The 72,089-nt window shown below is 29.5% G+C and overlaps 2 protein-coding genes across 4 annotated transcripts; one reads left to right on the top strand and one right to left on the bottom strand.

Moving 5' to 3' along the window:
• The first annotated feature begins 19,114 nt into the window (after positions 1-19,114).
• Positions 19,115-67,212, top strand: LOC129988669 (protein henna-like). 3 transcript variants are annotated; one of them, XM_056096939.1, is made up of 13 exons: positions 19,115-19,272; positions 45,963-46,088; positions 47,659-47,836; positions 49,439-49,533; positions 55,051-55,118; positions 56,285-56,335; positions 57,075-57,220; positions 58,817-58,952; positions 59,031-59,157; positions 62,237-62,332; positions 64,385-64,518; positions 64,691-64,806; positions 66,709-67,212. In XM_056096939.1, exons 1-13 carry the CDS (start codon positions 19,216-19,218, stop codon positions 66,747-66,749), a joined length of 1,371 nt encoding a protein of 456 aa, XP_055952914.1. In that variant the 5' UTR covers positions 19,115-19,215; the 3' UTR covers positions 66,750-67,212. The 3 variants fall into 3 exon arrangements, with proteins under 3 accessions (XP_055952914.1, XP_055952915.1, XP_055952913.1); XM_056096940.1 differs by lacking the exon at positions 19,115-19,272 and adding an exon at positions 41,941-42,080; XM_056096938.1 differs by lacking the exon at positions 19,115-19,272 and adding an exon at positions 43,659-43,809.
• A 40-nt stretch (positions 67,213-67,252) lies between these two features.
• LOC129987614 (uncharacterized) lies at positions 67,253-70,513 on the bottom strand. Its single transcript, XM_056095576.1, has 2 exons — positions 70,267-70,513; positions 67,253-67,542 (listed from the first exon to the last, which is right to left on the bottom strand). The coding sequence occupies exons 1-2, from the start codon at positions 70,511-70,513 to the stop codon at positions 67,253-67,255; spliced, it is 537 nt and encodes a 178-aa protein (XP_055951551.1).
• Positions 70,514-72,089: the final 1,576 nt, after the last annotated feature.

The raw sequence follows: 72,089 nt of genomic DNA, 5'->3' as shown, positions 1-72,089 counted from the left end.
TTTCAGTTGTAATGTTTTCCACTTTGTCCGAGTACATATACAGAAGTAAATGACGCAGAATATCAGGTTCGATATCGTTAAGTTCTATAGTTTTTCTTCCCTTTTTGCTTTTGTCTTTAGTGAACATTTGTTCAAACATTTGTGTCTTGGCGCTAAGGATTATTTTATGAGCAGGGAACAGTTCGGTGCCTGCTTGGAGATTAATGTCAATGAATTCTCCATTTTCGTAATATTTTTTCACAACTTTCTTCAGAGGACAGCAGCAGGGGCAACAAGTGCGCTTTACGGTCTGGTCATCATCCATTGCTGTCGTGTCAATTATATACTTGCTTGTCGGCTTCGAAGATTCCTCATAGCTCTCTATTCGATTAGAAACAACTCCAAAATCAATTTCGCATTCACATCTTAAGAACAGGACATCATTTGGCAAAAACAAATTTGTATTGCTCATTAATTTACTCACCTTAATGAATGCGGCTGCCTCTGAAATAGACTTTGAGCATACGATATTTCCTTCTGCTGACATGACTGATACTTTGCAACTGATTTGATAAGGAAATGTCTTTGGTTTCTCAATGCAAATCTTCTTTTCGTCATCATTGCATTGTAAATACAAATCTAGAACATGCAACAGGTTTCCTCTGGGAGTGACTTGCAAATGGAAACTTCGCCTCTGTCCTGTTTTAAGAGAACTAAATTCGGGAATGGTCCACGTAAAATATCGTCGTTCCTGCTTCATCCTGGTGTGAGCGAAACAAAAACTTGTCTTACCAGATTTGCAACCTGGTTTCCACATCCGAAAACGAATGGTGAAGATGTCTTTAAATTTTGATTTATCCTTTTCTTCTAACAGCACATTTTCGCCAATGCCAGATAAATCGCTTACATTATAGACAAATTTTGGTTCAAAGCATCTTTTTTGCCTTTTTTTATTCATTACGGATCCATTGGGCGTGATGATTGCAGTTTCGTATACTATTTCGAAGCTTTCAAGGTCATCCTGATTCCTACAAGGGCGGCATAAAAGTTTACCTCTTCGTTCCCACAGAACTAAACACCACTCGCCCTGGTCAATTGTGTCTGCAAAGAATGATGGACTCGTTAAGTTCAAATAAGTCCGTTTTGTAACGTTCTCAAGCGTCCAGATGAATGTGAAATGAGGGCTATCATGTTCCTCACAATTGGCCATTGCTGACTTTTCACGCCAGTTTTCGAAATGGTTTTATTCTCAAACGATAAACATAGAATCTGCAAGTTAGAGTTTCAGAAGAGAAGACTGAGGTAGATTAGAAGATTAAATTCGATTTTATTGTAGTCTTCCCAAGATAAAACTTATCTTACACGATCTCTTCAAATAAACTCTAGATGTCACCTTCATTTAAAAAGGGGATTCCCCTTTTGATAAGATTCGAATTTTATTAATTATTTGAATTGTGTTCAGTCAGTTTCATAAGCTATTGAATTGTTTTGTTGTTGTCTGACGTAGATATTAGTATTCATATCTGAAACGGAAGGAAAAAACAGTAACCCAAGATAAAGCAGATATCGATTTATTTAATGCATAAAATAGGAATGTGTGTAACTGTATGTGTGTTTGTGCTTTACAAGCCAAGCCTTTTGAACCTACAGCTACCAAATTTGGCACTTATATATATTGAAAAGTAGAAATGTGAACCTTAGAGCGATTTTTTTTGAAATTTTAGTTAGAATTTTTTATTAATGAAAAATTAAGCTTACCGTTTTTTTTCCACAATAATTTTCGAAAATATTATTGCACAAAAATGAATTTTACACCATGATACCAATTTAATAGCAATACTTTTTCAAAGTCATGCAAATTTTTTCTGAATTTTGACAATTTCTTAAAAAATATTTTTTTTTTACCTAATTTCCAAAAACGGAACACATTGTTGTCTTGAAATTCAAACCGTTTTTACTATTTAATCGCGTGATCCCCCCTAATTAATTAATTTAATTTGAAACTAGGAGAAATGTCGGCGTTTTTCGATGATGACTTTCGATAATATTACCGCTCAAAAATGATTCTTACATCGGTTTAAAATTAAAAAAAAATGTCAATGTTATCAAGTTTTTATTCTTTATGATTTTTGTACTTTTAATCTTTTTTTAAGGCATATTTTCAAATAACAAATGTCATTGTTGAAGTGAAACTCGAATGGTCTTCATAATTTCTACTATTATTTCATTTCATCTTAGCGTTTTTATCCGTTGTTGAGGATGAAGATTTGAAGCCTCGTGATATAATTCCTTAGTTGAGTATGTTTCAGTATAAGGCATTTTGTAAATAGTATTTTTGAAATTTTGTTGTACTTATAATTAATTTTTAGCATCAGAATCAAGCAGAAAATCTTTTAAACAATGATTCTTTTCTATTCTACAATTTTATGATAGATATAGATAGAAAATCAAGGAAATGCATAGAACAGTGCACAGAATCGTGTAAAATTTCTAAAATGGTTATGTATGACAGAACTTGAAATTTTAAAATATTTTACTGAGAATATCATTAACAACAATTTACATAAAATGTGTAATTGAAATTTTCAGCAATCATTATTCCAGGGAATCAACTGGTCGCCAAAGATGATAAGTTTTCAATAGTTTATAGAATGTTAGCTTATTTGAGTTTCGATTAATTAATTATTTTTTATTTCTCTAAAAGAATCAACAGAAACAGAAAAGAAATATTGAGACTAAATTTTAATTGAGTGTTGCAGTTCAAAATATAGTTAGCTTACAAAAGGAAATATTCGTCCGCGTTTTATAGTATCTAAATAAATCTATTGCACTTATTGTAATGAAATTTGGCATACAGGTAATTATTGATATGGCTCAAAAAACCTCAAAGTTCGAATTTTAAACATTATTGCAAGGATATTTTAATTAATATTTTGTGTTTTTGATGGGTTTTTTATGAGTACTGCCCGGCATCGTCGTTTTTAATGACTGCAGAAAAAAAATCAAAGTCTCATTGATGAAAACAAAAATATAGCATTCTAAAAGAATTTGTTTTGCAGCTCCGAAGTAATTTATTAAGTTTCTTGAAATTTTTAAAAAATAGTCACTTTTCCAGTAAAATTAAAATCCCTTGACGTACGAAATTACTTAATCTTCTAATTAGTAGATGGCATTTCCTATTTGGCAATCTCTACAATAATATTAAAAACACTTGAGATATTAAAGCTTTTCTAGGTGATTATTGCGTTTTACATTATTGCAAATTTAAATACTAAAAATTCAGTAATTCGAAGAAAATGTCAGAGTTAAGAATTGAAACTAAAATTTTGCTTTTGCCATTCTAATTGTATTAACTTTTTTCAAATTTTTTAAAGTTATTGTTCAAATATTTCTCTCTAATTAAAAATACAGCAATAAAAATATCTTTTTCCGGTGATTTTTAACTGTTTTAATAATGAACTCGTTACCTCCTCTGATTTTGCGCCATTAAAATCCAATCAATCATTACCACCTCTGATAGGTGACTCAAAGTTAAAAGTTACAATGGCATCTAGTATACAACTAAATATTTTCAAAATTATTTTCTAAAATTAACTACTTTCAGAAATAATCCTACTTCATAACTAAACCTACTCAGCATAGAAAAATAAGCCAAAAAAACTAGTGGACTTTCATTTCAATAATAAAATATATTGTTGTTAATTAAGTTTAAAATATTTTTTTTAAAAAATTATTAAAAATTGGGGAAAAATCATGTGGTAAACATCGTTATTATTGAAAGGTACTCAGCAAGAAAATAAAACCTACTCAGCATAGAAAAATAAGCCGAAAAAACTAATGGACTTTCATTTCAATAATAAAATATATTGTTGTTAGTTAAGTTTAAAATATTAAAAAAAAATTATAAAAAATTGGGGAAAAATCATGAGGTGAAAATTGTTATTATTGAAAGGTTAAATTTTTTTGAATTTTCAGATGATGTAAATATTATTTATATGCTGTAATTTTGGAAGTTATGGTGGCAAAGCGTCAATTTTTGCTTAATTATTAATTAAGATTCGAATTAAAAATTTTTTTAAAAGAAAGAAAACAAAAGAAATTCCCTGTGGGAACACATTTTCCCACACATTCTCCCACATTTCTATCCTCCCACCTTATATAAGCTAAGATGGTAACCCTAATAAGTTCAACAATTCAATTTATTTTTAGTAGCGATTGCAGACTACATGTTGCATTATTACTATTATGTTACTATTTGTACCGTTTTGAATTACTTTTTCATGTCTTTTTTGCTTTATTATTGTTGATACTAATTGAAGAAGGATTTAATTTAATTCACGGAAATTAATATAATGGATTAAGAATTGTTTAATTCAAATACTTTCAATATTTTGTCAAAAAATTATTACCATGAAATTGGTTCTACATGTCGATTGATATTGATCCTTTGTAAAAGTCAAAGAATTACTTTAATACAAGAATTTTTTACAAAGCATTTAACGGTAGATAAGTTTATTTACTAAAATAGTAATTTATAGTTAGGTAATATTTAATCATACAGATAAAATGTTTCGTTTAGTTCAAGCAGACCTAACAGTTAAGTCAAACATTCATTAAACTTCGACTAATTATTACACCTCAACTCTATTCATGGCGAAAAATGTCGCAAGGATCTAAATTATAGAAAATTATGGGTTATTTTCGTAAAAAATTATGTTTTATCAAAAGTTGAAATTTTTATTAGTTCTAAATTAAAAAAAAAAGCTGACCTGAAAAACCCCCCGGATAACCTTAAAAAACAAAAGAAAAAAAAATCAGAAAAAGAACAAAAAATAAGAAGAGATCATGATTTTTTTCTTCCAAGAAACTACTAATTGATTGAGTTGAAATTACAAAATGAAGAATCAAAAATAACTTTAAATAATTTAAATTATAATAACATCAAATGCAGCAAACTTTATAAATTCATTGTCCTCTCTATCGCTTTCTTTTTCGTCAGTCTTCATATTTAGTTATCAGTTTCGATTTTTATCGTCTGCAGTTCATCACGCGATATCATCGTCATGAAGAATAAATGTTTTCAGTGTTCTAAATCAGTGTTTTTTTATTTTGTTTTCATAGCATTATTTTATGCTATTGTGGTTTTGATTTTTTTGACATTCATCATTTCAAGGATGAAGTTGAGCAATTTCTGCTAGATATAGTATGACTATAATAACAGAGTCAAAATTTTCGATAATATTTGTTTTCTTATTTATATCTATTTACTATCCCATCTAGTTAGCTCCTACTTTCTGTCATGGGAATTTGTTATATCGATTTTATTAATTCATCTATAGAGCTATTGATTCGATTCAATTAATTAATCGCTTAAGCATTTGATATGCTTAAGGATCTTCTGTAATTTTTATATATAATTAGCTGATATACTCTGGGTTGATTGAGATTAAAATTATTTTATATTTTTAATTTAAAAACTACTTTTGTATAAAATATTATAAATACAAAAGCGATTTTTAAGAACCACTTGGTTATAATATTTGTTATATAAAGTTATAATATTTTTTATATAAATACTTCAAATTTTGTTCACAAATACTAAATTATAAGAGAGGTTTAGAATAAATATTTTGTGACAATCAATTAAATAGTTATTTTTTCATTAATAAAAACATAATAAAATCAGCCAAACAATAGATATTCTTAATACGAATTGTCAATAATCTGCATTAAATTTTTTCTTTTAGTGTTCTTCCAGAATTCTGCTTATGTGTTCTAGCAACAGTTTTTCCTATTTACGCTTGTTTTTTAACAATAAAAATATTATTAGAAAAAACAATTGAGAAAAATAAAATTGAAGTATCGAAAAATAACGGTAAAGTAGGTCAAAGTTTGGCCATTGCTGAGTTGGTATTTATAAAAATCCTAATTTCGAAAGCGGCTGCATCCATTCAATTATTTATTAAGTTTTGAAGAATAAATAAAAATTAAAGGGAATACATTGAACGTGAAGTAAATTGGTGTAATTGAAAAAGTAAAATAAAGAATTTTAGGGTGTATAAAATTCTTTCTTGTGAGGTAATTTGCACTGAAGTTACTTCAGAAAAACGGCGATAGTTCAATTAATTTCTAATTAATTGAATAGTAAATTAATCTCTGCACTTTTAAAAATTGACAGTTTTCTTTCCCCTGTTTTAAAGAATAAATATACAAAATTTTAGTGAATTTAGCTCTGAATCTTTGGAAGGAAATGTGGAAAATGCACATATAAGTAGCAACAAAGACAATTATGTATATTAAGAATTATTAATTTTAGATTATGAGCAGGGATGTGTTCTCTCTATTCTCCTACATTCTCTCCATATCAACAAAAGTTGTTACTTGAGCATTAACCATTTAAGTCAATTACTTTAAGTTTATTGTTATATAAAATTTCTTTTTTCTTATTAAATCTAGTTTTTCCTGTCAGCGGTACTGTGAAATAACGATTGTTTCTATTACATATCTCATAATTACAATGCATTTTAATAATTGCATTAATTATTTAATATTGTAATAGTAAAATCATAAAATTCATTTTTAAGTATATTGTGTTAAAGGAAGAATTCTAAATTTTCTAAAATTCAATGGAATTATTATATATAATAATATAATAGTTAATATTTATGAAAATTTTATTCCAATTATACACTAAATAAATTGAAATAGAATGTATATATAAATGGGTCTTCAAAATATCGACACGATAATTTGAAATTTATTAGATCTTTAATAATTGAAATTTTGCAGAGAAAAAAAACATGGCACCATTTCTAGCAAAGAGAAATATTTTTAAACTGAATCAGTGAAATCAATGGTATATATATATATATATATATATATATATATATATATATATATATATATATATATATATATATATATATATATATATAATGAAATATTTTTAAAAGAATAAGAATGTTTATTTCTTGAATTAAAATATTTCTTAGTTTAGTGAAATATATTTAATTTCAGAGGATGTTTCAAAAGTAAAATTTAAATTACTAAATAAATCTATTTTCAAAATTCAAATATCTTTATATTCAAAACCTCGTGAAAGATAATTTAATATTCTGAAACTGGTTTTCACCATATTCAAATGAACATCACTGTTCAATTAATGTTTCGCTTTTCTTTAAAAGATATAATGATAGATTTGACATCCGTAATGTTGTAAACAAAATTTATCTTTAAGAAAACTCCCTTAGTCCTATTATTCCTCATATATATAAATTTACCTTGATAAAATTTTTTGTATTTATTTTCATTTGTAAAATTTATTTTGTTTTTACATTGTTGATTTTTCTAAATACTCTCTTGCTTGTCTTGTTTTCTCATTGCTTTTTAAGCACTTTGATTGTACATATATTACAGAAATAAAGCCTGTACAGCAATATTATACTTCATAATATGCGTACATTAGTACACATTTTCTAAGAAATCTTGTACAGATTACAAAAATATGTATATAAAAAAGCACCAACTATAATGTAGAGAAACAAAATGTCTATAATCATTTACTCTAGAACTTCTGCAATTTATATATCTCGAGATCCTTTGATTTTCTATAATGTGTCTGAGCGATACTCAGTTTCAAGGTATGTATTTGCAAGCGCTTGTGAAGGTATAGATTGTATAACAGCAGAGAAACACTGCTTTCAACTTTGCAAATTATTGCAAAGTATCTGATATACACAATCTTTTTATAATTCCATATAAAAAAAATTCAAAGACCTTAATTTTGAAACTCTTATGATATGACTACTATGAGAAATTTTCTCATTAATTCATCATCAAACTATAAATAGCGCCATCTGTCGGATTCTGAGAGATAACTGTGTCATGAAAAACTTTATAATCGACAAAAGTAATACGTTGCATTGAAAAAGCACCATTATTCCAATTGTTCTTTTATATAATTTTGTCATGTGTCTAAGAATTTTCCAGTAACCTGTTTATTAGACCCTATAAGTATAACAATTCGGCAAAATTCACCTCTAGATTTGCAACTTTAATAACACATCCCCCGCATCATAAATAAGGCATTGCTGATTGCTCTTCCTCCATAATTGCCGAGTAAAGAAAGACTCTCATTTTATCTTTCTATTATTAATAACGCTACATGGAATATTTGTCTTATTAGCACAAAATGCCCAATAATATTGCTACGATATTTTTTCATTGTAAGGCATTTAGAATATGGAACTATGCCATGGAGATGTCGTACAATATCTTATGTTAATAGCGGGAATCGTATGTTGCCAGGAAGGAAGAATTCTCGAATAAAAAATGGAGGAAAAGAAAAGGAATCTTGTTTTTCAAATTCTTTTAATTTGCTATTAATATATTTAAAATAATTAACAAAAAAAAACAGTTGCTCAATTCTAACCACAGGTCCGAGGTTGAAAATTTTTATTTCATGTGAAAGGTTATGAACCCAAGATATGACAGCAGTGTTCTTTCACCCGCCACCACCCCAAATTTTAATCTCAAATCCACTACTTTATTATACATTCTCTGTTTTCCTCTTTATATTTATATATAAACGCAACAAAGTATAATTTATGTATTACATGACAGGGTATGACAGTATTTTCATCCTTTTAATTAAAAGAAAGTTTATTAACTGTCATAAAACCTTAATTAAAATATTCCTTTTACTTCAATGTTTATGAGAAAAGTCTGTGGTTTCTATAACATAAATATATTTAGAGTAAGGTTTAAGTTACAACATATTACTAATCAGCTATTGAAAGATACATCATGTAAACATCATAGGCTAGGAAGTAAAAATATATTTAATATTGCCACTCATAGAAATCCAAACACAAAATCTTAGTATCGTCTGTAATTTTACTTTTTATTGTTGTACTAAAAAATTCATTAATTTTTTTTTTTTTTTTTTTTTTTTTTTTGCAAAAGCCCAAACGATTTTTAAAAACCATAGAGAGTTCAGAAATTATTCATTTTTCAAAGAATGATACAAAATTTAATTAAATATTTTGAGTAATAATTTAAATGTGTGATGGAAGTAGGAATAGAATGGAAATATCTTGTGAGGTGAATTTAAATTTCCATTATACAGTATCAGGAAGTATTCACGTTTCGAAGCAATTTTTAAGTAGTAGGAAACCTGGAAACAATTTTCAAAGCTAAGAAACATTTCCGCTATCAGTAAAGAAAATAAATCTTATTCAGATATTTCGTTTCCTATCTTTTGACCATCTTCCAACTCTGCTAACTAAAGAAATCTTTGAGATCATTATGTTGTTTAGTTGAGCAAAGTTGCATGTGCGTAACAGAAATATAGTTTTTAATTAATAAAAATTAATTATTTAATTAACTGTCACGAAACTTCAGTAAAATCTTACACATGTTTCATATCATTTGTGACAAGAATTTGAAGAAATTTATTCATCATTTAGAATTCTATAAGATATAAAATGTTAACGTTTTTGTTTTATTCATACTGATAATTATTAAAAATTTCGAATGATTATTTATTTTATTATTTTTTATTATAGATGTATTTCCAAATTCGTCTGATACAGTTCTTTAGCCTTTTAAATATTTCTTCGATATGATTTTTAAAAAATATGAAAGTAAATTTAATATGCGTAAATATTGCATAGAAAATTACCCCTGTTGTTAGAAATATTTTTTAGAAAAATTCTGCTACCCAAAGTTATCAAGAAAAATGGTACATGTTATTAAAGTATTGCTTTTAATTTTCCTATAGCTGAAATGTCACAGAAAGAACGCAGTTTTTTTTCCCATGAAATCTATTTTATGTATCATATTACATACATAACCATATGCTATTTTATATCTTTTATGCATATATTTGAAAATGCACAATAACATACAAATAACTCGATTAATCAATATTTGAAGCGAATCTATTTATTCCTATTTATGAAATTTTTATTTTAGCATTTATCAACTAACACAATTTTATTTATTTTTATATTTTAAATTCTAACTAGAATTAACTCTTTATTTCAGAATTTTCAGAAAAGAAAATTTTTTATCAATCATAATATGTATATATAAAAGTCACTTTTTTTTCAACCAAGAACTTGAACCTTTATTATAATTTTGCTTTTTAATAGGATAATAAGTTTCATGCTTAAATCAGCAAATATTTTTCAGTCCAGATACGTACAATAAAAAAGACATTTTTCTAATATTATGAAAACCTTTTAAGTATTTTATCTATTGTAAAAGAACATTTAAAATTGGAATCCTAAAATATCGTGCATCATTACGAGAAACTAGCAAGAATAAAATGAAGGAGCTGAGCAACTTAAAATAAATTTTAATTAAATCTTTTTAAATATATATTAATGTAACAGTTTAGAACAAAAGGAAAAAAAATAGAACAATAGAAGAGCATTTCAAAACACTCAACCTCCTAAAAAATAAAACCCAATTTCAACTTCAATTAGAATTATTTGAAATTTTATTACATATTTTTAAAAAAATATACAAAATAATAAGCAATTCAGATATTTCTTTTAAATTAGTATCAATTGTTTCAATATTATTTTAAGTAATTTGTTTAATGGCAAATAAGGATAGTCGTAATTCATTCTAAATGTTTGCTAAATGTGGTTATTTTCCAAGATTTATTTTCAGTTAAATATTTATAAAAAATTTATCCGATATTTAGTTTATTTTATTGTCAAAAACTTAAAAAATATTTTTTACGACATTTAAAGCAAGATACACATCAGAATTTTACACATAAACAATTTCTATCCTTATATAAAAAGAAAAAAAAAGTATGTTTCTCATATTTTAATATATATTTAATATAAGATTCAGTTCTTTTTATTTGAATTTGGTTAACAAAATTTTTATGAATGAGTAAAGTTTTTCTTTTCTTTTGATTTTTAAAGAAAATATAATATTTACCCAATAGATGACTCTTAAATACTTACACAACTGGGTTATCAAAAGTTTCACATTTTATAAAAATATACTTATTATTCAACCACTTTGAAATCATTTTTCTTCAAAATGTATGCTTTTAAGAATAGCTTTATTTCACTATATTTTAAAAATATCACGTTTTAAATGATATTTCTAGTTCAATAATTTTTACAATGCATATTAAATTATCCAACAAACATGTGATACTGTCATGTGATCACTGGTTACTGAACGTAAGCTAATTATAATAATCCAAAGAAAAATTTGTATACATCCGCTCTTGATTCTTAATTCTTAAAAAAATAATGTTCAGCGAACTATTAGTCATCTCTATAACTTAACTCTTCATCAAACTTTTTAAAAACACTTGAATAGTGATGAACTAATGAATCGACACATTTCACGACATCCATTGCTAACATAGGATTCTTTTTCTTGAAGTTTTTCCAATCAGTAGATTTAAAAATCTCATCAGCGTGTTCAAAGATGAAGATTCTAGTAGCAGATTTAAGATTTCCATTTCTTTGTTTTTCTGCAAAATTCAAGACCGAGAAAATATTAGATATAGTAAGGTTGGATTCCAAAAACGTTGAACATGTCTCTCTAAGATCTTGCAATTCATACTTAATGGCTACTTTATGCAGTTTCATGGCACTTTCTGTTGTAAGGTCTTTCACTTCCTCAGAGTACATGTATAAAAGTAAGCGGCGCAGAGTATCAGAATCCAAATCGGTAAGTTCTAAAGCTCTTTTTCCCTTTTTGCTTTTGTCTTTGGTGAGCATTTCTTCAAACACTTTTGATTTGGCACTGAGGACGATTTTATGAGCAGGGAACGATTCGTTACCAACTCGGAGAATGATATCAGTCAGTTCTTTATCTTCATAATATTTTTTCACAGCTTTCTTCAATGGACAGCATTTTGGACAGCAAAAAATTTGTTCGGATCTATCCTCATTCATTGCTGAAGTGCCAATTTCCTGCTTGTCCGCTGACATTGCAAATTGCTCATAGTTCTCGATTCGATGAGAAACAACTCCAAAATCAATTTCACATTGGCATCTTAAGTGCAGGGTATCATTAGGTAAATATAAACTCTTATTACCCATTAGCTTCCATAATTTAATTAATGCCGCATCTCCTGAAATGGATTTTGAACATATAATATTCCCTGCAGCATCCATGACAGATACCTTACTAGAGACTTCATAAGGAAACTCCTTAGACGTCTCAATGCATATCTTATCTTCGTTGTCATCGGACAGCAAAAACAGATCAAGTACACGCAACAAGTTTCCTCTAGGAGTGACTTGAAGGTGAAAACTTCGTCTCTGTCCTATTAAAAAAGAACTAAATTCAGGTATGACCCACGTGAAATATCGTCGTTCCTGCTTCAGTCTTGTGTGAGCGAAACAAAAACTGGGTCTAATACACTCATATCCTGGTTTCCATATCCTGCAACGAATGGTGAGGATTCCTTCAAGATCTGACATGTCCTTTTCTTCCAAGAGCACATTTTCGCCAGCACCTGAAGAGATTCTTACCAGATGCTCGCACTTCGAATCTATACATTTCTTTTGTCTTTTTTCATTTAATATGGATCCACTAGCTGTGATTATTGCCGTTTCGTATTCTATTTCAACGATGCCAGATTCGTGGTTCTTGCAAGGTCGACAGAAAATTTTACCTTTTCTTTCCCATACGACTAAACACCACTCTTTTTTGTCAATCGTGTCTGCAATGAATGGTGGACTGGTCAACTTCGAAAGAACCCGCTTTGTAACATTTTCAAGCGTCCAAATCACTGTAAAATGAGGTTTTTCATATTCCTCATAATTCGCCATTACTAATTTTTGACAATGTTTATATTTCTAGACAATAATGATACAACACACAATCTTTAATCTCAAACAGAAGAATTAAATAGATTCGTAGAAGGATTCGATTTTTATTTAGTCTTTGAAAGATAAAATTTCCATTGTATATATATATACAGAGAAAAATATTTGATATCATTTTTCAAAAAAATGGGGATTTCCCTGTTAGATATATCTCTAATTTCTTTGTCAATCGGTTACATCAGATATAGGAATGTATTTCCTTCATTTATCAAAGGAAGATATTAAAATTTATCTTTGAAATAAAAGGGAAAAATACCGTCAAGATAATATTACTATTGTTTTAGTTAGAGCAATAAATATAATTCTTGGGTGAATATTTTAAATAAATCTTTAAAATTATATTTTATTTTATTTCTGATTAATATATGTATATTTGTTCGTTAAGTTTCTAATTTGACTTAAAGAATTTATAAGGGATTAACATATTTGGGATAAATTAAAAATCGTATAAATATTCTACAAACTTTGCAGTTTAAAACCAATTACCAACCTATTTAAAAACCAACCGCCTTTGGTGACCAGCTGCGTTCTATTGCGTCTTGTGCTTTGTTTAAAGTTTATGATTCATTCAAGAAAATATTTTTAAGCATTAAATTGTGACAGATAATGTAACTGTGTTATTTTAAAAGCCTAACACCTGTTCTGTTCATCATGTATATGAATCATCCTAATAGAACCAAGTCTCATGATATCATTATCAAACTAGAGGTGCATGAAAATAATGCGCTGTGGCTAGGAGCCGTGACTGATTTCGCGCCATTAGCGGCTTGATTTTTTTGTTGTTGTTGTAATTCAATATGGAAAGTTTGAGCTATCCCTTTTTTTATGCTCAAATTATATATAAGAACTCGTTTTTGTTCTTAATCCTAGCCTATTTATCAATATTTGTGGGATTTCTATTTGTATTGTGTTATTCGAATTTCATGTTTTGAGCATTTTACTGTATTTATATTTTTTGTATATTAATTCTTGTTTTCCGGAATTCCATTTTGATATAATTTTCGAGTGCCTAGGGATCAATTTTTGGACAACGAGCAAGCCATTTAGAGGGAAAAAAATCTTTGATTTGAAGCCTTGCTTGAACTGACCCTCGGGTATTCAGTCCGGATTCATATTTATCCTTAATATTTCAAGATTTTGTTAATGTACAATTGTCTTTCATGATTAATATTGTTACGAATTGGTTACTGGCCTCCTATCCTCATTTTATAGATATAGTATGTCTGCTGAATGGATTAACAGTCAATGATTTCCAGCCTTTCGGCAAGCTTGGCGATTATTTGGTAGCTTGGCCAAGAACTTTGCGACTTTGGCGAGAAAAATGAAAGACCCTGAATATTCGAATCTTGGCGATAACTCCATTAGGAAATAATTTCCTCCTGTTGCTCTAGAAACTTCTTTTGCCATATCATGGAAACTATAAAAGTCTGAGAGATATAGCTGAAGACAAATAGTCAGTAGTAGCGAGTTGAATCAGAGACAATCCTTTAGTTCTCTTTTATTGTTTTGTGCCCTTACAATGGTTTAATAGCGATCTGCTGTTAATGTGCTGTTCATGCGCACTTCGACGAGGGGGGGGGCTGATTTTTAGTCGTGTATTTATGTTTTCTGGTAGAATAAAGCATCATTATTTGTTGCTGAGCCAATTCAACATTTCATCATACAACACACAGACAGATTTTGGAAAAATTCCATAACAACATATTGCTCGTCTAAATAGTTTTTTTTTGGTGTTTCAGATGCGCGCTCTAAATGCAATGTCTTTGTAATATATTTTAATGGTCAGATTCTCTTTAACTCGACAAGCCCATGACATTAGAGTGCTGCTAAAAAGAGACAATTACAAGACGATCTATCCTTTAATTATCGTGGTATTGTAATTTTACTTTCTTATTCTTTATGTAAACTACCCATATATTTAGCATTAGTCGCTTTTGATGACCAGTTAGTTCGCCAGGATTAATGGTTAGTAAAAATTTCAAAGCCGGCGTCCTGGCATAGGGGTAGCGCTTCTTCCCCGTGATCTGGGCCTCCCGGCTTCGAGTCCCGGTTTGGGCATGGTTGTTCTTCCGTTGTTCTATTTGTGAGATGTGTGAATGTGCCCTCTTGTAAAAAGGGGTTGTGCAAGCGAATGAATGATGCGTGAGTAGCAAAGTCATACTCTTGGCCCTTAGCGCTACTATAAAAACAAGAGACGCCCCACCTTCGGCTTAAAATCGCTGTCTTCGTAACAGCGGGCTTGTCAGTGGCAAGTGCCATAAGAAACAACAACAAAAATTTCAATAAAATTTTTGCATAACTACGACTAAATAATTCATTGATCAAAATATTTTTAAACTTCAAATTTTGATTATTATGTAACTTATTTTAACCCTTATCGTGGCAAGATTGCTTTTTTGAAGAAAAAAAAATGTATGTAGATAGCTTCTTTACGCTATAAAAAACATCAAGAAATAAATTTAAAAAAATCGTGTAATAAAAATCGTTTAATAAAACTAAGTTAAAAATTATTTTATAGTGGTAGTATATTTTTATAAAGTTGTATTTATGGTATACTATACAAAATGAACATAAGGGTTAATACCTTGAAGCCGCTGTTTTACAAAAATTTTCTATACTTTAATCATCGAATTTTATCACAGAAGAAAGCGAAAGTACTTAAGAAAGGGGGCACTTTTAACAGTTTTGTACTATTTTTTAATTCTGAAGTTAAACTATAATTGTAATTACAACAAGAAATTTTTTTAATTTTACTAAAAACATGTCTTAAATTTACTTTATCTCTCACACATATATACATACATACGCTTGTACACACATTCAATTCTCCGCAAAACAATTATTATAAAGGTATATTTCTCAGGATGTTTTATCTATCTGTACTTATTCGTGTACACGTAAAAATAGTAATCTTCAAAAGATTCCATCTCTGAATTATGATAAATAAAGTCCTTAACTACTTCAAGAGTGCCATTTTTACTTTCTCACACAAGAAGTATAGAAGAAGTATTGTAATGTGAAAAAATTCGAAATCGAGATTTTGACGAAGCTCCACGTTTCAGATTTCCTCGAGTTCTTAAAACACATTTTTAGCATCATGTTTGTCTGTCTGTCTTTGAACACGATAACTCCAAAACGCCTTCAGAAAGATGGAGGAAATTTAATACATGGATTTTTGGAAATAATTTTAAAATTTCTGTCAAATTTTTAATGAAATCCAATCAAAAGAATTCCGTCCGTCTTGTTGTTCAGATGCAAAGAATTTGATAACTTCAAAGGGCAAAGAGTTGGTTAAATGATGTTGGAACTGTGGTCAGTGGGGGCGCTTAATGAAAAACGTCCAACTCTCGGTGCCTTTAGATATTTTTTATTAACAATAACAACAGAGTTTAACGCTCAGGGTAAATTCCATTACCGCTGGGGTCCGTGCCTGCCACGCAAGTCCCCATTCTCGGGGGTGGATGTTTACAAACAGGAAGTAAACAACAGGCGGGAGCGCCATCTATGTACAATCCGCAACAAATGACATTTGGTACACAACTTTAGCATCTAGAATGCAGATTTTAAAAAAATCAAATTTGGAATCAAATCTATCACAGGATCATCTGTCTGTGGTGAATAGCATATAAGCCAGTTAACAGCTCTTCTACTCGAGCAATTGCTTTGGTATAATGGTTATGTTACTGGACTGCTAACCACAAGGACCCAGGCTCTATCCTCGCGCATCTCATATCGCTTCATGTCCCTCTGTACTTTCACATGCATGTAAATTAATAACTGATAAGCTAAATAATTTTTATCGATGAAATTCGGTGTGTAATCCCATGGCTACAACTGTCAAATTTTATTTATAATTTGTTGAAAAAAAGCGTTAAAACTAATTCGTTTTCCTGCTGCTTCTGTATAAGCCGCATCCAAGTGATTAATCGCCAAATAGCGCATACTGATATGCTCTTTCGTAACTTTTGTCGGCTAATGACATGCGGTTTATAATACACAATTACATTTATATGAGAGTATGTAAGAAAATTTCGAAGATACCATACATAACCCTGTTTGAAATTATGTCTCTGGTTCCGAGTCAAATTTTGCCTATAATCGGTCATCAAAAAAGTATTCAAAATACATATTCGGCTTTCTGCTACTTGTGTATTAACCGTATACCGATAATTAATCAGGCCGCGGTGGCCTGGTGGTAAGGTCACGGCTTCGGAGCTGGAGGGTTTGAGGTTCGAGACCCGGTTCTACCGAAGAACTGTCGTGTAAGGGGATCTGTTGCACGTTAAATCCGTCCTGACCAAACGTCCTTCCCCTGGTGTGGTGTGGAGAGGGGGGTGCCAGCTCAGGTGTCGTCTTCGTCATCTGATCGCGGTTCAAAATTATGAGGTCCGTCCCAAAATAGCCCAAGTGTTGCTTCAAACGGGACGTTAATATAACTAAACCTAAACCTCAGTGATTAATTCAAATATCGGATGCTAATAAGCTCTTTCTCAAATTTTACCGTTCACGTTTCTTTGAAGTACCTCATTAGTCTAGAAATTCTTTGAATTTTCTTTCAAAAAAGAATATTGAACAGGAATGTCTAAACATTCGTTCTTCTAAATCGAAATTTTGGCATGCCAGTCTGCCAATTCTTGACCTGTGATTCCAGTAGTTTTTTTTTTTTTTTTTTCAGACAGCTTGATCAACTCGTCGAACAAAATCTTCTGTTGCGACATTTTTATAACTTTGTCCTCCTTAATGGAGAACCTGATTTAGAACCGAATGATTTTTATCTCTATCCTGAATTGAAAAATGGGTTAGGGTGTCGAAACAATAACGTCAATTTAAAGAAAAGCGTGAAAAAATCGTTAAGTCTCATCTCACTTCAAGGCGGCAACGTGTTTCGGAACGGGTATAGGAAACTGATTCGCCGATATGACAAACGCCTAAATCTTTAAGCCAATTAGACTGGAAAGTAATCATGAATATACATAACTTTCGGTAATAAATTCATTTTATTCTCTGCATTTGCCCCTTTCTCCCCCACATTTCTTTGAAATTTGAAGAAAACCAGTGATTGCAGTTTCCCCAAAACTTTCTCGCATACTCTCCAATAAACACTTATTATGTTAGAGAACGCATTAGAGAATTAGAGAATATATTAGAAGTGAATCTGGCGTCTATAGTTACGAAATGTTAACTTTCGGTGTGATTTAGCATTTTTATTGAATCTATCATGTCATTTTTGAAGAGTGATTCGGCAATTAATCCCTGGTATGCGATTAATAGTATCTGAAAATCGGAATTTGTGTTTTAGATACGTTTTATCAACCGACTGAAATAAAAATTTGACACAAAACTGTTCTTGTAGTCACAGAATTCCATGTCAAATTTGATATATTTAAGCCACTGCGTCTTTGAGTTATCACGTTTGCATGTTTCTGAAAGTACAGACCTACAAACGGTCAACCCTTCGTTCGATTCGGCTCAAAATTTGATAGATATATACATTAAAGATGTTAAATCTTTGTACCGAATTTTATCTATTAAGGGTTATTTGTTGTTCAGTTATTGTGCTAACTCATATTCGAACAGCCAGGCAGAAGTACTTCTTTTGAACAGATTCTACTCAAAATTTGACAGAAATCTGCAAATGTGGTGTTAAGATTGCGTACCGAATTTCAACCGTCTATCTCAAAGCGTTTTTGTGTTATCTCTGTCACAGATAGACAGACGGACATTCTATAGAAATAGATTTTTCGAACACAGGGTAATCAGAAACGTGAAGATTCGTCAAAATCTCGAGTATACTTTCTCTACACTATATATACGAAAAAGTAAAAACGGCACTCATAACGTTCAATTTATCAACAATCTTCAGGAATAAATGTACGGTTAATTATAATTTGATGATATTACTGAAATAGGTTAACCCACACACTCAGCTACGCATGTTTGGATATTTAAAGCTCAAATAATGCGTATTTGAATGCTTTGATGTTGATAGATATGGAAACTTCTGCGAGGAAAATTGAGTACACCAATAAGAAGAGTACATCTTTAGATGACAAAATATGTCTGTTACCAAGTACCAGGAAGAGTTCTCCTTGTCTTGTTATCAAAATGCTTTCCAAACAAATCTGGCTGGAAGCTTGATACAGATCTTTCTTTAACAGTGTGGGAAAATCTGATAGAAAGCAAGGTTGCGAACTTTTGAACTTCGCTAATCGTATTTTGATCGGTTCTTATCGCCTTGTTGAAAAATTCGAATCGGACGATACTGTCGAGAATTTTTAAGGTTCCTTCGGCAGTGTGGTCATTGCGAGAAAAGGAACGCAACAAGTGTCTATAAGCACACATTCCTGCTCATTTGGTCATCATGGAAGGCAAAGTTGTAGATTTGACGATGTTTTATAATGGGGACAAAAATAAGAAGGTAATTTTTATATTTGTTTAGAAATGTTTATTTATTTTATTTTCGACGAATTTAATCAGTGAAGTATTTACTTGAATTATTATTTGAATAATACAATTTTAGTACAATCTACGTTTTTATTATCTTCGTCTAATCAGCCTTAGGAAATCCTGGGCACTAAATGGTGCATGTGACGGTCAATGGAATAGTCTAAAATCGTGCGTTTTTGTAAGATAGTAATATTTAAATTTTCATAATTCACTTAGTTTTATTCTCCATAGAGCGAGCCTTTCTTCTTTAATTAAAATTAAACTCATTTTGTCACCAGTTGGATCACTGAGAATATTGGCAGTATTTTGTTTAAATTCTATAGATGTAATTTCATATCCATAAGTCCGACGAATTATCACACATTAATATCGTGTTATTTTCACTGTCCTTTACATATGCTCTGTTTATTATGTACAATAACTTTTCCCTTAAAAAATCATGCCGTTGTTAAAAATATAAATATTCGGTTCATTTATCTTCTAAACTTCACGATATTATAACTTCATTTTTTAATACTTCTCATAAATAACACAGATATTAAATAAAATCTTTCTGCCTTAACTTTAAACAATAGAAGAAAATGACGCGCTCAGATAATTGATGAAATAATGAAAGCGGTTTGAATTTCAGAATAATTCTGTTTATTGTTGGAAATCAAGCAAAATATTTTTTATAAGCCTACTCTATATGTTGAAGATATTTGCATGTTGCATATCACATCAGGTAGATTACAGATAGTATCTAGCTTATGATATCATTATTAACCCATTCACCGCCAGAGAAATTTGCAGACTCTTAATTTGACAGCAGTTTCCTATGACATACTTCGTAAATGCGAGTTAATGCGTTAAACAATATTTTATCAATAATTTTTTATCTTCCTCTCTGTGTAATGTATGGATTCAAATAGCTTAACATATTTTTGATGCGCGAAATAATCTTTCAGCTGTTTTCCAATCATTCGACAAATGTAATCATTATCGTTTGCTTACAAGTGCCGCACTGTTTACTTTTACCTTCTATAGTCACGTGTAAAACTATATACGTGGTAACCTGACCTCGAATCTAATCTGCATGAAAGCGAATAAAATTGATCTAAGTGCGAAGTTGCCTTTCAGCTACTTGACTTCAAACTTTCAATATTTTAATAAGTGTACTGACAGACTGATTCCGTTTTTTTTTATTTCGTCATCTTGGTTGATTAGTTATCAGATTCTTCTCACGGTGTTTATTTGATATTCTTACGTCAGAGTTTCACCCCTTTTTTCTCTATAGAGATAAAAAAGATGAAGATAAAGCTTTCGAAATAGGTTGTAGAAATATTTTATAAGAATGGAAAAGAAATAAGTGATTTTTTAAGGAGAGGGATGGTCTGAAATTAAACATGATTAATTTCAAATATAAAGGGAGCCTTTTTATCATTTTTAAATAAAAATATGCCCACACAGTTAATTGACCAATTTATTAAAAAATACCAATATATGTTGCTATGAATTTATGATTTTGCTTACCAGCGCAGTAAGTTTCTTGATATGGAATATGGTATTACTAATAACTCTAATGGACGCTGAATCAATGACTCCCGGCGTTGGCGACAACCTTGGTGATCATTTGGCGGAAAAAATGAAGGATCTTAAATATTCAAGAATCTTATCGATAGCTCCATTAGAACTCGAATTATAGTAATTCTTTTAGAATTTTTTTTGCTTTGTTACAGAAACCATAAAATGCTGGAAAAGAGAGCGAGAGTCACTGGAATAATCGAGTCAGTAATGGTTATTCAGTTAGGACTTGTTCAGCGGAAAGCAGTAGACGAGTTGAGAGAGAGAGTAATTGACTAAAATCTCTCTCCTCCCAATTCTCTCTGAGCACTTTATGTTGATACGGTTGTTTATTACTGATTTGTTGACAATAATCTGTTTATTGTTAGTGCAGTCCTTTTGTATATTTCGGCTATGTTTTGCTACTGTGGTTTCGTGAAGAACAAGATATTTTTATAAGTTATTGAGCTGTTGGATTTTTCATCGCGTACAGTATATTGGAAATTTTCCATTACAATATTTAGATACCTTATCAAGTTCAAGCGCAGAATATGCATTTTTTAAGGGTAATATTTTTATGCAGGATGTTTCTAAACGGATCAGACAACTATTAAACTTATATCTGTCTGATTATATTTGTTGAGATAGCAAGTACAAATATCGATCGTTAAAAGCAAAGGTGGATTTCTCACAAAATAAGCTAAATAGTTGCCTATAGCCGATGGGCTAAAGAGGGCTGGCCGAGAGATCGATTGAAAAGATTAGTCAAGTTTCTAAGTAAATAAATTTGTAAAAGAATGAATTAGGATAATATTAATATTTTGAATTGTATTAGGATAATATTAATATTTTGAATTGTATTAGGATAATTTTAATGTTTTGTCAAAATAAAAATGATTAAGTTCTTATCTATTGAATTGAATTTATTTATTACATTATTTTGATATATTGAGAATCCACTTAATTATTTTTGAGTAAAAATGTAGACGCCGTGAAGGCACGAATTATAATGAAAAGAAATCAATAAATCATTTAAAACAAATTAGTAATGCTCTGATTAACTTAAAAATGTTAATTAAGTTATCACCATTATTTCTCATCACAATGGTTGCCGCATTTTTAAACATTGGAACTAGATTTATATTTCATAATTTATTATAAATTGAAACAAATGTTGTGATACAACAGGGTTTCCGCAGCATAGTCAAAGGTGACTTTTTTGCCAACAAACTGAAACTCAAGTTAAAAATGAAATTGACATGACTAAAATATAAAGATTGTGTTATGAAAATACCATTGCCTAGCATCGCAAGATGCTTAAATCCGCCACAGAATACAAGAGAATCTTTATCGTGAGTTATGAAACTGTTGCTGTATGTAAGACTCCAACGGTCACACTGCTGGAAGAAATGCAATGAAAATTTGAAAGCAGATGTTTTAAAGTATGTACCCATGAATGGAGTGAAAAATTCAGCTCTTAGAATTACAATTGTAGCTATGAAATATGGAAGCTTTCAAACGACAACAACTAATTTATATTAGAATATATAAACCATAAAGGAATGGTATTTGTAGTAAAAAGAAGCACATGATTTAATTAAAAATTAAGGAATAGCAACTAATATTTTCAGATCTGCTAAACAAAACAAAAAACATTATATTGCGTTCCACAAATTTACCAAGTGTCATTGAATATGAATGCTAGTCTCTTTTATTGGCAAATCTATCACACTGCAATTCTCTATCAAAGTTCTTTGGTTTGCGACTTTATTCTATTATAGAACTTATTCCTTATTCTATTAGTATCCTTAAATAACTTTCCAAACTTATCCCTTGATTTTATAAATATATAGTATTTTAACTGTAATCATATTACGCTATTTTTGTTTTGGCACTGATCATGTGTTATTTTTGTTGACCGATGAACAGTGAAAGAAACTCTAAATCTCAGTGATTAATCTTCGCTGATATGTATCAATCATGTGATACCAATATGTAACACGTGATCTAGCTATCACGTGTCATGATATGGTCTTCGGAAGATAGTTGAGGGCGGTTTTGTATGTTTATACAATATGAAACATTTTATTATTAACTTTATTAAAGGGGAAAAAATTCTTACCTGCAGATTCATTAAATTTAAATTTTTATATTGATGTACAAATGCGATGTAACGATTATAACAGTTACGAATTTGCAATATTGTTGCCTTGCCTAATAAGTCTCTTGGTAAGAAAGACAGTTTTACAGATGTAGCAATGGCTTCTAAATAGATAACGAGTGAATGACTCCCGACCTTGTCAGCGAACTTAATGGCCATTTGGCGACTAAAATGAAGGATGTCAAATATTCAAGAATCTGGCGATAACTCGATTAGGACTCGAGGTTCGGAGTTTATTCTAGAATTTTTGATATCTTCCTATGGAGACTATAAAAACTCCAGAGATGGAGTTAATAGTCAGAATCTATTGGTCGAACTGAGAGACGCGAGTTGTTGAATGAATTATTTCTTTGGAATGTCGATCTCTGGCCAGTTCTCTATGGTACTGTTTATTACTGAAATGCTGCTTGTGTGCTGCTGTTTATTGTAAATGCTGTTTTGTATGCGCTTCGACTGTGACTTCGATTTTTACTACTTGACTTTTCGACTTCGACTTTTACTACTTGTGTATCGTGTTTTCAAGCAGATAAAAGCATCATTATTTATTATTAAATCTGTTTAACTTTTTCACCGTACAGCCCATGGGATGGATTGTAGATTTTCCCATACAATATTAAAATTTACAATGCTCATTCATTTACTTTTCATTTATAGTGTTCATATAACACAGTAGACTTACAGATACTTGATGCTTTGATGGATTTACTTTAAACATTGGCATGAATTTAGAATTTTCGTGTAAAGATTCCATATCAATGTTTTTCATCCAGTTTATTGTATTTTTTAGTCATGAAGATCACAGATACATGAGTAGAAAGGCTGCCAATCTTTGAATGGATTTATCCAAAATTTGATAAAAATTAAATTCACGATTGAAAAATCATATGCTAAAATGCAACTGTTTTTCCCAATGAGTTTTTAAGTTATCATGGATGGACTTTCGTCCTTTTCAGATTTATTCCGAATTCGATAGACATTTAAAATTTTTGTACTTCAAACCATATATATATATTTAGCTATCTAATTGTTTCAACTTTTCCGTTTTTAATGAGTTTCGGTATCAGAAGGGAAACAAACCAATTTAATTCAACAATTGAAGGGTTTGCTGCAAAAAGGACGTAGCTCCAGTTAGGGGAATTTAGAGTTAACATGTACTATTATGTTGTAAAATAAAAACTTGTTCGTTTGGTGTCAGAAAGATATAGCTCCAATCGTTAGTTCTCGCGTTAACTCAAGTGATGGAGTTGTTTGTCTCAATAATTTGTTGCAATATAGAGGTAGCTGCTGGTGTTACCGCCGTTTTTTTTTTTTTTTTTTTTTTTTTTTTGCAAAATTGAATAATTGGAGCTACCTCCTTTTTGCAGCAAACCCTTCAATTTTTTTTTCGCACTCAGACAATTTTAAAACATAAAGACTCGTCAAAAACTCAAATCAAATTTTTTAGCTTTGCTGCATTTTCTTTTTCTACACTATTCACCATTCTTGAGAACAGATGAAAGGTGTAAATATTGCCGCATTGAAAAGGGACAGTCGAATCTCAATGACCGAATGGTCATAGCACTGGTGTCATAATCAAGAGACCGTAAGTTCGAATCCCGCTAGAGACAATGTGATTCATAGTCTGTATAAATATTTAATTCCTTGATTTTATGTTTTCCTTTATTTCATGTTCCAGAAGATTCTGGACATTTCTTTAGTTTACCAGGCAAGTGTTCTCCAGAAAAGTATTCTAGAACTTTCCCTGCTAGTATAAAAGCAGAAGATGTGTCAGTCACTGTGTTCTCAGTTCAGAGTTGAGTTAATGAATTGGTTTAGTTCTACTTCTTGTGTGTGTCATTGAGTTCCACACTAAAGAACCTACGTGACAATATTATTGGATAACGGTGCGAACTTACGCATATCTTTAACGGTATATTCGTACACATATCTTGCTATTGTGTGTCAGCTGATGTTGTTTTGGTTTAGATAGATAAATAATATCTACAAAAAGGCGAGGCTAAAGATAATGATCTGCATAGACTTTGTATTTTATTTATTATGATTCATTAATCAATGGCATTCATTTTTATACACAATATTTTTTTCTTCGTGTTCATAAAAGCACCAAGTTGTACATAAGTAATTGAGCATAATGAAATAGATAGGAACATAATTCTGACCAATTATAATTAACAAAGAATTAACATTTTCTGAAGAATTAACATTAACAACAATTTTATTCATTGGAAAATTAGGTTAATAGCATTTTTTTATCGGATTATTCGGTTTCCCCAAAGCCTAGCGGACGCAGGCTCTGTTTAGTCGGAAGTCTAATACAATTTGCTTTATCATTGTAGTCATGTTATTTACGAATCGGAGTTTCTGCCACATGGATGCATGAAGAAAGTGAAAACTTGCTTTCACCTTAAGAGAAAAAGAAAGAACAAAAATAAAACGAATTGTCTGCTTTTATCAATCGTGCATTTAATTGATTTAATCTATGCTTTTAATGAACAGTAATAGTTTAATAAATAAACCAGCAAGATTGGTCTTCCCAATACTTTCTCGTATACTCTCCAAAAAAGATATCCTATAGATTGTTTTGCATGACATTGGCGACAAAAGCTACGAAATATTAATCTTTAGCACAAATTTAGCATTTTTACAGAATCGATTGTGTGACCCTTGGCGAATTTCTTGTGATTAATTCCGAAAGTTTAATTTGTTTAGTTTTTTCGCCAACTGATTGAAACAAAAATTTGATACAGAATGACTCTTGTAGTCACAAAACAGCTTACCAACTTTGATTTATTTAAGTCATTGCTTATGCCTGTTTCTGAAATGACGAACCAACAGAAGATGACCTCCTCGTTGAATTTGGCTCAAAATTTGATAGCTGTCTACACTATAGATGTTAAATGTGTGTTCCGAATTTTATCCATCTAGCTCTCTTCGAACTTATATTCGAACAGCCGGACAGACAGATTTACTATGAAAAAGACTTAGATCAAAATTTGATAGAAATCTACAAACTTAGTATAAAAAATCGTATACCACATTTCACCCTTCTAGTTCAAAGAGTTTTTTAGTTATCTTTGTTACAGACATAGAGGCATCTTCTAAAATGTGTTTTTGAGTCTCAGGGATTTGTCAAATTCTGGAGTTCGAAAATTTTGACCATTGCAATACTTTCTCTGAACTTCATATAGAGAAAATTAAAAAGTAGAATGGATGATTTAATATTTGATAAATCTGGTATCTGACAGTGTACTTGCAGAGACTTAATTTCAATTTGATGGTTTTGCTCAGAAATGAAATTTTGCATTACAATAAAAGTTTTAATTTATTATACGTATTTACAAATTATTGTAATCAAAATCTTTGCTAAATTGTATGCGCATCGACATTCGTGAGGGTACAAAATGACTTGCAATTTCCATCAACTTGATTTTTCAAAATTTCTAATGAATTTAATTTCGCATTTGGTAAAAAAATCAAAGAACTTACTAATACGAGACAAAATTCCTTATATAACTGCATAAAACATTGAAAAAAAATGGTTCGATTAAACCAATTATTTCTAATATATTATCCGATATTAATAAAAAACATATGGCTTACATATGAGGGCAATAACTGCCATCTAATTATGTGACTTTATAGACATTTGAAAGTCTTACGAAATACGTCTACAGACGTCTTTTTGCAAGTGGTAATTCAAACTGACTTACTCAATCATTGCATAAGATTTTAGGGCAGTGCTATTTCTAAAAAAGAATCGATGTCTGCAGATCTCCTCCCCCTCCCCGTCCTTACTGAAAGTTTTCATTCGACAGTTACGTCAATCTTTCAGACTAGACAAAATATAAATATCAAAACAAGTTACAGAGTTAAAACAAAACAGAGGTTAATCAGGCAACTGTTTGAGTAAAAAAATGATAAGCGCAATAATCATTAACTACTGATACCTCACTTTATTTTTCAATTCCTACTATTAGTTCACACTCTCCCTTTATATATATATATATATATATACAATTTTTTCATATATTAATTAATTAATTAAATTTGTCCAGTAATTTCCATTTGGGCGCCAAAGTCGCCAAATAATCGCCAAGTTCTGAGATTACTGCCGCGACACCCTATCATAAATGATATAAGATATAGATATATATATATAAACAATATAAGCAAATATGTAGGAATTATCTTAATTTTTTTTATATATTACTTGTTTACTTTCTTGTACACGTAATATAGAGAAAGTATTGTAGCCAGTAATCATAAAATTCGGATTGAGATTTTGACGAATCTTCGCTTTTTGGAACTCTCTGAGTGCGAAAAAAAACGCATTTTTGGAATATGTCCGCCTCTCTGTCTGTCTTTGATAAAGATAACTCAAAACCGGTTTGAGCTAGACGGATGAGATTTGGTATACAATATCAAATTTTGAGCAAAATTCGTTCAGAAGAAATATGCCCGTCCAGTTGTTCGATTATAAGTTATTACCATAACTACCAAACGAAGAGAATTAGATTGATAAAATTCGATGTACAGATTTAACATCTACAATGCAGACGTGTACCAAATTTAAGCTAATTTTAACAAGGGGTTAACTGTCTGTCAATCTGTACTTTCAGAAACATGGTTACGTGATAAATCAAAAACATAATGACTTGAGCTACGAGGCTTTGTGACTACAAGTGTAGTTTTTTTGTCAGATTATAGACTCAATTTATTGGAAAAAACCCCGACTAAAACACAAATTCAATTTCCTAATGTTGTTAATCACATGCCAGTGATTAACTGCCAAAAATCTCGCCAAGGATCACACGAAAGATTCAGTGAAAATGCTAAATTCATAGCAAATGTCAATATTTCGTACTTATTGTATGCCAATGCCATGCAAGACATTGTCTGAGATAACACCTTTATTAGATCGTATATGAGAATGTTTTGGGGGGATCACTGCCTCTGGTTTTTCTTTCTCTTTCACAGTCATGCTTAATTTGATATTCATATCATGCTCTCATATATATTAAAAGACATCTCAATTTTTGTTGTGCAATAATATTTAATGTCATTTTCTTAAACCAAGGACATTGATCGGAGGTTAAGAGCCTTAGATCTCAAACACTCCGTGAATTTTCCCTGATTTTAATTACTCATATTATTGTATGAAAAACGCTACGAGCTCAGTATCACCAGCTTAAGATATTTTGATAGATATAGTGATATTGTGATAGATATTTTGAAACGATATTGTGACAGATATTTTGAAACGAGTTAGAATTTGAGTCTCTAATAAACTGAACAATTTTGTCTTTAAATATAGCTTTTCATGCACAGAATATCTGAACCATAATATTTATTACTTAGAATATTGGAACACAGAATATATTGCACGAATTCTTTATTTCAAACTAATTTATGCTCAAATGTAGTTTATGATTCAAGTTCGCTTAATCAGATGGCTTTAGAGCCATTTTTGTGACGGCGGCTTCTCAGTGGCTTTTGTTGAATTAAAAAAAATTAAGAAAAATTTTATTTCATTTCTGTTGAAATTAAAATTTACTAATTCAGGAAATTTCGGTCAGTGGTTTCAAAAATTAGAAGGAAAACTCGGATCGGAAGCATGATTAAATTAAATTAGATTAGATGCGGTTATTTCCTGACGCAGAATCCTTTTTTAGGATGTGCTGTACCGAAAAAAAACGGTTCATTTATTGTGTCTATGTATTGGTTCCAGACATTTCATCTTAAAGCTGGTAAAACAGTGAGTAAAAGTATAATAGTAAGTTCAGATTTTATTAAAAAATTCAAATTTTTTTTTTACGAACAGAAATAAATTTGATTGATCGGGAGCATGAAGATTCATCAAAATTTCGAATTTGAATTTTCTGCCATTATAATTCTTTCTCATTTTATATTTTGTATATAAAAAAATACATTATATTAGTTGGTATCCAAAATTTTATACTGAATAAATTTACTTCAAAATTCTTAGCCTCAAAGAACATGTTATATAAAAGATAGAAACGGCATTAAAATATCGTTATTTATTACTTATACCCGTTAATCCAATTAAGAGTTTCTAACGTTTATTGGCTGTCTCGCATTGACAGCGTATCGCGTGTCAGTGATAGATTCGACTTATTTGATTAAGAAAAAAAGATAATCTTCATGGCATGTTCTGATCTTAATCGGATAGTATCGATTTATTTTTCCAATAACTTAGGATGACAGAAGATATGTTAGTTTATTTGATCTTGGTGCTTTTTCCTCATGGTTTCCTTCAAGCATAAGTGCGCTATCTTGGGATTTAACAAGAACTCTTTCACATGTAGATAGAAATTGCTTCATAGCTATAAGAATCTTTCCTTTTTCTAGACTACGAATTCCACGAATGGAAATTTATAATTTTTTTAACCTTCAAATGCTTGATTTTTTAACTTTTTCGTTTATAAAGTACTAGCAGTACCCGCACAGCATTACCCGTGGCATAACATCCAAGAGGAAAAATTAGCTTGAAATTTAAGTCTAGCCCCCACACAATATGATATCGGCATGTCACGCAACATCAAAAAAACATAAAAATATATTTAAAAAACATCAAAAATAACTACAAAAATTTTTTATAGCACACATTCAGAAATATTTAGACTGTTAAAAAGGTAAAAATATGATGTCTTCTTAGACAAAACAATTCACTAAAAATATGCAATAGAAAAGCTGTTTAAAATTTAAAAAATATACAAATAAGTCATTGTATCCACTGTTCCACACTTTTTATCAACTCTGTATAATTTGATATGAAAATATAATTCAGCTTGCTTCATAATATTTCTTTGTAAACTATATTGGCTGGGCGATCACTTCGCTCCTCATGTGATTCATTCTGTCCCTGTAAAACTGCAAATGATTTGCCTTCAATAATGAAATATAATTATTGCAAAATACATTTAAAATATTTTATTAAATATTTGATTTTAAAAATTGATATCATTCAAAATTTTTTTTAATTTCAAGGACAATGTAAAATTAATTTTAGAACTGTAATATTTTTGGAATTTATCACCCCCCAAATGTTGTTTAATTTTTAATAATTAAAATTTAAAAAATCGCTCTGAGGTGCATATTCTTATTCTCTAAATTATATATATGTCAAGTTTGGTAGCAATGGGTCAAAAAATTTGGCGTATAGAGCGCCAACTCACACAAGCATTCATTTTTAATATTAATAGAGATTGGATAAGGTATCTAAAACCTTTATTTAAAGATAAACAAATATTACGAAATCTAGTACGGATATTTTGTTTCCATTAGTGGCAGCTTGTTGTTTATGACTGAGGAGTTGCAGTCCCCTCCCACCTCTAGCTTTAGAAATTTTATAAATTTGATGATTTTAGAATATTGCAATGATTCTTGTTAGTTAGGTTATAATGTCTCTGGCAATTCTGGCCACATTGAAAAGGCAAAATATAGTCTGTAAGTTACAATTCCGGAGACAAGTATCAATATGATTATTCATTGAAAAGTGATTATGTCTTGAAAATAAGAGAATAATAACAGTTTTATTTCAGAAATTAAAAGATATTTCGCCAGTTTTTACAAAATGTGATGCTTATGGAATGTGATATTCTTTTTATTAGAAAATACTCCAAACTTGTTCTAATTATGACGTTTGAATTTATATTTATCTGATTTTAATCAATCAGAGCAAAAATCGACGAAAATTACTAAAACCGATTACATTTCAAAATGTCTATAATAAGTAATATTGAAACAAACATTTCAGTCTTCGAATTCATGCCTGTCTATGACAGATTACCGATTAGGGAAATGTCTTAGGTCGCTAGGCTGAGAGGAAGTTGATTAAAGTCTTTATTATCCTCATTGCCAATTAAGTAAGATTATTCTTTTTATTTTCTTAACTGATAAATATAATAATACAAATAAAATTATAAATAAATTATAAAATATTAAAATATCTAGTACCACTGATCAGGTTTCGATTTGTTTTATTATATTCATTAGCATAGAATATTTATAAGAAAACAAAACATTATTTCAATAATGTTGTTTAGAAAACCTAGAAATTTGGAGTTATAATCGATAAATAGAAATGTATTCTCTAAAGTTAATAAATAACATAAAATAATTCATTAACGTATTTAAAATATGCTGAAACGTGGAAGTAAGTTGTTCTATTTAATTCAGAAGGGACCCATAATGTTAACGGCCTAAAATAGCAAAATATCTAAATCCGCCACAAACGCTTGGTTACGTAAAAGGTTATATTAATATGTATAACGAATACTTTTTAAATGTGACAAAGATATTACACTGAGCTGATATTTATTCATAATTTTATAACTAAAAGTTATTCAACGCAACATGAAATATTATTTAAATATTCAAATTAAAGTATTTAAAATTCAAGTGTTACTAACATATATTATAGAAGAAATATATGAGTCCGCAACAACATAAATATATTCATTTTACTTCAGATGTTGATTTTATGTAGTTTATCTACTTACAAACAAGATTAAAAATCTAAATTTAAGCATTCAGTTTTCCTAGTTGGCTATCATATGATTACATTCCATACCCTGATAAAACTGAGGCTGTTTGCTTGTTTATTTGCTTCTCAAAATTTTTATTTATTTTCTTTTGAGTTATATAATTGTTCAGATAATGATTGCTTTTCCTTTTTTCAATTTCTGGAATATAAAATACAGAAAGAAAGAATGCTGTAATACTCAAAGAACATGAAAATGTGCCAGTTTAGACGGGTTATTATTCTATTAACAATACCTCGGTTTATTGTCACATATTAATCAACGAAAGTTGAAGTAGTAAATATTATGTAAATTGGTCAAGAAAATAAATAAAAAATACATAAGACAATATAAGATATAAAAAAAATTTATAACGCACAATAGATATAAATATGTAGTAACAAAAGTCAACAATAAAAGCCGGGAATTTTATGAACTACAAAACTTCACGAATACTCAAATCAAAACTAATCATTAAAAATAGATCGAAACAAATAGAGATCTATTGACAAAAAAAAAAAAAAAAGTGCGTTGCAATTACAACAACAACAAAAAAAAAAAACAAAAAAAAAATGCGGTAAGTAAATGCTGTTATTTCCTATTATTCATTGAAGTTACAATATAATGAAACTTACAGACTTCAATTGATTTATTTCTGCAGCAATAAAGCATTCAAAAATGTAATAACACTGAAAGTTTACGATTTCAGAACCAATTAGTATTCAAACTCAGTTTTTTTTATACACACAAGTAAAAAGAAAAAAAAACTATATGAACTGTTAAATGTTAAACCAGGTGTCGGGATTTCGCATCAGCAGCAGTATTTTTAAATTCAACCCATCATTACAGACGATGCTTGACAAATATATATGCTGATACTACTTAGAGATTTTGATGACGCGACGCTTTTAAACCTCCTTTAGTAATAAGCTTTAATTTTCAATAATCATGCATGATTTTAAGAGCCACATGTTCGACACTTTTCTAATTCTCTACCATTTCAATTAAAATCTAAAGTTTAAAGAGGAATTGATTAAATTTCAAGTTATCCAATAGTATGCTTTTGGAATCGAAACACGTTTGTAAAGAATTTAAGTGTAGATGAAAAATTGATCCCCTTTTTCCTGACATGGTAATTGTCGTTCCGGCCAGATGTAACGTCACCAGTTTTCCCACACATAGTTTGCCTACGGACCGCCAGATGTGGATTCATTTCACTAGTAGGCTCATTGTATCTGGTCATTTTTGTATCCAGGTGAAGGGTCACAGATGTGTGTCTCGTCGTTTCAAATAGATCCATCATGTCTTTAAGGGAGGAAAACGTCAAAACGTCCAGAAGTTAAACTTTTTTTCCCTTATGAAGAGAATCCTCAAATCTTCAAGAAACGATCAATTACCAGCAACATCTGTCATTAAGTGTTGAACGCAGGTGGACTTCAGCTGGTGTTAGCTTTGAATTGATTATAATTAACATGTTCTCAGGAAGGGTCAGCTACAAATATAGATCATTAACAGACATTCCGATGATCGGCTGGAGACCAATGAGGAAACATTGCTGAGCAGCTACTGGGTGATGGAAACTCAAGTTTACTAATGAAAAAATCGGCGTCAGAGAGAGAGAGAGGAGAGCAGTGAGAGGCGTCGAATTGGAATTCGAAGAGACGTCGGTATCCGTAGTTGTTCCTTATTTTCTGAGTAGTTCAGCGTGATTCTGGTTTCTGTGTTAGAATAAAGATCGGTGGTTTTCTGGAGTAGCCGTTTTGAGCTAACAACCCGTTAGAGAGGGTTTTTTTTTTGTGTGTGTGGGTTTATTTTCCAAATTGATCCAGGAACTATTTCATGATAAACTTTCAACTGTTGTGTGAATTTTGTAAATAATATTAACCTAGATGGGAACAAGAATTTTTGTGTACATATATAAGGCTGTAAATAAAAGAATTGTTTTGCAATGCTACTCTCTTATTTGATCGTTCTGGATCAAGATATTATAGCAGCTTGGTCATAACTTTTGTAATTCAAATACGACATACTTTCAAATGTATCCTCATATCCAAAGCTAAATTCAATCTTTTTGAATTTTTTTTTTAATCTTTCGCTTTCTCTCGTTTGGTATTTTAGGGTTTCTTCCCTACTTTGATACTTCCCCACGAGAAACACATTTTTTTAAAAGTACCATTCGTTTCCTTTGTTAGAAATTATTTGTTGAATAAAATTACTAATGCGAGCCGTTAGTGTTTAGAAGTAATCTTTAACTTCAAAGAGAATGTTTTTTAAACAGAAAAAAAAAAACTCTTATTAGACGAAATTATGACAAAATCCTAATTCCAACAAATATTGGAGCCAGTAATATTTTCCCTGTTTCTGGAATTCGAACAGAATGCTATTAATTCCATCAATCCCGGCATTTAGAAAGGCTAAATTTCCTAACCGGCTTAAATGAAAAAAAAAAAAAAATCCGGACTGGATCAAATTCAACATCATTTAATCTCATTTATTAAGCAGACGCATTTGGAAAACAGAATATTCAAGAACATAGCCTTAACAACCTTATGGTTTCCTGTTTTAGCGATCATATGCGTTCTGCCTCGTGACTATAGAGGCTTCTATTTGCCAAAACGTTGAATCTAAAATTATAGCTGGATTCAATTGCTTAAACAGTTACCATTTGTTTGAGATTTTTATTTCAGTTATTTGCTTCGTTCAAAGCAATTTTTCCATGAAAATTTGGTGATGAATGGAAATTTCTGTTGGCTTCGGTCGATTTAAAAGTTGTTCAGTTTGTCCGGCATGTTATGTAAGAATATGAAATGAAGGTCAAAAGCAGGATATATTTCCTATTCGAAGTGATGAATAGAAGGTCGTGTGCATGCGTGTGTCATATTTTTTTAAACAGCTTAAAATTATGTCATTTTTAAGTGCTTAGTTTAGTCTTTGAATTTTCTTGTTCGTTGAAAAGCAACGAGGAAATGCTGCAATTGATACGTAAATTTAGACTTCGAGATTTAATTCAGTCATTATGTTTTACAATTTTCTACCTTTCCCTCCGAAATTTTTTTTGAGTCATATATACCTGCTCCTGAATCTAATACTCTGTATTTACATCAAAATACCTGATTTTTTATCAAATTTTGAATAAAATTTATTTGAAGGTAAGGTAAGTCAACCTTCTAACTCTCCGACCCGCCCTAAGGCACACGGATTTAAACCATAGAACTGAATGACCGGACCGCCGCAACAGCAATTGGCGGGAACTGTGGTTGAGTCCTAAGGGCCGTCACCGGCCACGGTACAACCCTCCCCGAAGGAAGTACGTCCCGTCATCGATGGGGGGAGTCAGATCCCCCACCTATTAGTGTACCCTCCAGGGTGGCGAGATCCAACCACCATGCCGGAAGCATCTCATCCTCATTTCGAGGTGCCCCCCCCCCCGAGGGTCTGAAGTGAGGGGTGAAGGTAAGGTAATATCCATTTGACTGCAAGAGAACAGGATACCTTACAACACATCAAGTAACATAATTAAAATTCGGAATTTGGTTCTGTAGCGGTTACAAAATTCTACTACCTTCTCTTTTGATACAATAGATAGCGTTACCTTATTAGCATCAAGGTATATTTCCCATGATCCTTCTTGGGGGTCATTATTAGATGGTATTCGAAGTGAGTGTCATGTATTTTCGCGTTCGTGTTTGTTTTGTCTTGTGAAATGTGGAACTTAGAAAATAATTAAATAATTGTTCCTGAAACTCGTCTATTGTTTTCATCTATTTCATAATGAAATTATAAAGAGTCTCGCCCCTCTCAATTCTATAATTATAATTGTTATTCTATGCCGAATTTCAGATAAAATAAGGGAACGTGTTAACTGTCTAACTGTCTGTCTATTCGTGAGTATGTGAACGCTGCAACTCAACTCCGAAACGATCTAGAAAAATGAAATATGTAATCTTGATATCTTGGATTTTATATCAAATTTTGGATCAAAATCTTTAAAGGATTTTGTCGATGTGTCTGTTTGAGCGTGTTTGAACCCTATGATTCAAAAACCGGGCATGTTAGATGAGTGAATTACCTCCAATATATTTTGCATCATGGTTGTAATATACAGGGTGATCAAGAAATAACAGGTGGTGTTCGGAGCCCTGTAGCGTGTTATGTAGACGAAATATAACAAAATTTGGCCACCATACACATTAAAGTATGCGGCTTCGATTGTCAAGGGAAAAAAAAGTACAAAAAAAAAAAAAAAAAAAAAAAACCCCGCCGGTAAGGAAAATTTTGCGCTGCGATCGAAAATTTCATTATGTAATTTGCATTTACCTGCACTTTGTGACACGATATCGAGGATAAAATGTTTTGCGGGAATTCAAAGTCATTCTGCAAGAATTCGCCCGTCAATGTCATTGTCACTACGTGAACGTGCCTTATTAGTCAATCTGTTTTATCAGCGACATGAAAATGCCAATGCTACCCTTCGTGAATACCGGCGGTGAAAACAGTTAGTAGAGGACCGATGACCATAACTAACTTACGAAGAATGGTTGAAAGATTTGAAACAACAGGAATTCTTAGTGTGCAACCAGGCCGAGGACGGTTTCTGCTTCTAGGGCTACTTGAAAGGCGTTGTGTATCAAGAACATGTTCCTGACATTAATATTTTAAAAGATCAAATAACGTTACATGTCAGACGAATTAATGCCGATATACTGCGAGCCACCATCGAAAACCTCATGTACCGCATGCAATTATTTGAACAACAGATTGGTAGTCACCTTGAACCAAATTTGCAAGTTGGTATAATAAACGATTTTCATTGGTATTTGGTGTGTTGCTATTTACTGTTTCCATTGGCAGTTATGTGTTATTTTTTCACACATTATGTGCTTGCAGCGCCAGGATTTCTCATATCGGCGTTTTATGGTACATTTTTTTGATAAATCGAAACCGCAAACCATATATGGTGGCCAAATTTTGTTATATTTCGTCCAGTGCATAACACGCTACAGGGCTCCGAAAACCTCCTGTTATTTCTTGATTACCCTGTATATAATTAATTATAAAATTATATCTTGTATCTAATTTTAGATAAAATCAATGGATAGATTATTTCTTTTGCTTTATGTTTACGAAAATGATAATACAAAATTATAACAAGCTAGGCAGAAGAAATCTGATGTGTAGTCTTTCTACAGAATTGCAAATCTATGATCAAATTTTAAACTAGGTCGGTAAATTAATTATATATTTTTGATATTTCTGCTATGCACCGATGCCCAACTCAAAACACATTAACATTTTTTATACTATAACATCTAAAAGAGTACACTCTCTCCAGGTTGAAAATGGTGAAAATATGAGTGCATTCAGCTATTAGAAATCAATGAAATTTAAACATCAATTTCATTCAACTTTTTAAGGTTAGCATAATTAAGCAAAATCTATTTAAAGTAAAAAGTTCTTAATTTTAGGGTAAAATTAATAGAATAAAAATTTATCACTGAATATTAATTAAAAGATTCATTGTAAAGATACCATTTTAAATTTCAAATTTTTTTCTTTTTAATGATGACAATTTGGTTGCCGTGTAATCTCTCCTTCTCCCTCTGTATTTTAAACATTTTTTGTTTAATTTTTAATGTAACTTTTCATTGATGCAAGAAAACTCAAATTATTTTAATTTCCACCTATCTTCCTATTTAATCTATTAATTAAAAGTTAAGGAAGGAAAAATCTCCTTATTGTACGCTCACTTTACAAGAGAAATAAGAAAGTAAGACACACAATACTGCTAAAAACAATGTACAATTAATAAATGGACTACTCGAACAACTCAGTTTTTAATGATAGTCTGACGTCTTGGAATTTAGTTGTTTTGGAATTTCTTCGGTTATTTGGGGAGAATTAGTTTTAAAGAGCAATTGTTAGGTTTAGAAACTAACATGGCTTTATTGTCTATCATAATTTGATGGTTAAAAGTATTTAGTTATTCATAGTTCTAGTTCTGCACAGCAGATTTAATTGAAATTAAAAAAAGTCAATATTTTTACGGAATCAGCTGATCGTCGAAGGTTGCTAGTTGGAAATATGGAAAAAAAAAAAAAAGGTTTTCTATGCTTGTGGTATGTGAAATTGAGAATGAAATCAAGAATTTCTGTACGATGAAAAAAAAAAAAAAACTGCTAAAATAAATTTATTTGTCCACTATTACATTATAATCCATTATTAAAAAGTCTTTATACTACGAAATAAAAACGGAAATGAAAATCCTACTTCAGCAAAAACGTCTGAAGAAAGCAAATTTTTGACTTTATTTTTTTTAATGGTACAATGGATTTAGTTTACATTTCTTTATAGTTATAAGCATATTGTTATAGGTAGCATCAATTAAATAAATTAATTATTAAAATTAAAGGAACATGTGTACGGATTAAAATTGGACAATAAGAACAGCGTTTTTTTTTTCATAGTCTTAAGACTATGCAAAAATTATTTTTGTCAGATAATAGTTTTTGGAAGATACAGCTTAAAATACAAAAAATAGATAAATAAATAAATAAACAATTTCTTGTTTTTTATTAACATATTTTAATTAAATTTTGGCATTTGAAGAATGAAAGGCAATTTTCAGTTGTTTTGAAACGAATGTGTGTCAAATTATATCAAAATTGGACAACAATAGTAGATATGCATATAAACAAACATTCATCTTCATATGCAGAAATATTTTACAATACTATGTGTCGACGTACGTATCAAATGCGTATTTGTGAGGTGTAAAGATAAACACATATCTAGTGACGCAGAAAAATTAAAAGGTGTTTTTTTCATGCCATTGGCGTCAACTTTCGAAATTATTTCAGCTGTGCCACGGAAACAGTAATAAGCATATGTTACATGCACACTTTTACGAGTTTATAATGCTTGTAACTTTATAAAAGGCAAAAATTACCTCTTGAATTAAATTTTAATGTAGTTTTAGAAATTAGTAATTTAAAAGAATCATCCTTTTTCTATAAAAAATAATATGCAAATAATTATTAGCAAAAAAAAAAGATTATCGTTTTATAATTATCTACTTATTACATAATTATCTAATTATCACATAAAGGATAGTTATGAAAACATTGATCGAACTTGGAGATGAAGATACAAAACGAATTTTTTTCTTCTTATTCTTTTTAGTTTTATTTATTTATTTATTTTTGTCATCGTTCATAGGGACAGATACGGAATGTATACGATTTAGGTATAGTGGATTTTGAAACCTATGAAATGACAAAACCATGACTTAAAAAATAAGAAAATGACTTAAAAATTACAAACTATCATTTAATAAGCAATACTCAAAGTTTTTTTTACATTAGTTTAAAATGGAAGTCTTAAGTATATCATAATCATTAGCAATTCCCGCGAAGAATTACTAGGTCTGTTTGAAAATAGCTCTTGTTTAATTTTTTTTAAAAGGACATTATATTAAATGAAATAAATTCAATCAAATCTATCTTCAAGAATTATTTTTTTCCTTAAGGCTGATGAGAGAAAGTTTCGTTTAACGTTCTGTTAAAAAATTTTACGGAGAAAAGATTTCAAGCCTCTAGTTCGAAACATTGTGACAATATAATATTTTAGGCCTTATTCTGATTTTTATGTTTGATTTAATAGAATCAGTCGTTGCATTTTTACACAAAAATTTCAAACATCTCTTAATTTGCAGAAAGAATCTTGTTAAAAAGTAATATTTATCTTACCATTTGTATCGTTATAAAACTATTTTGTTGTCATTTCTAAATCAAATCAACAATCTCATAAAATTATGTCAATAAAATAACATGAAAAGCAAGATACCTCCATTATATTTGAAATAGAAATATGTAAGCAAGTCTTGAAAATTAAATAATGCTGAAAAAAATTATTTATTTCAATTAAAGATGATTTTTTAAAAATTGATTGGACGTTCCAATGAACTGAAACGTTTATAATATCTCGGCAGTTGTATTATAAATTTTAAAAAATAGTATAAAAATTCTAAAGAATAGGGTGAAATAAAATAAGAATCAGTAAAAAAATTTAATGAATTTGTGAATTTTAAGATGGTATACAAACAGCTTTTGAGCAATAATATTGTTACGGGGAAAAATCTGAACGGAGGGAGTACGGTGAAAAGTCGAACTCGCTCCGTAAGAGATAAGACGCTTTATTCTACACGAAAACACAATAGAAAAACGTAGCTGAAATGTACACAAGAACAGCACAGAAGTAGTAAATCAGTATGAAACCACAAAGTGCAAAGTATTCCGAGAAAGTTCAATGGACATAACACTCCAAGTGTTCTCACTTGACTACTCCACTCGTCTGCGCGCCTTCGCTTTTATAGCTCCTATAGCAGGACATTGAATGATCTAGAACAAATATTGGAGTTAGAGTCCTAATAGAGATACCATCAAAATCCTCCAATATTCGAGAACTTTCATTTTGTTGCCACAATCATCTCAGTGTTGTCAAATTGTCATAAAGGCTGAAGACCACCAACTCATTCATCCATTCACCAGTCATTACAATACTGTAAACTCTCTTCCTTACCATGAAACTAATTGTACAGGAAAGGAGTATTACAGATTGGTAGCAATGTCATAAAAAGTTATTAAAGAAAAATGTTAAACATTTCAATAAATTTTTATGAATAATCTAATTAAGTTTTTGAAACACTCTTTCTTAATAAACATCTAAAGCCTAAGAAATAACTACCTGTTGAATTTGGATAAACTTGATTCATCCTGTTTTTTGAGAAATGTATATATATATATATATATATATATATATATATATATATATATATATATATATATATATATATATATATATATATATATATATATATATATATATATATATATATATATATATATATATATATATATATATATATATATATATATATATATATATATAAAAGAGTCTAAAGTCATTACGAAATTAAAAGATGTCACATTATTATCTTTCTGCCAATTAATTAATATTTAAATGGTTTGATACTTCAATCAAGCCATAGATCATCCTAATTAAAAATTAGGAGATATTCCCAAAAAGTTGCATATTTACTGACTTTTTAATACTGCAACTATTCATAGTCAACTACCATAAGCAAATATAACCAAGAATTAAAAAAAATATTCTCAAAATAAGTCTTAACTATATATCTTAATGAAACTGTTTTCCCTAATTTTCAATTAAGTAGACAAATTAATAAATTTATAAATCAGTGAATATATTTAATACCTTCTCAGATCTAAATTTTGATCTGAGATTAGTGGTTGGTCCGTATATTAACTCTTTTTTTTTTTTTTTTTTTTTTTGTAAAAACCTGTCATTATTTAGGGGACACCGTCTCGTAAAATTTCGCTTTCACAATAATTCAAAAAATCTGAATGACACCAAGAGTCTTGACATTATAAAATTTTTAGGTTACAAACGTTATTACACATTGCTAGCTAGTTAATGACATTCAAGGGGTATTCAGAATCTTATCTTATTAAACTAAATGCTGAAATTTAGAAAGTCAAATACAATTTTTCCTTGCAAACAGAGAAATATAGAATTATTGGTTAAATGAAAAAAAAAAAATGCGTATCAGAGATTTAAAGTGATTTAAAAATTAATTAGAAAAAAAGTGCATAATTATTCATTTTCATTCAAGCAGTCTTCAATAAAATCATACGCGTTTTTAAGGCTTTTTATATAGTAGTTTATTAAAAATCGTTACTTCTATTCCTTCTTTATAAAACATTACAATTGTTACTTTGTTAACAATCAGTAGATATAAGAATTTCTTAAACATTCTGTTTAAAAATAATTTCACCTTGAAAGAAACATTCAATATTAATTATTTGATAAAATATAAAAACTGAATTAAAAATTTTATTTTTATTTCCTACGAAAAATAACTACATAAAGAATAAGGAAACTAGAACATTATGAGTTTTAGAAAGATTTCTCTAACAATTCGGTTAGATTGTTTCATTCACATTTATAATCCATTGCATATTTCAAAACGATAAAATATCTAGTTTTTATTTGCACAATAATTTCTTATTGATTCAGAAATCAAAATTTTATTTATTTTATAATCAATAGAGCTTTTATAAAAGAACAATCAAAATAAGATGTAGAGAATGGCAAATATTTATTCGATATATAGTAATTTTTCTTCCTTTCTTTCTTCAATCTGTTCGTCACAAACACAAACGTCATAGACATGTTGGTAAACAGATTTTTCTTTGCGAAAAAGCAAAGCAAACATAAATAAATACGACTCAAAATCCATCTGAATGTCAGCACCTGCTTTTTCGGATTAAATTACCTCTTCCTGTGCCTTTAAGGCCGCCAAGGCAATGACGCAATCGCTGGACGATCTGAAGTCAGAATATTTGCCCTATATAAATGGCAGCGATACTAAACAAAAAGCGAAAGCTAATTTTCAAGTCTTAGTGAAGAACAGAAGGTTTTTGCAGAATGCCGAGCAGAAGGTGGATCAAACAGGTTAGTTGATTCGATCGTCTGCAGTTAAACACCGTTAAGGTAACGGAAACCTTGAAATTCGAAATGATTTTCGCTTAAATAATATGTATTGAAAAATCGTTTGGTATTATGTAGCAATAACAAACGATAATAATCACTTATAAAGAAAGAATTCTTTTTATTTATAATTAGAGTCTTCAGTATGTAATTGTCAAAACCATTGATTAAAAAATATAAGCAGATTTATGGAAGAATTGTAAGATAAAGTTCTAAAAAAATGTGTTTTTTTAACGTTTTTCTCTCCTAGAGGGTTAAAGAATTTATATTAGATGTATCTTATAAAATCCAACATACGTATTTTCCTAGTTGATTCTAATCAATTAAAATGTTTCTTTGAGACATATTTCAATAAGAGAAAATTTAAGATTGATTTAGATTTTATTTCTTATTTTTATTTTTGGGAATAATTATCGGATGTTTCTGTCGAATTCAAATGGTTTATATATTTTAAAAATGAAAAGAATTTTATGACTTCTTTTTCTTACTGCTTATTATTAAACATAATAAATTTTACAGAAATATAATTGTTGTTGATATAATTTACATGTAAATGCCTATAAGGCAAGTAACTGAACAAAATCATGATTTCTGTAATTCAAACATTTAATTTTAATACTTCATGAGCTTGAGCTAAGATTCCGTTGATTCAAATTTTAGAATTGAGTCATGATTCATTTTGAGGAACATTTCCAACGCATAGAACAAATACGAAGTAAAATTTTCGAACAATCAATTATTTTATGCATAGCAACATATCTTGTCGCTAATTTTTTATTAAATAACATTTTATCTGTATGCGACTTTGACAATTTTTATCATATGAGGAGTTATTTGACTATTTTCTTCATTATATTTTTTTCTGATGCTTTCGGTTTTATTTTAATACTTCATGAGTCCAAAATAAGATTCGGGGAATGAAGTTCAAGAATTGTGTAATAGTTCATTTTGAGAAATACTTCGAACGTAAAGAACAAATGCGAAGAAAAATTATCAAACAATAAATTATTTTTTTAATAACAACAATTTTTGTCCTTAATATTTTTATTGAATAATATTTTGACTACATGCGATTTTGACAGTTTTTATCATATGGGCAGTTATTTGTCTCTCTTTGCTTTTTTCTTATGCTTTGCATTAAATTTTAAATTCATTTCCTTTTGGCTATTTTTGAATATAGAGAAATTTATTGTAGTTTTTTTTTATTTGCGTACAGTATAATTTCATGTGTAATTAAATCTGTATTTTGGATTTTTAGAATTGCTAACCATTGGCACATTACTAAATTTTTATATTAAGACAAATAATAAGCAAAGCATTTTGATACTTAAATACAGTTTTCACAAAAACAAGAAGCGCAATATAACTTCTAGAAATTATCAAAATTTATTCAAGTCAAGATAACAAAAAATGTACCCTTTTCATTCCTGCCAAATTTCTCGAGATTTGTCTAGGGCGCTGATAAAAAGAGATTTATATCAGCGCAACGACGAGCGAGGTCAAATTGCTCATTCGAATGGAGCTTTATAGAATTAAGAAGAGCAGATCTCCCAGCTCCTTAACTAATAAAAAGATCAAATCGAATCTTAAGGTCAAACAGTCATTGAAGTATTCTACTTTTAAAATGCATTCAGTTAGTTCAATATCACACGCTTCTGAAGTGAGAATAGACATGGACAACTATCATGATAAAGTAAGTACGAATTTTGCTTCATAATTTTAACAGCTTGAAAAATAATTTTTATGTTATTAAGTTTGTATTAGTAATAGAGGTGCTAAAGAAAGGGAAAATAGGAGACGACATATTTTACGGCATCATTTGGTGGCAATCCTTTCTATCCTTAGTAATGCAGAGGACTCAGTTGAGCTCATTTTCTTAGAGGAATCACTTGGCAAATAACAAAGGAGAAATATTTATATTCTTTCACTGATTCAACTTACTTTCATCCATTATATTTATGAGCCACACGAAAACATTTGTAAAATCAATAGCTTCCTTTATTTACATTATTTTGTTTATATTGCAGTTTATTTTTTTTTATTGATTTCTATAAATACATAAATATATTTTGGATATAGAAACTACAATATTACAAAGAGAACTCAAACTGGTTAAAAAAATTATGATATACGAATACTTTTTTCATGCAAGGTTATTTTTAAAAACAAATATTTTTTTTTGAATATATGGAGATTTAAACAGTAAGAGTATTTTATGTGAATTTTTTAAAACAAACTTTCATCAATATATTAATACACATTTTTTTAATTTAAATTATTTTTACTTTTTAATCTGGATATCAATTGTTTCTCAATCTTTCGTTTTTAAATAGAGCCTCTAGTGTGAATTTAAAAATTGATATATTTAATGAATAGCTAATAAGTTCTAAAATATTAAATGGTTTTATCATCGAGAACGCACATATGTACAAAATTTCAAACTTTAGTGGTTGATGAAATGAGTGAAATATCGATCACAAAATCCCATCATCTCAAGCATTCAATATATCGTTTAATAAAAACGTTTAAAATGCTATATAAAGTATATTTATTTATTAATTCTTGAAAATTCTCCAAACTTTCTTATTTTCAACTAGAAATATACTCTTTAAAAATTCCATATTAAAATACTATATTTAGAAAAAATAATTCTTAAATTAAGGTATCCGACATGCTTAAAAACATGAATTTGGATAAAAATTCGCAATTTTTTTTTTAATTTTAAAAAATAGGTACGTTTCTATTTCCAGTGATATCTTTATTTTGTCTCTATTTCAATTAAAAGCCAAGTTATAGCAAACTATTGGCATATAAGTGGTGCTTATTTATAAACATTTAAAAATTTTCCATGTATTTTCTGACGAACAAGTTTTTTACATATTCTTTTTTACGAGTATGGTCATATCTCAAAAAATAATCAAGATATCTTAAAGAAATTTATAATTAGTGCTCGTTATGTTATCCAGTATATAATGAACTATGGATTTGATGTTGATTGCTCTAGAAGTAGAATTATGATTGTTTAATGTAAATATTGTTTAGAAAAATTCCAAAATTTCATAGAAACTTCATATATTATGTATATAAATTTTATTTTTGAATATAATTCTTAGGTAATAATTAGTTACACTCTAATTTATGTTGCGCATGTAATGCTACAAAGAAAAATAGAAAAAAAACTGTAACATTTTCTTTCTAGAACAATTACTTTTTTAAAAATAAACTGTAACATTTTCTTTCTAGAACAATTACTTTTTTAAAAATAAACTGTAACATTTTCTTTCTAGAACAATTACTTTTTTAAAAATAAACTGCAACATTTTCTTTCTAGAACAATTACTTTTTTAAAAATAAACTGTAACATTTTCTTTCTAGAACAATTACTTTTTTAAAAATAAACTGTAACATTTTCTTTCTAGAACAATTCTAGTTTTTGTAAATAAAAACTAAAATTTACATAAAAATATGTTTTTTTTTCAAAAGCTTTAAATAGTTTCACTTTTATTCATTCTTTTATCCTTATATTAATAAAAACATCTATAAATATAAAAATATTTGTTTGTTCGTTTTGAAAAATCCCCTCCGAATGTAATCGGATACTTAAAATATAAAATCATTATTAACTATTAAATAAAATTATTTAAATAAGCGGCACCTGATTTATATTTAGATGTCACAAAGAGTTAAAAAAACAAATGTAATAAATCTTTAGTTTTTGCAGCACCACAAAAAAAATATTCTTAGATTAAAAATGAACCAGATCTCAAAATGGGGGAAAAATCTGTTATAAAATTATTTACATAGAATTACTTAGAATTTACATTACTTTTTTTTTTTTTATTCCAGGAGAGCCGGAATGGCGAAGGCTTCTCGAGGAAAGAAAGCGTGGAGAGAAATCTTCACACCATGATCATCCTTTTCTCGCTCAAGGAAGAAGTCGGAGCCTTGGCGGAAGCTCTCAGAGTATTCAAGGTCTCTACTTTCTTCTTTTAAGCACTACAATAAATCAAGATAATATTTTTTTTCTTAATTATTTCAATAACGTGGCATCTCTTGATCAATCGTTTGGAGAATCAAAAACGAAGAATATGATAAATTTTTTCTTATTAATTTTGATATTTAATGATATATTGAGAAATTTTCTTTTTCTTATCTTACCAGTTTCGGACCTTTTTTCTTTTCTCTTTTTATAAAGATCAGGGTACGATATTTTTCTTCCTAAACAATGGTATTAAGTGAAATGGTACAGTAAGCCTGAAAATGTTAAACCAGTTTATATGAAAATTAATATTTTGTCAATTATTATTTTTTTTTGATTATTTATCACTGACACTGACTTATGCATTCCTCTACTTTATTACATGAATTAAATGATTTTTTTGGTTACTTATTAAGTTGATGCTCTTTATTTATTTCGAACAAAACATATTTCTCTTACCAATAATCATTTTTGTGTAAATTCCTTAAGATATAAATGGTATCATTATAAAATTAATTATTGTCGAGATTTATATGATCAAAACTTGTGTGATTAGAAACAAATGTTAAAAGAATCTTTTATTATGTTTAAAGTTTTGTATGTATGTTTTTATTATGTTTATGATTGTAATTAATTAACAACATTATTTTAAAACTATATTCAATACTGCATCATATTTCTAACTGATAACATTTATGTTTCTTTGTTTATGTTTAATTCAGTTAAATTAACATTCCATTGTGGTGAAACTTTAAGAAAATTTTGGATTATCTCGTAATTTTAAAAAGTTATCAGATGACGTCGGTAACACCTGAGCCGGAACTCCTTAAACAAATTTTCACATAGTTATTGGAGAACATTCAAAACCGGCTGCATAAGACATATATACACTCCGAACTTTCAGTCATATCATTTCCGATCTTCCAAATCAAAGCCTCTTTGTTTTGTTTTTCTTTTCATTTTTTTAAGCTCCATATATTTTGTCCTCTTTTGTTGCTTTGGTTTAAAAAAAAAGGATTACGCGAACAACATTTATTTTTTTATAGAATTGGCAAATCCAAGCTTTATTTTAGTGGAATCTAATCAACAATTTTCATTACTTAAGATGGATTTCGTCGTTATACTATTGGCATAAAAGTGTCATCACATTTATGTCCCCCCCCCGTTATCATAGTTGTATAGACTTCATAAGAGAGACAAAATAATTTTGTAACAAATATTTCTGCATTCCGCCTTGATTACAGCAGTTTTTCAGTTAAAAACTGGGTCTCATGGAATTATTTTTAAAAATTCTGATGTATTATTCTTTATGAAACGAACTTTTCTTTACAGTATACTCCTATTTAAAAAGATTCAGCAAAATAATAAGTTGATATAAAATATATTTTGATGAAGGTTTTCGGAACCTAAAATTTAAAGAAGCATTCATTTTAAGAAATTTTATGTACGCAAATGCTTTTTTTTTTCATGTTTTGTGTACTTGATCAAAACGTTATATATTCCATTCTTGAAAAAATATAAAATGCATGAATTGTAGAGTTAAAACTAACTTATTTCATTTAGGACAACAAAATCAACCTTTATCATATCGAGTCTCGATCCTCCAAGAGGCTGGATGATAGCTATGAATTCATGGTTGAATGTGATACACGGGCTGGAAATATCAACCAGGCCATGGACCAAATTCGGGAAAAATCCATCTACATGACGATTATTTCGACGGATCATAAGGATAAAGCAGGTAACAAACTTTATTTCAGATTAAACAAAATTTGCATGTAAATCGTTAGAAAAAAATTTTCTTTTCAATTTCTGCAAAATATTAATTTAAATTCTAACAATTAAAGCTTACATTAGTATGACAATATACCATGTCTCCGCATAAAATTCTTCTGTGGAATTGAGAATATTACAAAATCAGATTTTTTTCCAAGTAAACTTTAATGATTATATAATCAAATAACTTATTTATTGAAATAAATATATATAATTTCGAATAATTTGTGGTACATTGAGGCAAAAGTCAGTATTTCGATCATATTACGATACATTTTAAATTGGCATGTGTCATAACATCTATAAAATGTTTTTGAAAATGATCAATTAATGATGGTTTAAATGGTTAGCTGTTGTGAAATTATGATCTAAAATGTGTAATTGAAAAAAAGAATCGATTACTATTGATTCTTTAAAAAAAATTTAAAATTTTACCAGGAATTTTACCATATACTGTAGAAAGTGATATAAAGTCATTTTATACAAATATAGATGTTGGGTATTAAGTATTTGGCATTATATCAGAATTGGAAAACTGATAAATTGAAAATAATCATGTAATAGCAAGCCGGAGTCAATCAAGCCAAGATGTCAATGCTTGAATTATGACAGCCATTGTGCAAGTGAGATAACACAGTGGCAATTGTTAAAAAATACGAATATAGGATACTATTCATTTCAGGATCCTAAGATTATCACTTCTTGAAGAATGTACTTCACTGAAGAGCGGTCCACAGAAAGATGAGAGGTTTTTAAACCTCGTAATTCCGCAAATAATCTGAGTTCACCCTATTGCTAAATGTAAACATATCCTACTTTCAATTTTCTCTTACCCCTTTTTTGATGAAATAAACACCTCCAGACGCATGCTCAAAAGCGTGGAAGATTTCAGAATCCGAAAACGAACAGTATATTTTTTAATCGCGTGTAGTGTGTGTATGTGTTTCCTTTGCATTTTGTAGTTTCATCATAATTGCCTTTCGAATGTAAAACATTTCCTTCATGTGTTTTTAAAATCGAATGCGAATGCTCGAAAAAAATACCCATTTAGCTGACACAACTGCTAGCTAAGTTCTTCCCTAGCTAAGTTCTAACTGCTAACTAAGTTCTTCTACCATCTATTCCCACATAGATGGTATCCAAACAAATATTGACTCCAAGAAAGATGTTTATAAGTGAAGCTTTAAAACATCAAAAACCAATGGATGAAGGTCAAGGTACAATGACTAGGTTTGGTCTAAAATTAATAAAGAATTTCTTTTGAGTGTTCAGAATTCAATAAATTTAAGACTTGGGTATTTCATTATCTTTTATGATTGATCGCAATAATTTTATAATATTTTCTCAAGTTGGTCTTCATTATTACGAGACATTGCACATTTTACTTAATCGCCACATATCACTTAAAAATTATTTTTCTTTCTTGTCAATGTTATGAAAAGGAAATAGTTTTATCTCATATATACTTTTTAATTTCAAATTAATTTTAAATTATATTGGTTCATTAAAACGCCCTTTTATTTATGTTATCTAACATTTTTTTCCTTCGTTTGTAATTTTTTTTTAGAAGCGGTGCCATGGTTTCCAGGTAAAATTAAGGATTTGGACAAGTTTGCAAACCATATATTATCTTACGGATCTGAATTGGATGCTGACCATCCCGTAAGTATATGAATCAGATTTGGTAGCCATAATTAAAATGTGTGAACTAGCATAAATGTAATTATTCGATGCTTTTTTGAATTTAATATATTTTAATGATTTGATTCAGAACTTTTAGGGAGCATTACATGATCTAATAATAATTATTATTATAATAAGAGGTAGTGTTCCTCCTAAACCCTTTTAGCCTTCCTAAATATTTCCACATAAAGATGCGACTGTATTAAAAGTGCTTGTACATACATTTTATATAATCAAACTTTCTGGTTTAACATTTTAGATCAAATTTATAGATTTCTGTCAGACGTTGAACGAAATTCATTCCTATGAAGTCCGTCTGTTTGTCACTCAAGTTTATATGAGTTCGATAACAATAAAATGTAAAGAGCAAGATTGATAAAAGCAACTTGAACATAGTCAGATTTGTATGTTTTGGTCCAATTTTGAACGAAATCCGTTAAGAGTAAGTTTGTCCGTTCAAATACAGGAGAACTCGATAATTTCAAAAAGTAAAGATCTAGATAAAATGTGGACCTAAAATATAGATTCATATCAAATTTTGAGCCAAATCTGTCAAAGAGTGGACCGTCTGTCGGTCTGTGATAGACGCATGCTCATAAACACAAAATTTAATAACCGGAATGATTTAAATCTATGAATTTGGTATGTAATCTTGTGACTATAACTATATCCGTGTGAAATAGATATGCAATAAGTATAAGCAGACACAGTTCCAAAAAAAAAAAAAAAATGCTTCGCATTCATAAAATTTTAAAACTTTGGAATTTCCCAAACTCTCTGAATTGAATATTGCTACGATTATAGTACTTTATTTATTATTCCGCATATAAAAAATCTTTTTACAAAAATACAAACATATTATATAGATACGCTAAACAAAAGCTATTATATTAATTATATGGTACATAAAAATTGGCTAAAAGAAAATAACAATTGAAACTAATATGGGCAATAAGAAAAAGAAGGGAAGCTAATATGGGCCAGATTTCTAAAAAAAAACCTAGTAATGCTATTGATAGTTTCTATTGTTTTTTCTTCTAATACCAAACTTATTTGCATATTATATCAAAAGATAAGCATTGTAGCTTTAATATTTATTTTTGGAACAACTTTCATTATTAAAAATCAGTTTAATTATATATTTGTAATGCTTTGAAAGAGTGAATTTTCAGTTGCATGTTCTAAATAAGTGATGTGAATTACATTATTGGTTTATATTAATTTGACAGAACTGCCTATCGAATATATACATGTTTATCTATATATGCAACACCCAATATACAGTGTCTCACAAAAGTGATGGGACACTTGTGCTTTACAAAAGGAAACTGTAATAAAACAAATTAAAAAAACATGTACAAATTTTTTGTGGGTGTGTTTCATACTTAAATTTAGTAACAATTATTACATAACATACATTTTGTCAAAATATTAAAATATTAATTTAATAAAAATACAGTTGTTTAGAACGGAGCAAAAAATAGCTCATATAAGTGATGGGACACCATTAGATATGCAACAAAAATCGTATGAAATAAGCAATAAAAATATTTTTGGTGGTTTTATTTTTACTCAAAAGCAATTGGCAATAATTTATAAAGTCGTCTGCAGTATTTCTCTCAGTTTGTTTTGGAATTTTTGTGTTTTTTAGCTTTGTGCAGCCATGAATGCTAAACGAAAAGAAACTTCGCCTGAAATTCGAAAATTATTAATTTGCATATTGAACGTGGAAAATCTATTAGAAAAATTGCTGAAACAGTTAACTTGTGCATTCAACAGTTTTCAATATCATTAAACGATATAAAAAGAATCATATTATTCAGGATAAAAGAAGACCTGGCCGACCATCAAAGCTATCCAATGGAATAAAGCGAATTATCGTTCGAAATATTAAAAAAAATCCAAGAAAGAGTGCTCCTAAAGTTGCTGCTGATTTACAAGCATTATATGGAATAATTGTTAATCCTGAGACTATTAGAAGGGTAATTCGATCTGCTGGATATCACGGTAGAGTAGCCAGGAAAAAATTCTCGTAAGTGAAAAGAATAGAAAACTCAGACTAGCTTTCCCAAAATCCAACATAAATAAGAATTCTGATTACTGGAATAAAGTTATATTTGCTGATGAGAGTAAATTTAATATATTTGGTTCTGACGGTAGAATCTTGGTGTGGAGAAAACCCAGGGAAGAATTTCGCAAACAGAACTTGGTGCCAACAGTAAAACATGGTGGAGGAGGAGTTATGGTATGGGGGTGTATGTCGTCAGCTGGAGTTGGTAAACATGTTTTTATTGACAGTATAATGGATCAGTACAAGTATATTGACATTTTAAAGCAAAATTTGAAATCTTCAGCACGAAAATTGAACCTTCATAACGACTTTAAATTCTACCAGGACAATGACCCCAAGCACACTGCTTTAAACGTTAGACTCTGGCTGCTGTATAATTGTCCTGAAACAATAAAAACACCACCACAATCTCCAGACTTAAATCCCATAGAGAATATTGGGCAAAAATTGGAATCAAGAATTCGCAAACACACCATTTCTTCAAAACAACAATTAAAATCGGTGCTTCAAGAAGAATGGGGTAAAATCACTCCAGAAATCACAAAAAAATGAGTCGAATCCGTCCCAAGAAGATTAAATCATGTTTTAAAAGTAAAAGAAAATCCACCAAAATATTAAAACCGTTTAAAAAGTAAAAGTTTTGGATAAATATTTGATGGAAAAGTAAGTGTCCCATCACTTATGTGAGCCATTTTTTGTTCCGTTCTAAACAACTGTATTTTTATTAAATTAATATTTTAATATTTTGACAAAATGTATGTTATGTAATAATTGTTACTAACTTTAAATATGAAACACACCCAAAAAAATTTTGTACATGTTTATTTATTTCTTTTATTACAGTTTCCTTTTGTAAAGCACAAGGAAACTGTATTACTTTTCCCATTACTTTTGTGAGACACTGTATATATATTTTCTTATTATTTACAATATTCTTCAATGGTATTACAATATACAGTGGCTCAAAAAATTGAGAGTACACCTTACTTTCACTTCATAAATCCGACTTTCAATATAAATAACACATTACCGGGAAGTGCAAACATGTTTTCATTTTTACACATAACAAATGGTTTAATTTAGAGTAAAAATATAGAAAAATCAACGAAAAATTTCTAAATTAAAAATTTTCAGAAGCATTTTAAATAAACATACGCAGAATTTTGCCTCAAAAAATTGAGAATACACCAATGAAATTTTTGCAATATCACACATAGAAATAAAATGTCACTATTAAATTGCATGTCTTTTGGCTCTTATAATGGCCTCTAAACGTCATGCTACCGATTCGACCCATTTTTGGTGGTATCTGAAGATATTTTACCCCATTCATCTTGCACCACTTGTTTTAAATGGATTTTGTTTCTAATTTTGTGTTTTTGAATCACTTTTTCGGGTATGGCCCACGAATATTCAATGGAATTGATGTCGGGGTACTGTGGTGGTGTGTGTAACTGCTATTTACAATGAAAAAGACATCATATTTTGAAGTTACGTGTATTCTGTTTGGGGTCGTTGTCTTACTGAAAAATGAAATTTCCATCTAAACTCAAATTTTTAGCAATTTTCTTTAGATTGCTGAGAAGTATATCCAAGTAAACCATATCATTTATAATGCCATCTATAAAAATTAAATTTCCTACCCCGGATGAAGCCATGTAACCTCAAATCATCACGGAGTCACCATCATGTTTAACTATAGGACGTACATTTTTTGGATACAAAGCAGTATTAGGCTTTCTCCATACAGTAAAATGGTTGCCACTGCCAAAAGTGTTGAGGTTTTTTTCATTACTAAATATAGATTTCTTCCGAAGGTTATTGGTCTTCAATTGATGAGTTTTTGCAAAATTCAAATGCTTTTTCTGGATTTGCAAGCTGATGAACGGTTTCTATCTAACAATGCGATTTTTATATCCAGCTTGTCTAATGGCATTTAGCACAGTTTCAGCACTTACACTTCTGCCTATGATTTGGAAAGTTTCTGCAACAAGTTGGATGAACCATATGGTAGCAGCAATCTAAAGGAAAGTGTTAAAAATTTGTGCTTAGATGGAAATTCCATTTTCCAGCAGTACAACGACCCCAAACAAAATGCACGTAACGTCAAAATATGATGTCTTTTTCATTGTAAACAACAGTTACAAACACCACCACAATACTCTGACATCATTGCCATTGGATATTCGTGGGTCATACTCGAAAAAGTGGTCCAAAAATACAAAATTAGAAATAAAATCCATTTAAAACAAGTGGTGCAAGAAGAATGGGATAAAATATCTTCAGATACCACCAAAAATGGGTCGAATCGGTAGCATGACGTTTAGAGACTATTATAAGAGCCAAAAGACATGCAATTTAATAGTGACACTTTGTTTCTATGCGTGATTTTGCAAAAATTTCACTGGTGTATTCTCAATTTTTTGAGGCAAAATTCTGCGTATGTTTATTTAAAATGCTTCTGAAAATTTTTAATTTAGAAATTTTTCGTTGATTTTTCTATATTTTTACTCTAAATTAAACCATTTGTTATGTGTAAAAATGAAAAGAAGTTTGCACTTCCCGGTAATGTGTTATTTATATTGAAAGTCGGATTTATGAAGTGAAAGTAAGGTGTACTCTCAATTTTTTGAGCCACTGTATTTCAATCTGTGTGTTTAGAGTATTTTTTGTTTATACAATTGAATTTGATACAATATTTCTCGATCAAGATTATCAATAATTCCAATCAATGTTAAAATCACTTAATCTAAATTTTTGTTGCTTTAATATAGCTTGTGGCTATAATTAAGTTATAAAAACATATGGATATTGATTTTTTTTTTACTCTTAGAAATCAACTTAACTATGCAGGCAAATATTCTTAAAAAGAAGATATTATGATTTATCATTAGAAAGTGCAATATGATTGGCTTCCAAGGCTAACAAAAGTAAAATTTAACACTTCATGGATTATTTCATTTACAAGGGAATAGTATAAAAGAATAGTGCAAAATTATTAATCCTTGATTACAAATTTTTCCTGATTTTTGCTAATATTATTTAGATGACTATTATTACGAACAGAAAAACCATCTAGGGAGAAAATTTAAAATGATGTATAATTTATAATTAAAGGCAAAAAAAAAATGTTCTATTGGAAGAAAAAAAATAAAAGAATTTAGAATTAGAATTTTTACTTCTAAAATTTATCCAGGAAATTAGCCAGTTCCATTTTTTAATATCCGTTGTTTCAGCAAACGATTTTGATTTTTAATTTATTATCAGCCAATTCCATATTTTAATATCTGTTCCGATATGTTCAAACGATTTTTATTTGTGATTTACTGTTCGCAAAATGTTCGTTTGCAATTTAATAAATTTCAGATTAAATCCTGATTTATTTTTTTTCAGTAGATTTAGTAATTGAGATGGATTTTTTTCAGGGTTTCACAGATCAAAAATACAGAGAAAGAAGGAAATATTTCGCAGATATTGCTTTCAATTACAAACAGTAAGTTCAATAAATTTCCATTTTCATTAGTTTCTTACAATGATTCAACAAATATATGGAATTGTGGCGAATAGAATTATTTCTTAGAATTTCTGTAGTATTTCATAATAAACAATTTCAATATGTTTTTGCAAGATAGGTTATACATTAATCAAAAGAAATAGTATATCATACAGCTATCAAAAAAATAACTAAAAATTATTACGCATAATTGTGATTTTTGAAATTCTAAAGGATGCTGTAATCAACACGGCGTGTATTACTGATATTTATTAAATACTGTCTTAGAAGTTTCTCTTATATGGAAATTCTATTACTACTAATGGAATTTTTAGTTGATGAATAGAGCTTATAATATATATACAAAAACTAAAGGTAAATATACAAAAACTGGAGGTAAAAAAACTTTTTTCTTTCTAAGCACTTAAAAAAATCATGAATGAATTTTAGAAAATATAATTTAAATTTAAAAACAACTAATTATTATATTCAAGCATCAACACAAGAAGAAAATAAATAAAGAGTAAGTAAAAACAACAACAAACGCAGTAAGATATTTATAAAGTTTTATGCCATTCTTATTCCCTTAAAAAATTCTAATACAAAAGTATTATTCAATTTTTAAATATTTTCCTTTATTATCATTTCATGGTACTTAAAATGTCTTTATTTCTTTCAACTAATTTTAAATTAAAAAAAGATTTTCGTAGAACTAAAATGAAGATTTTAAAAATGATGGTGATTTAATTCGATTGAAGCTTAAAAATGGAGGTGCAAATCTTTTTCTGGAATTTCAAATAACTACGATTCTGTAGAAGGATGCTTTTTATTTGACCACTAAATGCATGATTTAATATGTATGCTTACTTTTTATTTCTATTCAAAGGTAGTTTCAAATTATCTTTATGTTAATAATAATAAATTAAAGTTAAATTAATGAAAAGAAAATAATTAACAACTAAAACTAAAATTTACAAAAAATATTTACAGTTTGAAAACATTATACACAAACCTAGACAATGGTCATCTTTAAATACATTTTTAAACAATTTATACAACATTTATTCTGTTATGAAATTCAAAATTATTTTGTAATTTTAAGATTGATAAAAGCTTATTTTTTGCTCATAAATCATATGCATAGATTTAATATCTGCCTCTTTCAGCGGGCAGCCTATACCTAAAATCGAATACACAGAAGAAGAGATCAAAACATGGTATGTATATTTCTGAATTCAGATATATTAATGTATGTTTTATTAAAGACAATGAAGTATTAACATGAAATCAATAAATGTTTTTACTATATTTTGAGAATGTTACAGCAGAATCTTATAAAATTTTTCAGTAGTAATTGAATTCTAAATAATCAATACTTCATATTAAGGACTTCATATTAAGATTTTAAGGCAATTAATTAGCTAATATTTATTGAAGAACTTTTAGTAAGAAATATTAAAACACTAAGTTTTGATGTTAACCACTTTAAAATATTACTTGAGTATGTTTTTTAACGATGACCATATTATCAGAACGGCATTTGAATAGGCCTTAACTCTCTGAATTTCACATCAGGCCTGTGACACACGATTTAACGTATTAAGACCATACACAGATTGATTAAATCATTTTTTTAAAATTTAACACTCGAATTAAAATATATATTCCACACTCGAACCCAAAATAAATATTCTGCTGCTAAGTCACAGAAAAATTGTCTTTTTTTACTGCTTTGTTTGATGAAATATCCTTTCCATGAGTTAAAAATAAATTGTGTTGATAACTCAACAATAATTGAATATTTGAAATATTTCTACAAATTGTTTGGGACAGATCACATTTTATGTGATCATCTAATATTGATAACCAATAACTTTACTTAACTTATAACTTAATAACTTAAAAACGCAAAATTAATTTCTTAATTGAAAACTTTTACATTTATTTGTTTTGTAGGGGAACAGTTTTCAAAGAGCTGACAAAACTCTACCCGACACATGCTTGCAAGGAACACAATCACATCTTCCCTCTGATGATTGAGAACTGCGGTTACAGAGAAGACAATATACCACAATTGGAAGATGTTTCCAATTTCCTTAAAGGTCAGTGTATCCCATGATAAGGGACTGAGAGTTGACTAGAAAATTTCACCAGTACTTAAATATTTAAAATTTGTTTTAGTTTTATTACGAATTTTCAAAATATAATTATATTAGTTATTATCCCATTTAATAATTCATGCAATTTTCATGGAAACTGTCATTCATAGATTATGTCTTAATTTCTTGCTCAAAAATCGGAAACCATGTTATATCAATTGAATCTTTGAAAAAATAAGGAACTCACAATCTTACAGTTTAAATAATTTTGTAAAATAAAATTCATTGTTGTTGTTGTCGTGTCTATGCATACAGTGCTAGTGCAAAAGATTTAGAGTTCTCCAAAAGCCTTGGTGATAAGATCTGCAAGTTCTGGAACCCGATGGCTATGGAGGATTTCGATTGAGGGTGCTCCAAGTTGAAAGACAGTCAAAAACATGATCTGGAGTTAGTTACGCTCTCATTCTCTAAACGACTCAATAAAAGAAATTGTGATTTTCTCAGACTCAAAATCAGCACTCGAAAATGTGCAAATGCCCTTGCAAAGCAAGCACGCGACGAAGACCAACCTCAAGTAGTCACCTGTGCAGACGCGAATGCTGCCGCTAGGCGAAGGATCTACAACCAGCATCTTAGCAAGGTAACAATCCCCGATCTAAACTGCCCAAGAAACCTTTCCTCTATAATAGCTAAGTTACGTACTGGACATTTCAAAGGCATGAAGATCGCACGAACCAATATAAAATCCTATCCCAATAAAATTCATTCTGTCATCTTAATAAGTCATTGATTATCACCCGTTATGTATTGGTTATTATTCGATGAAGTTTGAAGATTGAAGTTTTTCAAATGAGTTCTATTATGAACATGACCTTTGTGTCACTTAGAAAATCTTATTACGGAAATAGTCTTGTGGGTTAACGGTGAGAACCACAAAAGGTTACTTCGCCTTGCCTCAAAGGTATTCAGAAAAATCTGAATGACTGGAACACCACGATAGCATTAGACGAAACTAGGGCTAAGTCCTAAGAACCATAACTTTTCATAGTACAACCCCTCCTGTAAGAGGCTGGTGGCAACCAACTCCACACCATTTCTGTAACACAGAATCTGGGTAAACACAGAGAAGTACAGCAAGCTCAATAATGAATAACGACGATTTGTTTCACAAAAAAATACGACATGCACATAGCAAAACATCACCGAAACGTACATGACAAGAACACACAGGCAAACCGCAAATTGTTGCTATAATCGCAACAACACAAAGAACACGTCTCCCCCCAAAGCGAGAGCATTCATTTGACTCACTCCTTAGCCTCGCTTGTTTATATAGACTCTGTATCGAATTCTCTAGAAGAATCACCAATTTTGTCTCCAATTAAAATATCGCCAAAACTCTTGCATATTCTAGAGTTTTCATTTTTGTGCCCAAGTCGCCAAGGCCGGGACTCACTCATCTGGCATCCATTAAAATATCTGTAGTACTCTCTTCCTTACTATGATACTAACAGCACAAAGAAATAGTAAAGCAGATTCGTAACAATATTATCTATAAGAATGCGTACTAAATAAGTTATTTCTATTTATTCTTACCAGATTGCACCGGCTTTACCCTCCGACCTGTAGCTGGACTTCTAAGTTCCAGGGACTTCTTGGCTGGCCTTGCTTTCAGGGTTTTCCATTCGACTCAGTACATTAGACATCCTTCCAAACCCTTTTACACTCCAGAACCGTAAGTACATTTCCCTTTCTATTTGCTCTTGCAGTGCAGTTGCTACAGTATAATAAAAAAATAAATCTTTCTTCTCAGGGACATCTGTCACGAACTGCTGGGACACGCTCCATTGTTCGCAGATCCAAGTTTCGCCAGATTTTCACAAGAGATTGGTCTGGCCTCTCTTGGTGCTCCAGATGAATACATTGAGAAATTAGCCACGGTAAGTCATTAGCTAATCTTGTTGAAACAAATGCTTTCGACTTTGCCTTATACCCATATATTTTGAATTTTTTTTTTTGAAGCACAATCCAGTTGCAAAGGAAACACTCGCGACTTTTTATATTTCTAAGATATAACAACCATTTCAGACCATATCGCACGTGAATAAAAGCTCTAAATAAACAATTACCGTCTTTTGAATTTTATTTAGAAATTTATCTTGAAAAGTACAATTTATCCTTTTATGAATAGTTTTTTTTTTTTTTTGCTCATCTTTTTTTTTTGAAAAGAATTTTTAACAGAAATAAAAACAATAATATATCAGATAAAAAAAGAATAACATAATTTACCGAAATAAGTACCTTATTGTCTTCATATTGTAAAACCGTAAATTATGGCCCTAGCATATATTTGTTGTTTTAACATAGATTTAGTTTATTTAAGGAACACTTTTTTATTCGTTTCATTAATTTAATTTTACATACGTTTCCACTGTTTAATTTAATGTACTGTGCTTAGTTTGTAAATAATAATTTTAAAGGCGATAATCCCTTTGAATTATCATAAGTAGATGATAGACATTTATTTTATATGCGATAAACAACTAAATTTATTCATCTGGTTTAGGTTTCGCGATTGTTTTGATTCTTACCATATCGGCAAAGTTGCTTGATAATTTTGAGACTTGTTTTCAGTTGATCGAACCACTTATGAATCATATGATTTTATTGTTAAATCTTCAATCATTAGATAATAAAAACATCTGCTTTCAAAATAGAAGCACTTCATAACTTTAGCTTTCGATATATTAGTCAGCGTCAATAACGCTTCCACTTCATTAAGCTGCGTGCTTTTGCAAATATTGCATATTAAATTTCAGTTTGGAAAATTATATTCATAAACTACTTTTTTAACTAATCTGGACAATTACTTCACCTGATCATTTTATTGAAATCGACGCTTTGACTTATAGGTTTAATGACCTACATGATTAAAGACTAATCAATAAGGGCCGGATAAAATCCTATAGAGGTTCTTCTCCTTTTGTCTTTATTTACCGTCATACGCTAGATATATTTTTATTGATTTTAATTTCCTCATAAGCGGTTTTATATTGCAAATTATGTTAAACTGACATGGTTTCAGCATTTTGCTTATGAAAATGAATTAAGTTACAGGGTGCGATCTAATTTCTTTATATTTTTAATATTTGGAATTAGGTTATAATTATATATGGTGTAAAAAAACATTTTATAATTATCACCACATAAGTTTTTGGATTTATTGTAAAGTGTTTTTCAAATTTAATTTTAACTTTAAAAAAATGCTTGAACTTTTTTCTTAATTTCTAAGACTTTTTTATATATGCATATTTTTTAAATTTTTTTCCAAATATCTCATAACATACTACATAAAAACACCAAATATCTCATAACATGCTACATTTTTAATTCTTAGAAAAAAATTCTCTAATATGCATTAATTTTGAAATTAACTTTTTTTTTAAATGTAGGTAAAAAATTTTTTAATTAAAATTTTTTTGGTGTTTAATAATGTAATATTTGAGAACTTAGTTTCACAGATCACAGTTAGATCACAGTTTAACGTAACATGTATTTTAGAACAAAAAATCTCACATCCCTTATTCCAATTAGTAAAAAAATCTTTAGAAATTTAACAATTAGTATATGTATAAAAATACAACACGGAGAAATATCGACTTAAATTTTTCATCCCTCCAGTGACATTATATAGAATCCAAAGAATAGTTTTAAACTTTTATAAAATTTTTATTAACTTATTTCAGACTACATACCATATAAAATTAAATCAATTTAAGGGGAAAATATTATATATACATAATAAATGCATAAAAGGAAAACTAAGAAAAGATCAAAATGTCCCTTTAAAATTTAATATATATCTCAGAGCTGATTTCATGTATAGTTCTGCAACTAAAATAAATTCACAAGATGCACAAAAATATTTACTCTTTTAGTTTCAAACTTTCATTCTTACAAAAAAAAACACTTTCATGATTAAAATAGGACGAAATGAAAAATTCCACCCATGAATTTGTTCAATCAAACAAATATCTTAAAAAATTTTAATAATATAATTGTATTTTGAAATTCAATCTTAGCTATTTTTTAACAGATGACTTGAAAAGTGTGTGGCAATATAACTTATTCTCTTTTCTCAAAAATAACTATGTATCTTAGTAATATATATATATATATATATATATATATATATATATATATTGTTGTATAATTTGGCTAGAACATTTAGAATGATTCAAGCTGTCATGTGAAACAATAAAATAGAGATTTTTTTTTAATTTTATGATACCATTCGTCTTAAAATCAATTTTTTAAATGACAAAGTTAAAAAAAACACTTCTGAACACAATCCAAATATTTTTAATAAGCAATAGAATACTTTACAAACTATTAGGAAACATATTTTGTAAAAGTTTAAACAATGTAGTATAAAAGTTTTAAAGGTTAATTAATTAAGAATAATATCCTGACATTTAAACGATATTTGATTTTATTCCGAATCAGTTTGAGTACAAAATCCCTGTATATAAATGACAGAAAAAAATTTATATACTCGGAAAATAATACAAAAGTTGTATTGGAATTTCAGAGACCCCCTCCCCCCCACATACACTAATGTTGCGAGGCCTTTAGGCTGTAGCGTATTTGACAAGCCAGCCCTGCAATCATTTATAATTTAAGTCTTTAAAGTTTTCCCATAATTTATAACACTTTTTGATGGTCGCTTTTAGATTTAGAAAATATTTCTGCTTATGTAAGTACTTTTCTGCAATTAAATAACACCTTCCCTTGGTTTCTTTTGTAATTCATCTGGCTGTCTGAAAAATGTAATAGAAGGATAATGCTGTATTTTAATTTGAAATAAAATTACTTATCAGTCTCTTAACCAAATTTCTTATTATAATTGCCGATGTAATTTGCCAATGCTAAATTGTATTTCAAACAAATAAGTTTATATTACTACATCAAATAAAATGTCTTCATCTTGTAATATGCATATTTTCTTTCTTCCTTTAGTGTTACTGGTTTACCGTAGAGTTTGGCCTCTGCAAACAAAATGGGAAAATTAAAGCTTATGGAGCCGGGCTACTTTCGTCATTTGGAGAATTGGAAGTAAGTTTATTTAAAAAAAATGACCAAAGCATCATTTTGTTATTATTCAGAATAGCGAATTTCTATAAGAAATTATAAAATTTAGAGCCAGTATAATAATCATCCCAATTTCCATAATAACCATTTCAAAAATGCGTTCTTTTCGGTTACTACATCCGCAGTTTCAAACATGCTTGTTTATCTGATATTTCATGTCATTTTATAGAAGTGAAAGCATAAAGCAATGATCGAATTTAAAATATAATTTATCTTGAAGGCGTACGGTTTCTAAATTAAAAAAAATGAGGAATGTATCCCAATCAAGATCTTTGTACATCTAAAAAAACTATCTTGAATGTTTCAATTTTGTCATACAGACCTGGATTTTTTCTCTCTAAAGAGATTCAAGAATTCGAGTCACAAAACTTGCGTTGGGACTGATAGTCAAAAACTAACTTTGAAAACTTGCTTCGTATAAAAGAGATTTTTTATGGGTTGATTTTAGTAAATGTATGAGCCAGTTTTAGCGAAACTGGCATAGTTAATAAAGTATAACATTTTATTAACATCCTTAGAAATATTTTCAGAGAATAAATATTTGCTGATATGACTTTTCCTGAGTTCAATGGAAATGATATAAAAAAATGGGGGGAGGAATATTGTCCTATACTAAATAATTTAATTGCAATCAGTTGGTCTAAGAAGTTGCACTTAATGCCATTCTAAAAATTCGCAGTCAAATTGATCGTATTACCTTCTGTGAAATAAGCATTAGAATCTGTTAGCAATATTATGGGTGTCTCTTCCTATAAAATCAATTCATGCTCAAATGCGCTCCATAATGCTATTTATGAATGCGTTCAGAATTTTGCATTAAAAAAATGACATGCTCAGTTATGTTTGTCATGAGTTTGTGACTTAACATGAATTAATTCCATTACAAACGACAGTTTTCGCTTCTTGTATTCTTTGCGAAGAGCAGACAGAATCTATAGATTTAGCCGCTACTGCATTCGGGAGTTATTAAAGGTAGTAATTACCTTTGGAGAGCAGTTGGTTCACCGGAGATTTATATTTAATTTCATTAAATCGTTTAAATATAATTTCATGTCCATGATATAATCAAATTGCCTGACAAAAAAGTTGTGTTACTTTAATTCTCTTGCATATGTTCTGTTCACTGTGTGCATGAACCTTTCAAATGTTGTTCAGCCCCATAACATCAAAATGCTATTAAAAATATAAATATCCGGTTCATCACGCTTCTAACTTTCGCTATATAAAATGCACTTTTTTATTTATTTGTAAACTATACAGATATTAAATAAAATCCATCTGCCATTAGTCAATAATGAGAGAAAATCAAGCAGTTAAATATTTGAGGAAATAATTTTAAAAGTTTGAATTTCTGGTGCACTTCTTAATCTATTTTTGGAAATTAAGTAAAAAAATTTCTAAATTGCCAAAATTAAGCAAAAATCTGCATGGCTATTAAAATATCATCATCAAAAGGATAGTTTTTTAAATTCTGAAGCGATGTAAAATTTGTGCAATGATATTTTCGGAAATTATAGCGAAAAAAACCCACCAAAATTTTAAATAATTAAGATTATAATTAATTTTTAAAAAATCGCTCAGAATTGCTTATTTTTATTCTTTAATGCATATATATATATATATATATATGTGTGTGTGTGTGTGTGTGTGTGTGTGTGTGTGTGTGTGTGTGTGTGTGTGTGTGTGTGTGTGACAAATTTGGTAGATGTATCAAACGTATCTGGCCTGGAGCTATACCATTAAGCTATATATTCAGTTTTATTATTAGTAGAGACAGGCTTAGTAGAAGAGATCTACCAACTGCTTGGAGCTCCATGTAGGAGAAAGAATTGTTCTTCCTCGAGTTCTCAAATCCGAAACATTCATTTACAATTCTTTTATCATATATCTATTTTTTTAATAGTATTAATGAATTCCTTCCAAAAATTGTATAAAATGTCTTATAACAAATAGAAGTGCTACAACGTTGAATTATCGAATCTTTCAAACAGTGTTTAACATGCCTTCACTTTACAGTATTGCTTATCGGACAAACCGGAAGTCAGAGAATTCGATCCGCCAAAGACTGGATGTCAGAAATACCCCATCACAGAGTATCAGCCAGTTTACTACTTGGCAGAGAGTTTTGAAGACGCACAGAGGAAAGTGAGGTAAGCTAGAAGCAAGAGGATTTTCCGCATAAAATTTTAAAAATCATTTTTACTGCTTTATAAAGCCTTATAAGTACTGCTTTGTGCAAGTCTGTTTTGTTTCATTGATCAGTCCTAAAATGTATCGATCTTCATTAAATAGATAAAGCGGTAATTAATGTTTTTCTTCCAGGGAGTTTGCTCTATCGATTCCACGTCCATTTACTGTAAAATACAACGCTTACACCCAAAGTGTGGAAATACTGGACGCTAAACCTCAAGTTGAAGAACTTGCCAAGGACATTCATTGTAAGAAATTTTGCTTCTTAGTTTTATTTATGTATTTATTGTATATTTCATGTTAAACCCTTTAAAGTTTTAACTTTAAAATAGAATTCACATATTTCTAGAAAAGCTTTAGATGCAGAAAAGAAACAGGAAAAACGACACATTGATTTTGTTGGTTCACCCACTTTTAAATATTTTTTTCACATTATTTTTTTCAAATGAAAGATTTGCTAAAATTTTTCATAAATAATTCAAATGTCGATCACTAGAAGTTAAAAAACAGATATCAGATTTTTAATTAGATCTCGCGAACAAATTCTTATTTTATAATTCGTTAAAATTCTGTACTATTTCCCAAGTAATTGAAGATTTATTTTTGTTTTATTTGCACCCTACCAGATTTACAATGAATTCTCTATTTTTATATCTTGGTATATAATTGATTTTTTTAACTACTTCACGTAAAGCACGTAAATGTGATCTCGTGAATAAAAAGATTAATAACAGTTATTAAATAAATAATTATTAAATAAAATGATTGATCAATCACATTTACTAATATTAAAGAAGAACGTGCATATGTGAGCATTAACGTTATACAGAACAAAACGTCTTCTCTGAAGCTACTAAATTTGGCACAGATATATATTGAGAGATGAAAATTTGATTTCAGATGGACTTTTGAAATTTTAATTAATTAAGAAGTTATAGAAACTGAAGTTTTTTCATGAAAATTTCAGAAAATATTCTTGCACAAATTTAATTTTTACACAGTTTTAAAAATTAAAAACTTCTTTTTAAATACACAAATTAATTATGATGCAATTTTTAAAAAAAATATTTTTAGCATAATTTTTAACAATGCTTTATGTTGTTGCAATGAAATTTAAACCGTTTAAATTGTTTCACCAAATATGTAATCTCGTGATTTTCTTTCATTATTGACTGATAGAGAAGAAAGGTTCTATTTACATGAAAAATAAAAATTGAAATTACAATACCTCAACCTCTCGAATCAACCAAATTGCGAAACATACCAATCTTTGAATAATTTGGATCATATCTTACTGCACTGCCGAAAATACTCAAGCATCAGACGCTGCCTGTGGTCGAAGTTGGGCCTCAACTCTCTTTCAACCTGTAATTTCAAACAACTCACAAGCAAAGCATTTGCAGATAAACTATCTCTCCATATTTTCATTTCAACACTTGAAATTTTTTGATATTTATTAATTGGAGATATTGTTGAACGCTGGGATGACAGCCTTTGTAGCTAAAAATCCCTAAATCCCCCTCATTCAAACAAACAAACAAAACGTCAAAAGGCAAACGCCCAGTTTGAAATCGATATTCTAGACCTGTAGTTTTTTAATGTACTATGATGTTATAAGTCTCGACTGTATTAAGAAAGTTCATATACATATTAAACAGAAAAGATGTAAAGCTACCTCAATTTGATATTCAAAAATACTTTGTTGATAAAATCATAAGCATCAAGTCAAGCATAAGAGATAAAATTGAACTGACGAAACAAATGATTGCCAAAGATGGAAGTAGACAATAAAACTTGCAATTCTTTTACTTCATTTACAAATAAGGATGCTATTCATGTATTACTTGCTCACAGTTTGGCGACTGATAATCTAATTGAAATGAGACATTTTGTAAAAATTATTGCTTGGTGACTTCTACAAACAAAACCAAGAAGAAAAAAAAAGGAAAGAACAGAAGAGAAAAGTGATAGGTGGAGAATGCAAATTAAAAAGTCCAAAAGCATTCTATTCGCACAGAATCCACGGAAAACAATCGCGATGTACTTAGAACATGTAACTTCAGATCATTTATTTGTCTCTTAATTGAAATGAGAAATTTCAAATTTTGCTTAAAATCCAAAAGTTAATACTTTTCTTTTCTTTTTTCCAGCTGAAATGGAGTTACTGATGGATGCACTTCGGAAGATTTAAAGAAAAAGAATATTCGTCGATGTCCTGTATATTATCACTGTTTTATTTAGTCATCGCTGTATGAGTTACCTTGTTTAACATTTTAGATATATAGACTCACTGAATCTTACTTCAAAGAATTGATGAACTTTCATGGACAGGCAATTATCAAAATACATTTATTGAATCATTTCTTTATTACTAAATCGAAATTGGATATCATTTAAATTCCTTTCATACAGAAAAAAGATACTTTGCTGAAATATCAGTACAGAAAAACTGATTTAAAACATTTTTTGTATTTTAGTTCAAATGTACCTGTTACACATGTTGTTGATATCGAATTCTAATACGCAGAACGCCGCTTTACAAATACATTTTGAATTTATTTTCCCAAGATAACATTTGGCGACGTTCTAGGTACTATAGTTGTACCACATATTGTTTTATATATAGTTAAATAAATATTTTTAAGAAATACGAATTTGGTTACTGATTTTTTTTGTTGTTGTTGTCCCAAATATTTAGATAAGGATAAATCTTCGGAAAAACGTGAATCTTTTTTTCATATTTCGCTTCGGTTCAACAGAAGAATCATTTCGCTTGTTCCTGTGCCAAAATTCCGGAAAACCGTCGAACAAAAACCTGGTCATAAACAGATCGTTGCTGTTGTCGATCAGAGCCCCACTCGATAACTCGTTTGCCACCTGATCTGACATGCCATCCAGCTTCGATTCCGTTGCTGTAACGTTTGCTGAAACTGTATCGACCTGGAAATCGTCAATGTCTTCCACAATGCGTTTCATCACGGGTTCTAGAAAAAGAAAATTATCTTTAATATAATTATGATTGATCTGCTTATCAGTTTAATTGATTACCAAGAAACAAAATGGTTATTAATGATGCAAGGTGGAGACGATTCATTTAGGTACTTGTAAGTTGTAACTGCGACCAAAAAGCGCCAAGTAAAAATTTCGCCAATTTGGCGATTTCAATCATTAAAATAAATATAGCGTTCTTATATATATTTTATAATTTGGCGAAACTTTTTCTTGGCGCTTTTCAGTCGTCATTACAACTGAATTGCAGTCTCATTTGATTTGACTAAATGCCTGAGTCGACTATTCCAAGAAAGGAAACTCGTCTCCTGTTGGCAGTATATTGGTTTGTTCTCATTCAAACATTTTCCAGTCTATTCCTCAATTCGAAGATTTGTTTAACACAAAATTATGATTTTAAAAAATGAATAATATTAGTCAGGAGTTTCAGAGCAATCAGACACTGTAAAGGAGTGAAATACCTCATAAAGCCGTAAAACATGTCTCAGAATCGGCAGAAATATGGTGTTGATTTTGCCTGAAGACATAAAAAAGTTGAAGAAAAAGTATGTTTAAAGATCTTTAGATAAATATCAAAACAGTAAATATTATAATTCATTGAGTGACTCTCCAAGGCTCGTTAAAAAAAAATAAAGCGCTATCTCTAAAATAAAGGATTTTATTTATGTATATATTTCTCGCTAGCTGCGGCAAAACTCAAAATTTTTATTGCATTCCTAATAGAAATTTCTTGCCATTTTTTTTTTGTAGCCATTGGACTTTGCATTCATTCCAAATCTTCATTTTCAAATGTGACGAAAGAACATCATCTTTAAACCGTCCTCGTCAGCTGTCAGATTTTCTTGCTAAAAATCTTGGGACTTTTTTGCTAAAAATCTTAAACTTGACGTCTCTAGTACTCTATTTATTCTTTAGATAATTATTTTGAAAATGAATTGCACCAAACCACTCTTAACTATGCATCTGCTGCAGTATGCAGATTTCAATAAAAATTTGCTGATATTTTTCCGTTATAACGTTAGGAAGGTTTTAGTGTAGATTTGGGTACCCCTTCGATTGGCGACAAATTTCAGCGATGAAGCACTACTTCTGGTTTCCATATTTTTTTGTTTTCGTTGACGTTACTGTTGAGTTATAGACGGAAAATTCCCTTATCACCGATCTTGGCGTCAAATAAATCGCCAAAAAATCAAGGGACACCCAATTGTAAACTTTTACCAATAGGAATTATTACCAATGTATGCCCCAATTCAAATGTAAAAATAATGTCCATTCCCAAAAGCTGAATTTTTTGGGGGCTATTTTACATCAAATATAATATTGAAACTTCTTTTATTGCCACTCTAAAATTCGTTTGTTACCCTTCCCTCCAGTTATCCAGGATGGCAAACTTTTGGCGTATTTTTTTTATAATTGACATGATTTTGTTTATTTAATGAGAAACCGAGTGCTAATTCTTATCTCCAATGTATTTGTTACTTACATTGTAATAACCAAGTGTGAGCCAAATACAACTTTTCCTATGAAACGAACTGTTTTTAGCGATTAAAATTATAGCGTCATTTCGCCAAAAGTTTTAAATAGAATTCAGTCGAATTTTTGGAAGATAGCTAATATTTTATTGTGTTTGATCAGAAACCGGACACTAATCCTAAGTCTTTAGGATTTTTTTGTTATTGTTTTAAAGGTTAAATGTTATTTGATTTGTTGTTATTAAAAAGTAAGGTGCAGTTTCCTACCAAGCACTCCAAAATCTTGCCAACCTTCCCAAAATTCGTCAAAAATTCGCCTACTGGATGACTATAAGATAGGCGACAAATTATTTTTAAAGTTATAAAAAAGTTGCGAGGAATACATTTGGCATACAAAAAATTCCTTTAACAAACACTAATCTTAAAGCGGTCAAAAGCTCTTTTTAGTTTAAAATGCTTGATTCTTTAATGTATCTTTAGCTAAACTAAAGAATATAGTACAGCCGCCAAATAATAATTTTTAAAAGTCGCCAAATAATAATTGCCAAATATAGTAGTCTAATTGTATTCTTTATTTAATATTTGATGAGAGTTCTATTATTTATGATGATATGGCATAGACTGGCGAAAAATCTATATCGTGTTTTTTAGTTTTGATGTGATCTTTCACATTGTCAAGTCGTCAGTGTCAAAAATCAAGATGGCTGACAAGGTCAGGTTAACAATATAGCTAAGCTTTGATATACAGTCATTTGGCGCCTTACAATGTTGGCAATTTTTCGGTGGCGGTTTTACTACCGTTACTCTATTGCTTCCATTTTCGCATCATTCGGCCATTTCGCTAAAATTTGACGATAAACTATTTTTGGGCGAAAATGACTGTATATCAAAGCTGTTCCAACAATACTATGCATAGGGTTGCTAGATGAACTAATATTGTTCGATTCTCTAATCAGCGTCAAATTCAAGGGGCACAAATTACATTTCATACAAATATTTGTTCTAGTGTAGATTTGGGTGCCTCTTCGATTGGTGACAAATTACAACGATGAAGCACTACTTTTGGTTTCCATAATGTTTTGCTTTCATTAACGTTACTGTTGGGTTACCGACCAAAAATCCCCTTGGCGTCAAAAAAAAAAAAAAAATCGCCAAAAAATGAAGAGGGCACCCAATTGTAAACTTTTACCCAAATATTAACTAATATTTTAAGTATTCGATGCTTACCTGAATCATTCTTCTTAGTGCTGTTATTTGTATTGAGCATTGTGACATTCGAAGAGCTAACCGATCCATTTACATGCTTTATATTCGTTGACGATAAGAATCGAAGCGCGTCAATCTCATGGGTACCATTGTCAAATGTAGCATTCGAAATTTCCTTTGCGAATAGATTAGAAAAAGCATCAGAATCATCAATGTACAGACTTTCAGCAGAGGCAAAAATAATTGAAAACAATAAAATTAAAGCCATAATTATAGAAATACGTTAGACCGCAATAAAAAAATTTAAACATTAATCTTTATTGAAAAGTATTGCGCGCACACATCTGCCTCGTGGTTTGATAAAAACTGCAGCAATTCGGAAGCGAGAAATACCATAAATGAACAGTGGATTGGCAACTACAAAACTGTAAACTCTTTTTAACTCATTAACTGTTTGTTCGACTGTATAAATTTTCTTTTAACTAAATTTACATTATTATTATTTCTAATTAAATATCAGCTTAACGGTGACTGTAACACAGATGGTATTTACTTTCTTAACCTTCGCTTTTATTTTCATATGCTCAATGTTTATAGGCAATTTATTAAAATAAATATTTTGTTATAAATAAGACGATGGAAACACAATACCCTTAAACAAATTTATTCCTCATTATAAGCTATATTTTAAGAAGTTAGCATCTATATTTAATATGGAGGTCATAAATACTCAAACTCCATAAACTATTTTTAAGGGGAGAGGATTTTGAAATTTACATTAAATCAAAATCATTTCAGTCAGTGACTGATATTAAATTTTGCATATTTTAGTAGTACTAAAAGAATAAGATTAATTTTCTATTTAATCAACTTTATTGTTATTCTTTAATATTTGATATTATTATTATTTATTAATATAATTAAATAATATTATTTGTTATTATTAAAAATGTAAGAGCATTGGTCTAAACATATACGCAAAAATATGCTTTCTTTCCATTTCTGAAAAATCATTATCTTGTCTAAGATAATGTCTGCTATTGTGTAAATAATCTATACTTATACTAAAGCTCAATGTGTGTGTGTGTATGTGTTGGCACTCTACACGCCAGACCGTTTGACCTACGACTATAAAATTTGGTACATGTATACCTTGGAGGTCGGGAATGTGCACCTGGGGTTTAGTATTAAAATATTTCCTCATCATCCTATCTATTTCGCATTCTATTATTTGAGCAGAACAATAAAAACGTTTTGTTCGCGTGCACGAGTTAATTCGTAGCTGACTCGGAACACATCTAAATTCCGTTTTTTTTTTTTTTTTTTTTTTTTTTTTTAAACAAGCGGAAAATAGTTAGAATTTTTTTTTTAAAGTGAGAAAGAGAAATGTAAAAGTGGCCAGAATGGCATTTCCTAATTCTTCTCTTTCGTCAGATACTGAGCACCAGCGTGTACAGTTCCACAGAATGGGATAACATAAATGCTATTTTTTTTTGTTGTTATTCATATTGTAACGAAAATCAAATTTCGCTACACTCGAACAGTTTCGCTGTAGTGGGTGTATAGTGACATAATCAACAGATCTAACAAATAATGTCGTTTATTAATTCGAAGACACGAATGCAAAGACGACAAAACACAACCATAATGTACACAAGCTATACACAACAACAATTACAGCAAATAACAGTTCACAAATAGTATTCAGTAGTAAACAACCACAAAAGTACATAAAGTGGCCAAACAGAACTCAGCAGGAAGAGAATCGACGTAGTTATCCATTAAGATCTTTCCTAACACCTGCTATTCCCCACCATCTCCTCGCTTTAGCTGCACACAACTGC

Source organism: Argiope bruennichi, chromosome 10, assembly GCF_947563725.1.
Source record: "Argiope bruennichi chromosome 10, qqArgBrue1.1, whole genome shotgun sequence".
NCBI classification, from domain to species: domain Eukaryota; kingdom Metazoa; phylum Arthropoda; class Arachnida; order Araneae; family Araneidae; genus Argiope; species Argiope bruennichi.
Note: the sequence above shows the minus strand (reverse complement) of the source record. Positions and strands in the feature narration are given on the sequence as shown.

Excerpts from the sequence above, each read along its gene's own strand:
- LOC129988669 (XM_056096938.1), top strand. The coding sequence starts at position 43,741 with ATGCATTCAGTTAGTTCAATATCACACGCTTCTGAAGTGAGAATAGAC. Across the intron at positions 58,953-59,030 it reads CCCTTTTACACTCCAGAACC|GGACATCTGTCACGAACTGC; the intron begins GTAAGTACATTT and ends CTTTCTTCTCAG. Across the intron at positions 59,158-62,236 it reads ACATTGAGAAATTAGCCACG|TGTTACTGGTTTACCGTAGA; the intron begins GTAAGTCATTAG and ends TTCTTCCTTTAG.
- LOC129987614 (XM_056095576.1), bottom strand. The coding sequence starts at position 70,513 with ATGGCTTTAATTTTATTGTTTTCAATTATTTTTGCCTCTGCTGAAAGT. Across the intron at positions 67,543-70,266 it reads CACTAAGAAGAATGATTCAG|AACCCGTGATGAAACGCATT; the intron begins GTAAGCATCGAA and ends TTCTTTTTCTAG.